Source organism: Diadema setosum, chromosome 10 (genome assembly GCF_964275005.1).
Source record: "Diadema setosum chromosome 10, eeDiaSeto1, whole genome shotgun sequence".
Lineage (NCBI taxonomy): Eukaryota > Metazoa > Echinodermata > Echinoidea > Diadematoida > Diadematidae > Diadema > Diadema setosum.
This window is the reverse complement of record NC_092694.1, coordinates 19,696,927-19,756,919: the sequence shown is the minus strand read 5'-3', so window position 1 is coordinate 19,756,919 and position 59,993 is coordinate 19,696,927. Positions and strand designations below refer to the sequence as shown.

General features: G+C 34.3%; 1 pseudogene; it reads left to right on the top strand.

Annotated features, from left to right (window-relative positions):
- The first annotated feature begins 2,270 nt into the window (after positions 1–2,270).
- LOC140233838 (uncharacterized) lies at positions 2,271–36,963 on the top strand (annotated as a pseudogene).
- The last annotated feature ends 23,030 nt before the right edge of the window (positions 36,964–59,993 follow it).

The window sequence follows — 59,993 nt, the reverse complement described above, 5'->3', positions numbered from 1 at the left end:
GTATAGAGGCAATTAATGTGGGTACTTCCCATATAGTACGCTCCCTTCGAATAATAACCACTTTAACTATGTCAGTGTAAGTCAAAATTGCAGAGCAATATATCGTCTGTTGACTCCATTGAATTTCATTAAATAAAAGTTTCTTTGCTAGAGGACCAGAAGGACTGTTTAAAGGCATGTACCCATAGAACATAATTATGTATTTGCGTTGGTGCATGATTATTGCATGTCTTAGACTGCCTTTGGTGGGGTAATTTTGGGCACCCTCCACGTGGTTGTCTGCGTATGTGAACCATTTTACCCTATAGATATTGTGGAACAAAAATTCTTCTATGACTTCCACTGAATTTTAATGGAAATGGAACGAAAAGGACGTTATGCACAGAGTTTTTTTTCGCTTCAAACAGCTGTATTCACGTGTGTATAATTATGTTTTGTACTGGGCCGTGAGGGTATAGGGATGAATTCGGGTATCTCCCTACGAGTCGCTTTGACTGTGCACTTTTTAAAGATAATTATACACATTGTAGGAAAATGTTTCTGTCAATGCCAATTCCATTTCATGGAAATAAAAGAGTCTTTGCTAGACGGTCAAACGACTTAAAAATAAAATCTCGTACGCTTAAAACAACGGAAATCGCGTTGGTTGATGCATGTTGTGTAAATGGTCGTGGGGATAATATGATCGACTGGGGTGACTTTGGGCACTACCTACAGGGTTTCCTTTGACTGTGCCATCATCAATATCTCAAAAACCTCAAGGATGCAAGAGATGAATCATCAAGATTCGACTAAACCACCCTCCAAATAGAGTTCTTTCATTACAAAATTAGACAAATTATAGATGTTGACACTAGTTGTTTAATTTCGTACTTTGATTCTACGTAATTAATTGATAAGCTATCATTATCTGTCTGATAACAAACTCTAATTTTATGATATTAGTCATGCTAGTTTACTAAGGCTGTAAAGTTTGTTTTTGGTGAAGAGAAACTGAAATATCATATTTGAACACTCTTGATATGCTCATATCGGGCACTTTGATGCATTAGAATATACCGTTGGCTCGGAACCCTTTGCATATTATGCAAGAGACCCAGATTATATACGTGGAAATGTTTGCATCGCACTAACTCACATTGCAAACATAGGTTTCAACATTTTCGGTGTTCCAATCTGAAACCTAGAAGCATTTTTTCATGAAAACATTATATTTTTATCATTATGGGAGCTAATTTGCATATTATGCAAATGAGGCCCAGATTATGTACATGGAAATGTTTACATCGCACTAACTGACATCGTAAACATAGATTTCAACACTTTCGGTGTTCCAGTCTCAATCCTAGAAGAATTGTTTTCATGGAAACACTGTATTTTTATCATTAGGCCTATGGGAGCTAATTTGCATATTATGCAAATGAGGCCCAGACTATGTACATGGTGAATGTTTGCATCGCACTAACTGACATTGTAAACATAGGTTTCAACACTTTCGGTGTTCCCATCTAAAACCTAGAAGTATAGTTTTCATGGAGACACTGTATTTTTATCATAATGGGAGCTAATTTGCATATTATGGAAATTTAGCCACTTTGCCCTACTGGATTTCTTGGGACTTTGAGTAAGGTGTTTAGGAGCCCATAACAGGTAGCACTGCAGTGGAATTTCCTACTGCAATTAGTAGTGGGTGAAACCCTATTTTGACTGGACTAATGTGATCTATGACAAAATGTGTATCCAGTTTCTGTTAACAGTGCTTCATTTCTTTCAGAAGTACAGTATTTTTGTTGTAGTAGTCCATCGAGTATAATGAGCTAACTTTGGTATCGTACAGAAGTCCATGCAAGACCCGTTTCACCAACATTGATTTCAGTGAGATCAGTGTCAATTAGTGTATTCAGTTTCACTCAGCAAGTCCTCGTGACTGAAACATACCAATCAGAAAAGTGAGATAGCGAGACTGAAACCAGTAAAGTGAAACTGAAACCAATGAGAAGTTTGGTGAAACACCCTACAGGACTGCAAGAAAGGAGTAACCATGAACTAACCATTTTTATTGGGAGTGGGGGCTGAGGTGGAGGAGGCTCTCATCTTATGAGAAATTGACTTAATCTATGTTCTTTGCCAAGCTTGAACGAAATGTCAGCTTGTCTTATGATTGTGCCAAATGCAAAACGAAAAACAACAAAAAATCCAGCTACTGAGATGGAATATACATAATACACCACTAATAATGAAAATTGTGATATCTGGCCAGCTGTGTTATAATGGCTACAGGCAAGTTTGAGTGTAACCATGGTAGCTATGGTCTCTCACAGGTTAGGTCTCAACTCCAGTCAATTAAATTTACATACTTATATAAATTTAAAATGGTGTTTATCGTTGAGAGGGTGTTGCATTTTTTGTTTGAGAAAAAAAAATGTTTTCAGCATAAAGTTGCCATAGAAATGACCTAATTTGGGCTCAGATTTTTTGAAAAAGAGGTCACAAATGGGCCCAATTTTGCTTGAAGAAAGGCAGGAAATAAGAAATACATACACTGGCAACTTATCTAATGATTAATGTCAGTTGTACAATGAACACTTGAGATATCCTAAAATTCCCATTCATTTTTCTGGTTTGGGGGTGGCCATATTGATGACGTCATTTGGGCATGTTCCGACGCAGGAATTCTGGGTAAATTTTACTGGTAAGTTTGTTAAGACATATACTTTCAAAAAAATACAAAATTTGTTTGTTATACGATAGTTGCCAGTTGACCCCCAAATTCAGCCTCAATCCGCTGGCCTATAATTGTTACGGCAATTAGTTTGGAGAAAGTAGCCCAATTTCGCATATTAAAAATGTAGAGACTCGTTTTGAAACATTATCGTGGCCCAAACTGTCTACTTTGATCTACATCTGTAAAAGCTTCTTATAAACTTGTGAATTCCGGCATTATAAGAAATGAAATCAAAATTCACAATCGAATGTTTTTGTTTCTTTTGAACAAAATAGCTTTGTAATCACATTAACAAAATTGGCGGGATTGTGACAAATCATGTACAATACATTTCGTCATTTGTAGTAATGACGCAAAGATAAGAAAGGATAGGACACGCAATACAAGATCAGGAAGAAAAAAGCCATTTGATTCGTTCTATTACTTTGAAATAATTTGGTACTTGTGTCAAACTGCAAGTAAAAAGACTATCAAGCATCTTAAATTCTTCATTTGTCATTCAGTTGAATTCATAGCGTTCTGTTTCTTGATAACCAATTATTTCGTATATCTTGAACAAAAGTTTAACGGTTTTACATTGGGAACGGGTTCAAAGACGTTTTCAATGTAATGTACGATTCACCCAGTAACGGATTTCTTTTATTTTGTCGAACCTTGCACGGATTTCTTAGCGAGTAACAAAATCGACGAAATCGACAGAACAAATGCAAGAATTTTCTCTCCTTGTAGAACACATCGAACATACTTGCCCGATGTTTCTTTACTTTTGCGTCGTTACTGCGAAATACCCAATTTAGTGGAAATTCAATGAAACTTTCATAATGGGCTAATTCGATTTCATCACCGTTATAATGTAGAGACTCATTACACAGACTTTATCGTGAACCAAAGTGTATATTTTGATTTTAATTTCTACAATCAGGATATGGAATCACTATTTTCTTGTATTCACGCAGTTTCTTTTAAACTTGTGAATTGCGTCATAATAAGAAATGAAAACAAAATTCACAATTTAATGATTTGTTTCCTTTCAACAAAGAAGAAAGAGCTTTGTACCCGATTTACAAAATTTGCGGAGTGTGAAAACATTGTTACATATAATTTACTATGCATTCCGTCATTGGTAGTAATGACGCAATGATAAGAAACCATGATGACAAGCAATCAGCGACCAAAGAGAGAAAGACATTTGATTCGCTCTATTACTTTCAAATACTCTGGTACTCATGGCAAATTAAAAGTAATAAGACTATCAAGCATCTTCAATTGGTCATTTATCATTTACTTGAATTCATAGCGTTCTCTTTCTTGAAAACCAATTATTTCGTTTACCTTGCACTAAAATTTGACGGTTTTACATTGGAAACGGTTTCAAACCCGTTTTCAATATGATGTACGATTTACCCAATAATGGATTTCTTTTATTTTGTCGAACATTCCCCCTATTTCTAGCGAGTAACAAGGTAGAAATTGACAGAACGAATCAAAGGAAAATTCTCTCCTTAACACATCGAAAATGCTTGCTCGATGGTCCGCGTTATTACTGTCAAATACAAAATTTGCAGGAAATTCAGGGAAACTTTCATAAAACGCTAATTCGATTTCATCACCGTTATAATGCACAGACTAATTTCGTTTGAAAACATGATCGTGAACCAAATTGTCTACTTTGATCTTAAAGGGATGGCACAGTATTGATGGCGATGAGAATTGGGCTTTAAGCTTTTGCGAGATACCAAGAAAACACATGATATAGTACAGAGCATACCATTTTCAGAGGAATTCAAAGTTTATTTGATGAAAATCGGGTCTGAAATGACTGAAACATCCAAAAACAAAGTAAAACAAAGCGATTGTAATAAAGTGTGGGTCCCACACTTTTTTAGAATTGCTCCTTTTCGGATATCTCAGCCATTTCGAAACCAATTTTCATCAAATAAACGTTGAATTCCTCATAGAATTTCATGCTCTTTCATATTTCATAAGAGGTTTCTCAGCTCACCAAAAAAATGTTAGAAACCTGAAATTAGGTCTCAACCAAAACTATACGCCCCCTTTAATTTCAAACTCAAGATATGGAAGCACTATTTTCTTGTATTTACGCAGTTTCTTTTAAACTTGTGAATTGCGTCATAATAAGAAATAAACACAAAATTCACAATTTAATGATTTGTTTCCTTTCAACAAAGAAGAAAGAGCTTTGTACCAGATTCACAAAATTCGCGGTGTGTGAAAAGATTGTCAAAATAGGCCTACATTGCATCATTGGTAGTGATGACGCAAAGATAACAAACCATACGACTCGCAATTAAAGATCAAAAAGACAAAAGGAATTTGATTCTTTCTATTACTTCAAATACTTTGTTACTTGAGGCAAACTGCAAGTAATTAGACTATCAAGCATCTTCACTTGGTCATTTATCATTCATTTGAATTCAAAACGTTCTCTTTCTTGAAAACCACATATTTCCTTTAACTTGCACAGTTTTACATAGGAAACTGTTTCAAACCCGTTTTCAATGTAATGTACGACTTACCCAATAACGGATTTCTTTTATTTTGTCGAACGATCCCCCTATTTCTAGCGAGTAACAAAGTAAACGAAATTGACAGACCGAATCAAAGGAATTTTCTCTCCTTAAGAAACACATCGAAAATGCTTGCTCGATATTTCTGTCCTTCGCGTTATTACTGTCAAATACAAAATATGCAGGAAATTCAGAGAAACTTTTATAAGACGCTAATTCGATTTCATCACCGTTATATCAAAGTTCCTTACGCAAGTATGGAACGTACAAGTGTCTGAGGAAAAAGCGCTTCAACCTGTCAGATTGAGAAGAAATTCACCAAAGACAGATTGTACGAGTTGGTGTTATTATGGTCTGAATAGACTTCGTCACCGTTGCGCGCTTATTGGCATCTTTTTGCGATAAAACGTCAATCTTCACCTTTTTTTTTAAATTTTGAGTCGAGGAGTTTGCTTGAATGACTTCTATGTAAAAATAATTAAAGAAGTAAACACTGACTTAACAATGTAATAAATTATTTAATCTTCAAGTAGGATAGTTCGATTTCTAATTATTACGGCAATTTAAAGTAAAGAAAGTAGCACAATTTCGTATATTAAGAATGTAGAGACTCGTTTTGAAACATTATTGTAGCCCAAACTGTCTACTTTGAGCTACATCTGTAAAAGTTTCTTATAATCTTGTGAATTTCGCCATAATACGAAATAAAATAAAAATTCACAATGTAATGTATTGTTTCGTTTGAACAAAATAGCTTTGTAATCACATTAACAAAATTGGCGGGATTGTTACAAATCATGTACAGGTACAATACATTGCGTCATCAAATCGTAGTAAAGACGCAAAAATAACAAACTATACGACACGCAATTAGAGATCAAAAAGACAAAAGGCATTTGATTCTTTCTATTATTTCAAATACTTTGTTACTTGTTTCAAACTGCAAGTAATTAGAATATCAAGCATCTTCAATTGGTCATTTATCATGCACTTGAATTCAAAACGTTCTCTTTCTTGAAAACCAATTATTTCATTTACCTTACACTAGAATTTAACGGTTTTACATTAGGAACGGCTTCAAACCCGTTTTCAATGTAATGTATGATTTACCCAATAACGGATTTCTTTTATTTTGTCGGACCTTCCACCTATTTCTAGTGAGTAACAAAGTAGAAGAAATTGACAGAACGAATCAAAGGAATTTTCTCTCCTTAAGAAACACATCGAAAATGCTTGTTCGATGTTTCTGTCCGCGTTATTACTGTCAAATATATACAAAATTTGCAGGAAATTCAGGCAAACTTTCATTAAACGCTAATTCGATTTCATCACCGTTATATCAAACTAACATACGAAGGTTTGGAACGTACAAGTGTCTGACGAAAAAGCGTTTAATCCTGTCAGATTGAGAAGAAATTCACCAAAAGCAGATTGTACGAGTTGGTGTTGTTATGGTCTGAGTAGACTTTGTTACTGTTGCGCGCTTATTGGCGTCTTTTTGCGATAAAACGTCAATCTTCACATTTTTTTTTTTCAATTTTGAGTCGAGGAGTTTTCTTGAATGACTTCATATGTAAAAATAACTAAAGAAGTAAACACTGGTTTAACAATTTAATAAATTATTTAATCTTCAAGTAGGATGGTTCGATTTCTAATTGTTACGGCAATTTTAAGTAGTTTGGAGAAAGTAGCACAATTTCGTATATTAAGAATGTAGAGACTCATTTTGAAACATTATCTTAGTCGAAACTGTCTACTTTGAGCTACATCTGTAAAAGTTTCTTATAAACTTGTACATTTCGCCATAATAAGAAATGAAATAAAACCTCACAATCGAATGTTTTGCTACTTTTGAACAAAATAGCAAAAACAAAAATCACATTAACAAAATTGGCGGGATTGTTACAACTCATGTACAATACATTGCGTCAATGGTAGTAAAGACGCAAAGATAACAAATCATAGGACACGCAATTAGAGATCAAGAAGACAAAAGGCATTTGATTCTTTCTATTACTTCAAATACTTTGTTACTTGTGGCAAACTGCAAGTAATTAGACCAAAGAAAAATTGTAACCACAGAAAGATAAGAATCCATTAGACACGCAATTCAAGATCAAGAAGAAAAAAAGCATTTGATTCGTCCTAGTACTTTAAAATACTTTGGTACTTGTGTCAAACTGCAAGTAAATAGACTATCAAGCATCTTAAATTGATCATTTGTCATTCACTTGAATTCTTACCGTTCTGTTTCTTGATAACCAGTTATTTCGTATTCCTTGCACGAAAATTTAACGGTTTCAAAGCCGTTTTCAATTTAGTGTACGATTCACCCAGTAACGGATTTCTTTTACTTTGTCGAACCTTGCACGGATTTTTTAGCGAGTGACAAAATCGACGAAATCGACAGAACAAACGCAAGAATTTTCTCTCCTTGTAGAACACATCGAATATACTTGCCCGATGTTTCTTTACTTTGCACGTTACTGCCAAATACACAATTTAGTGGAAATTCAGTGAAACTTTCATAATGGGCTAATTCACTTGAATTCATACCGTTCTGTTTCTTGACAACCAGTTATTTCGTATACCTTGCACGAAAATTTAACGGTTCCAAAGCCGTTTTCAATGTAATATACGATTCACCCAGTAACGGATTTCTTTTATTTTGTCGAACCTTGCACGGATTTTTTAGCGAGTGACCAAATCGACAGAACAAATGCAAGAATTTTCTCTCCTTGTAGAACACATCGAATATACTTGTCCGATGTTTCTTTACTTTGCATCGTTACTGCCAAATACCCAATTTAGTGGAAATTCAATGACCCTTTCATAATGGGCTAATTCGATTTCATCACCGCAGTTTCTTTTAAACTTGTAAATTGCGTCATAATTAGAAATGAAAACAAAATTCACAACCATTAAATGATTCTTTCCTTTGAACAATGAAAGAAGAGCTTTGTACAAGATTCACAAAATTCGCGGAGCGTGAAAACATTGTTACATTGAATTTACTATGCATTCCGTCATTGGTAGTAATGACGCAATGATAAGAAGCCAATAAGGACAAGCAATCAACGATCAAAGAGAGAAAGACATTTGATTCGTTCTATTACTTTCAAATACTCTGGTACTCGTGGCAAATTGCAAGTAATAAGATTATCAAGCATCTTCAATTGGTCATTTATCATTCACTTGAAATCGTAGCGTTCTCTTTCTTCAAAACCAATTATTTCGTTTACCTTGCACTAAAATTTAACGGTTTTACATTGGGAACGGGTTCAAACCCGTTTTCAATGTGATGTACGATTTACCTAATAACGGATTTCTTTTATTTTGTCGAACCTTCCCGCTATTTCTAGCGAGTAACAAAGTAGAAGAAATTGACAGAACGAATCAAAGGAATTTTCTCTCCTTAAGGAAAACATCGAAAATGCTTGCTCGATGTTTCTTGTCCTTCGCGTTATTACTGTCAAGTACAAAATTTGCAGGAAATTTGGGGAAACTTTCATAAACCGCTAATTCGATTACATCACCGTTATAACGCAGAGACTCATTACATAGACTAATTTCGTTTGAAAACATGATCGTGAACCAAATTGTCTACTTTGATCTTAAAGGGATCTGAGAATTGGGCTTTAATCTTTTTGCGAGATACCAAGAAAACACATGATATAGTACAGAGCATACCATTTTAAGAGGAATTCAAAGTTTATTTGATGAAAATCGGGTCTGGAATGACTGAACCATCCAAAAACAAAGTAAAACGAAGCGATTGTAATAAAGTGTGGGTCCCACACTTTATTAGAATCGCTCTTTTTCGGATATCTCAGCCATTTCAAAACCAGTTTTCATCAAATAAACGTTGAATTCCTCATAAAATTCCATGCTCTTTCATATTTCACAAGAGGTTTCACAGCTCATCAAAAAATGTTAGAAACCTGAAAATAGGTCTCAACCAAAACTATACGCCCCCTTTAATTTGAAAATCAAGATATGGAAGCACTATTTTCTTGTGTTTCCGCAGTTTCTTTTAAACTTGTGAATTGCGTCATAATAAGAAATGAAAACGAAATTCACAATTTAATGATTTGTTTCCTTTCAACAAAAAAGAAGGAGCTTTGTACTAGATTCACAAAATTCGAGGTGTGTGAAAACATTGTTACATATAATTTATTATAGGCTTACAATGCGTTATTGGTAGTAATGACGCAAAGATAACAAACCATAGTACGCGCAATTAGAGATCAAAAGACAAAAGTAATTTGATTCTTTCTATTACTTTCAAATACTTTGGTACTTGTGGCAAACTGCCAGTATCGAGCATCTTCAATTAGTCATTTATCATTCACTTGAATTCATAACGTTTCCTTTCTTGAAAACAAATTATTTCGTTTGAATTGCACGAAAATTTGACGGTTTTTACATTGGAAACGGTTTCAAACCCGTTTTCAATATAATGTACGATTTACCCAATAACGGATTTCTTTTATTTTGTCGAACCTTCCCCCTATTTCTCGCGAGTAACAAAGTAGGAGAAATTGACAGAACAAATCAAAAGAATTTTCTCTCCTTGAGGAACAATTCAAAAATACCATTTTAAGAGGAATTCAAAGTTTATTTGATGAACCATCCAAAAACAAAGTAAAACAAAGCGATTGTAATAAAGTGTGGGTCCCACACTTTATTAGAATTGCTCTTTTTCGGATATCTCAGCAATTTGAAAATCAATTTTCATCCAATAAACGTTGAATGCCTCATAAAATTCCATGCTCTTTCATATTTCATGAGGTTTCTCATCTCACCAAAAATATGTTAGAAACCTGAAATTAGGTCTCAACCAAAACTATACGCCCCCTTCAATTTGAAAATCAAGATATGGAAGCACTATTTTCTTGTATTTACGCAGTTTCTTTTAAACTTGTGAATTGCGTCATAATAAGAAATAAACACAAAATTCACAATTTAATGATTTGTTTCCTTTCAACAAAGAAGAAAGAGCTTTGTACCAGATTCACAAAATTCGCGGTGTGTGAAAAGATTGTCAAAATAGGCCTACATTGCATCATTGGCAGTAATGACGCAAAGATAACAAACCATAGGACATGCAATTAGAGATCAAGAAGACAAAAGGCATTTGATTCTTTCTATTACTTCAGATACTTGGGTACTTGGTGCAAACTGCAAGTAATTAGACTATCAAGCATCTTCAATTGGTCATTTATCATTCACTTGAATTCAAAACGTTCTGTTTCTTGAACACCAATTATTTCGGTCACCTTGAACGAAAATTTGACGGTTTTACATTGGAAACGGTATCGAACCCGTTTTCAATGTAATGTATAATTTACCCAATAACGGATTTCTTTTGTTTTGTCGAACCTTCCCCCTATTTCTAAGCGAGTAACAAAGTAGAAGAAATTGACAGACCAAATCAAAGGAATTTTCTCTTCGTAAGGAGCACATCGAAAATGCTTCCTCGATCTTTCTGTCCTTCGCGTTATTACTGTCAAATACAAAATTTGCAGGAAATTCGGGAAAATTTCATTAAACGCTAATTCGATTTCATCACCGTTATATCAAACTCCTCTACGCAAGCATGGAACGTACAAGTGTCTGACGAAAAAGCGTTTAATTCTGTCAGATTGAGAAGAAATTCACCAAAGGCAGATTGTATGAGTTGGTGTTATGGTCTGAGTAGACTGCGTCACCGTTGCACGCTTATTGGCATCTTTTTGCCATAAAACGTCAATCTTCACATTTTTTCAATTTTGAGTCGAGGAGTTTTCTTGAATGACTTCTTTGTAAAAATAACTAAAGAAGTAAACACTGGTTTAACAATTTAATAAATTATTCAATCTTGAAGTAGGATAGTTCGATTTTTAATTGTTACGGCAATTTAAAGTAGTTTGGAGAAAGTAACACAATTTCGTATATTAAGAATGCAGAGACTCGTTTTGAAACGTTATATTGACCAAAACTGTCTACTTTGATCTACATCTGTAAAAGTTTCTTATGAACTTGTGAATTCCGCCATAAGAAGAAATGAAATAAAGATTCACAATCGAATGATTTGTTTCTTTTGAACAAAATAGCTTTGTAATCCCATTAACAAAATTGGCAGGATTGTTACAAATCATGTACAATACATTGCGTCATTGGTAGTAATGACGCAAGGATAAGAAACCATAGGACACGCAATTCAAGATCAAGAAGAAAAAAGGCATTTGATTCATTCTAGTACTTTAGTATACTTTAGTACTTGTGTCAAACTGCAAGTAAATATACTATCAAGCATCTTAAATGACAAATGACTACAATTTTGTCATTCACTTGAATTCATACCGTTCTGTTTCTTATTTATTTCGTATACCTTGCACGAAAATTTAACGGTTTTACATTGGGAACGGTTTCAAAGCCGTTTTCAATGTAATGTACGATTCACCCCCACTAACGGATTTCTTTTATTTACTCGAACATTGCACGGATTTTTTAGCAAGTGACAAAATCGACGAAATCGACAGAACAAATGTAGAACACATCGAATATATTTGCCCGATGTTTCTTTACTTTGCGTCGTAACTGCCAAGTACCCAATTTAGTGGAAATTCAATGAAACTTTCATAATGGGCTAATTCGATTTCATCACCCTTATAATGTAGAGACTCATTACACAAATTTTATCGTGAATCAAATTGTCTACTTTGATTTCAATTTGTATAATCAGGAGATGGACTCACTATTTTCTTGTATTCACGCAGTTTCTTTTAAACTTGTGAATTGCGTCATAATAAATGAAAACAGAATTCACAAACAAATGATTTTTTCCTTTGAACAATGGGGGAAGAGCTTTGTATAAGATTCAAAAAAATTGCGGAGTGTGAAAACATTGTTACATATAATTTACTACTCATTCCGTCATTGCTAGTAATGACGCAATGATAAGAAACCATGGGGACAAGCAATCAACGATCAAAGAGAGAAAGACATTTGATTCGTTCTATTACTTTCAAATACTCTGGTACTCGTGGCAAATTGCAAGTAATAAGATTATCAAGCATCTTCAATTGGTCATTTATCATTCACGTGAAATCGTAGCGTTCTCTTTCTTCAAAACCAATTATTTCATTTACCTTACACTAGAATTTAACGGTTTTACATTAGGAACGGCTTCAAACCCGTTTTCAATGTAATGTATGATTTACCCAATAACGGATTTCTTTTATTTTGTCGGACCTTCCACCTATTTCTAGTGAGTAACAAAGTAGAAGAAATTGACAGAACGAATCAAAGGAATTTTCTCTCCTTAAGAAACACATCGAAAATGCTTGTTCGATGTTTCTGTCCGCGTTATTACTGTCAAATATATACAAAATTTGCAGGAAATTCAGGCAAACTTTCATTAAACGCTAATTCGATTTCATCACCGTTATATCAAACTAACATACGAAGGTTTGGAACGTACAAGTGTCTGACGAAAAAGCGTTTAATCCTGTCAGATTGAGAAGAAATTCACCAAAAGCAGATTGTACGAGTTGGTGTTGTTATGGTCTGAGTAGACTTTGTTACTGTTGCGCGCTTATTGGCGTCTTTTTGCGATAAAACGTCAATCTTCACATTTTTTTTTTCAATTTTGAGTCGAGGAGTTTTCTTGAATGACTTCATATGTAAAAATAACTAAAGAAGTAAACACTGGTTTAACAATTTAATAAATTATTTAATCTTCAAGAAATTATTTAATCTTCAAGTGTCTGACGAAAAAGCGTTTAATCCTGTCAGATTGAGAAGAAATTCACCAAAAGCAGATTGTACGAGTTGGTGTTGTTATGGTCTGAGTAGACTTTGTTACTGTTGCGCGCTTATTGGCGTCTTTTTGCGATAAAACGTCAATCTTCACATTTTTTTTTTCAATTTTGAGTCGAGGAGTTTTCTTGAATGACTTCATATGTAAAAATAACTAAAGAAGTAAACACTGGTTTAACAATTTAATAAATTATTTAATCTTCAAGTAGGATGGTTCGATTTCTAATTGTTACGGCAATTTTAAGTAGTTTGGAGAAAGTAGCACAATTTCGTATATTAAGAATGTAGAGACTCATTTTGAAACATTATCTTAGTCGAAACTGTCTACTTTGAGCTACATCTGTAAAAGTTTCTTATAAACTTGTACATTTCGCCATAATAAGAAATGAAATAAAACCTCACAATCGAATGTTTTGCTACTTTTGAACAAAATAGCAAAAACAAAAATCACATTAACAAAATTGGCGGGATTGTTACAACTCATGTACAATACATTGCGTCAATGGTAGTAAAGACGCAAAGATAACAAATCATAGGACACGCAATTAGAGATCAAGAAGACAAAAGGCATTTGATTCTTTCTATTACTTCAAATACTTTGTTACTTGTGGCAAACTGCAAGTAATTAGACCAAAGAAAAATTGTAACCACAGAAAGATAAGAATCCATTAGACACGCAATTCAAGATCAAGAAGAAAAAAAGCATTTGATTCGTCCTAGTACTTTAAAATACTTTGGTACTTGTGTCAAACTGCAAGTAAATAGACTATCAAGCATCTTAAATTGATCATTTGTCATTCACTTGAATTCTTACCGTTCTGTTTCTTGATAACCAGTTATTTCGTATTCCTTGCACGAAAATTTAACGGTTTCAAAGCCGTTTTCAATTTAGTGTACGATTCACCCAGTAACGGATTTCTTTTACTTTGTCGAACCTTGCACGGATTTTTTAGCGAGTGACAAAATCGACGAAATCGACAGAACAAACGCAAGAATTTTCTCTCCTTGTAGAACACATCGAATATACTTGCCCGATGTTTCTTTACTTTGCACGTTACTGCCAAATACACAATTTAGTGGAAATTCAGTGAAACTTTCATAATGGGCTAATTCACTTGAATTCATACCGTTCTGTTTCTTGATAACCAGTTATTTCGTATACCTTGCACGAAAATTTAACGGTTCCAAAGCCGTTTTCAATGTAATATACGATTCACCCAGTAACGGATTTCTTTTATTTTGTCGAACCTTGCACGGATTTTTTAGCGAGTGACCAAATCGACAGAACAAATGCAAGAATTTTCTCTCCTTGTAGAACACATCGAATATACTTGTCCGATGTTTCTTTACTTTGCATCGTTACTGCCAAATACCCAATTTAGTGGAAATTCAATGACCCTTTCATAATGGGCTAATTCGATTTCATCACCGCAGTTTCTTTTAAACTTGTAAATTGCGTCATAATTAGAAATGAAAACAAAATTCACAACCATTAAATGATTCTTTCCTTTGAACAATGAAAGAAGAGCTTTGTACAAGATTCACAAAATTCGCGGAGCGTGAAAACATTGTTACATTGAATTTACTATGCATTCCGTCATTGGTAGTAATGACGCAATGATAAGAAGCCAATAAGGACAAGCAATCAACGATCAAAGAGAGAAAGACATTTGATTCGTTCTATTACTTTCAAATACTCTGGTACTCGTGGCAAATTGCAAGTAATAAGATTATCAAGCATCTTCAATTGGTCATTTATCATTCACTTGAAATCGTAGCGTTCTCTTTCTTCAAAACCAATTATTTCGTTTACCTTGCACTAAAATTTAACGGTTTTACATTGGGAACGGGTTCAAACCCGTTTTCAATGTGATGTACGATTTACCTAATAACGGATTTCTTTTATTTTGTCGAACCTTCCCGCTATTTCTAGCGAGTAACAAAGTAGAAGAAATTGACAGAACGAATCAAAGGAATTTTCTCTCCCTAAGGAAAACATCGAAAATGCTTGCTCGATGTTTCTTGTCCTTCGCGTTATTACTGTCAAGTACAAAATTTGCAGGAAATTTGGGGAAACTTTCATAAACCGCTAATTCGATTACATCACCGTTATAACGCAGACTCATTACATAGACTAATTTCGTTTGAAAACATGATCGTGAACCAAATTGTCTACTTTGATCTTAAAGGGATCTGAGAATTGGGCTTTAATCTTTTTGCGAGATACCAAGAAAACACATGATATAGTACAGAGCATACCATTTTAAGAGGAATTCAAAGTTTATTTGATGAAAATCGGGTCTGGAATGACTGAACCATCCAAAAACAAAGTAAAACGAAGCGATTGTAATAAAGTGTGGGTCCCACACTTTATTAGAATCGCTCTTTTTCGGATATCTCAGCCATTTCAAAACCAGTTTTCATCAAATAAACGTTGAATTCCTCATAAAATTCCATGCTCTTTCATATTTCACAAGAGGTTTCACAGCTCATCAAAAAATGTTAGAAACCTGAAAATAGGTCTCAACCAAAACTATACGCCCCCTTTAATTTGAAAATCAAGATATGGAAGCACTATTTTCTTGTGTTTCCGCAGTTTCTTTTAAACTTGTGAATTGCGTCATAATAAGAAATGAAAACGAAATTCACAATTTAATGATTTGTTTCCTTTCAACAAAAAAGAAGGAGCTTTGTACTAGATTCACAAAATTCGAGGTGTGTGAAAACATTGTTACATATAATTTATTATAGGCTTACAATGCGTTATTGGTAGTAATGACGCAAAGATAACAAACCATAGTACGCGCAATTAGAGATCAAAAGACAAAAGTAATTTGATTCTTTCTATTACTTTCAAATACTTTGGTACTTGTGGCAAACTGCCAGTATCGAGCATCTTCAATTAGTCATTTATCATTCACTTGAATTCATAACGTTTCCTTTCTTGAAAACAAATTATTTCGTTTGAATTGCACGAAAATTTGACGGTTTTTACATTGGAAACGGTTTCAAACCCGTTTTCAATATAATGTACGATTTACCCAATAACGGATTTCTTTTATTTTGTCGAACCTTCCCCCTATTTCTCGCGAGTAACAAAGTAGGAGAAATTGACAGAACAAATCAAAAGAATTTTCTCTCCTTGAGGAACAATTCAAAAATACCATTTTAAGAGGAATTCAAAGTTTATTTGATGAACCATCCAAAAACAAAGTAAAAACAAAGCGATTGTAATAAAGTGTGGGTCCCACACTTTATTAGAATTGCTCTTTTTCGGATATCTCAGCAATTTGAAAATCAATTTTCATCCAATAAACGTTGAATGCCTCATAAAATTCCATGCTCTTTCATATTTCATGAGGTTTCTCATCTCACCAAAAATATGTTAGAAACCTGAAATTAGGTCTCAACCAAAACTATACGCCCCCTTCAATTTGAAAATCAAGATATGGAAGCACTATTTTCTTGTATTTACGCAGTTTCTTTTAAACTTGTGAATTGCGTCATAATAAGAAATAAACACAAAATTCACAATTTAATGATTTGTTTCCTTTCAACAAAGAAGAAAGAGCTTTGTACCAGATTCACAAAATTCGCGGTGTGTGAAAAGATTGTCAAAATAGGCCTACATTGCATCATTGGCAGTAATGACGCAAAGATAACAAACCATAGGACATGCAATTAGAGATCAAGAAGACAAAAGGCATTTGATTCTTTCTATTACTTCAGATACTTGGGTACTTGGTGCAAACTGCAAGTAATTAGACTATCAAGCATCTTCAATTGGTCATTTATCATTCACTTGAATTCAAAACGTTCTGTTTCTTGAACACCAATTATTTCGGTCACCTTGAACGAAAATTTGACGGTTTTACATTGGAAACGGTATCGAACCCGTTTTCAATGTAATGTATAATTTACCCAATAACGGATTTCTTTTGTTTTGTCGAACCTTCCCCCTATTTCTAAGCGAGTAACAAAGTAGAAGAAATTGACAGACCAAATCAAAGGAATTTTCTCTTCGTAAGGAGCACATCGAAAATGCTTCCTCGATCTTTCTGTCCTTCGCGTTATTACTGTCAAATACAAAATTTGCAGGAAATTCGGGAAAATTTCATTAAACGCTAATTCGATTTCATCACCGTTATATCAAACTCCTCTACGCAAGCATGGAACGTACAAGTGTCTGACGAAAAAGCGTTTAATTCTGTCAGATTGAGAAGAAATTCACCAAAGGCAGATTGTATGAGTTGGTGTTATGGTCTGAGTAGACTGCGTCACCGTTGCACGCTTATTGGCATCTTTTTGCCATAAAACGTCAATCTTCACATTTTTTCAATTTTGAGTCGAGGAGTTTTCTTGAATGACTTCTTTGTAAAAATAACTAAAGAAGTAAACACTGGTTTAACAATTTAATAAATTATTCAATCTTGAAGTAGGATAGTTCGATTTTTAATTGTTACGGCAATTTAAAGTAGTTTGGAGAAAGTAACACAATTTCGTATATTAAGAATGCAGAGACTCGTTTTGAAACGTTATATTGACCAAAACTGTCTACTTTGATCTACATCTGTAAAAGTTTCTTATGAACTTGTGAATTCCGCCATAAGAAGAAATGAAATAAAGATTCACAATCGAATGATTTGTTTCTTTTGAACAAAATAGCTTTGTAATCCCATTAACAAAATTGGCAGGATTGTTACAAATCATGTACAATACATTGCGTCATTGGTAGTAATGACGCAAGGATAAGAAACCATAGGACACGCAATTCAAGATCAAGAAGAAAAAAGGCATTTGATTCATTCTAGTACTTTAGTATACTTTAGTACTTGTGTCAAACTGCAAGTAAATATACTATCAAGCATCTTAAATGACAAATGACTACAATTTTGTCATTCACTTGAATTCATACCGTTCTGTTTCTTATTTATTTCGTATACCTTGCACGAAAATTTAACGGTTTTACATTGGGAACGGTTTCAAAGCCGTTTTCAATGTAATGTACGATTCACCCCCACTAACGGATTTCTTTTATTTACTCGAACATTGCACGGATTTTTTAGCAAGTGACAAAATCGACGAAATCGACAGAACAAATGTAGAACACATCGAATATATTTGCCCGATGTTTCTTTACTTTGCGTCGTAACTGCCAAGTACCCAATTTAGTGGAAATTCAATGAAACTTTCATAATGGGCTAATTCGATTTCATCACCCTTATAATGTAGAGACTCATTACACAAATTTTATCGTGAATCAAATTGTCTACTTTGATTTCAATTTGTATAATCAGGAGATGGACTCACTATTTTCTTGTATTCACGCAGTTTCTTTTAAACTTGTGAATTGCGTCATAATAAATGAAAACAGAATTCACAAACAAATGATTTTTTCCTTTGAACAATGGGGGAAGAGCTTTGTATAAGATTCAAAAAAATTGCGGAGTGTGAAAACATTGTTACATATAATTTACTACTCATTCCGTCATTGCTAGTAATGACGCAATGATAAGAAACCATGGGGACAAGCAATCAACGATCAAAGAGAGAAAGACATTTGATTCGTTCTACTACTTTCAAATACTCTGGTACTCGTGGCAAATTGCAAGTAATAAGATTATCAAGCATCTTCAATTGGTCATTTATCATTCACGTGAAATCGTAGCGTTCTCTTTCTTCAAAACCAATTATTTCATTTACCTTACACTAGAATTTAACGGTTTTACATTAGGAACGGCTTCAAACCCGTTTTCAATGTAATGTATGATTTACCCAATAACGGATTTCTTTTATTTTGTCGGACCTTCCACCTATTTCTAGTGAGTAACAAAGTAGAAGAAATTGACAGAACGAATCAAAGGAATTTTCTCTCCTTAAGAAACACATCGAAAATGCTTGTTCGATGTTTCTGTCCGCGTTATTACTGTCAAATATATACAAAATTTGCAGGAAATTCAGGCAAACTTTCATTAAACGCTAATTCGATTTCATCACCGTTATATCAAACTAACATACGAAGGTTTGGAACGTACAAGTGTCTGACGAAAAAGCGTTTAATCCTGTCAGATTGAGAAGAAATTCACCAAAAGCAGATTGTACGAGTTGGTGTTGTTATGGTCTGAGTAGACTTTGTTACTGTTGCGCGCTTATTGGCGTCTTTTTGCGATAAAACGTCAATCTTCACATTTTTTTTTTCAATTTTGAGTCGAGGAGTTTTCTTGAATGACTTCATATGTAAAAATAACTAAAGAAGTAAACACTGGTTTAACAATTTAATAAATTATTTAATCTTCAAGTAGGATGGTTCGATTTCTAATTGTTACGGCAATTTTAAGTAGTTTGGAGAAAGTAGCACAATTTCGTATATTAAGAATGTAGAGACTCATTTTGAAACATTATCTTAGTCGAAACTGTCTACTTTGAGCTACATCTGTAAAAGTTTCTTATAAACTTGTACATTTCGCCATAATAAGAAATGAAATAAAACCTCACAATCGAATGTTTTGCTACTTTTGAACAAAATAGCAAAAACAAAAATCACATTAACAAAATTGGCGGGATTGTTACAACTCATGTACAATACATTGCGTCAATGGTAGTAAAGACGCAAAGATAACAAATCATAGGACACGCAATTAGAGATCAAGAAGACAAAAGGCATTTGATTCTTTCTATTACTTCAAATACTTTGTTACTTGTGGCAAACTGCAAGTAATTAGACCAAAGAAAAATTGTAACCACAGAAAGATAAGAATCCATTAGACACGCAATTCAAGATCAAGAAGAAAAAAAGCATTTGATTCGTCCTAGTACTTTAAAATACTTTGGTACTTGTGTCAAACTGCAAGTAAATAGACTATCAAGCATCTTAAATTGATCATTTGTCATTCACTTGAATTCTTACCGTTCTGTTTCTTGATAACCAGTTATTTCGTATTCCTTGCACGAAAATTTAACGGTTTCAAAGCCGTTTTCAATTTAGTGTACGATTCACCCAGTAACGGATTTCTTTTACTTTGTCGAACCTTGCACGGATTTTTTAGCGAGTGACAAAATCGACGAAATCGACAGAACAAACGCAAGAATTTTCTCTCCTTGTAGAACACATCGAATATACTTGCCCGATGTTTCTTTACTTTGCACGTTACTGCCAAATACACAATTTAGTGGAAATTCAGTGAAACTTTCATAATGGGCTAATTCACTTGAATTCATACCGTTCTGTTTCTTGATAACCAGTTATTTCGTATACCTTGCACGAAAATTTAACGGTTCCAAAGCCGTTTTCAATGTAATATACGATTCACCCAGTAACGGATTTCTTTTATTTTGTCGAACCTTGCACGGATTTTTTAGCGAGTGACCAAATCGACAGAACAAATGCAAGAATTTTCTCTCCTTGTAGAACACATCGAATATACTTGTCCGATGTTTCTTTACTTTGCATCGTTACTGCCAAATACCCAATTTAGTGGAAATTCAATGACCCTTTCATAATGGGCTAATTCGATTTCATCACCGCAGTTTCTTTTAAACTTGTAAATTGCGTCATAATTAGAAATGAAAACAAAATTCACAACCATTAAATGATTCTTTCCTTTGAACAATGAAAGAAGAGCTTTGTACAAGATTCACAAAATTCGCGGAGCGTGAAAACATTGTTACATTGAATTTACTATGCATTCCGTCATTGGTAGTAATGACGCAATGATAAGAAGCCAATAAGGACAAGCAATCAACGATCAAAGAGAGAAAGACATTTGATTCGTTCTATTACTTTCAAATACTCTGGTACTCGTGGCAAATTGCAAGTAATAAGATTATCAAGCATCTTCAATTGGTCATTTATCATTCACTTGAAATCGTAGCGTTCTCTTTCTTCAAAACCAATTATTTCGTTTACCTTGCACTAAAATTTAACGGTTTTACATTGGGAACGGGTTCAAACCCGTTTTCAATGTGATGTACGATTTACCTAATAACGGATTTCTTTTATTTTGTCGAACCTTCCCGCTATTTCTAGCGAGTAACAAAGTAGAAGAAATTGACAGAACGAATCAAAGGAATTTTCTCTCCCTAAGGAAAACATCGAAAATGCTTGCTCGATGTTTCTTGTCCTTCGCGTTATTACTGTCAAGTACAAAATTTGCAGGAAATTTGGGGAAACTTTCATAAACCGCTAATTCGATTACATCACCGTTATAACGCAGAGACTCATTACATAGACTAATTTCGTTTGAAAACATGATCGTGAACCAAATTGTCTACTTTGATCTTAAAGGGATCTGAGAATTGGGCTTTAATCTTTTTGCGAGATACCAAGAAAACACATGATATAGTACAGAGCATACCATTTTAAGAGGAATTCAAAGTTTATTTGATGAAAATCGGGTCTGGAATGACTGAACCATCCAAAAACAAAGTAAAACGAAGCGATTGTAATAAAGTGTGGGTCCCACACTTTATTAGAATCGCTCTTTTTCGGATATCTCAGCCATTTCAAAACCAGTTTTCATCAAATAAACGTTGAATTCCTCATAAAATTCCATGCTCTTTCATATTTCACAAGAGGTTTCACAGCTCATCAAAAAATGTTAGAAACCTGAAAATAGGTCTCAACCAAAACTATACGCCCCCTTTAATTTGAAAATCAAGATATGGAAGCACTATTTTCTTGTATTTCCGCAGTTTCTTTTAAACTTGTGAATTGCGTCATAATAAGAAATGAAAACGAAATTCACAATTTAATGATTTGTTTCCTTTCAACAAAAAAGAAGGAGCTTTGTACTAGATTCACAAAATTCGAGGTGTGTGAAAACATTGTTACCTATAATTTATTATAGGCTTACAATGCGTTATTGGTAGTAATGACGCAAAGATAACAAACCATAGTACGCGCAATTAGAGATCAAAAGACAAAAGTAATTTGATTCTTTCTATTACTTTCAAATACTTTGGTACTTGTGGCAAACTGCCAGTATCGAGCATCTTCAATTAGTCATTTATCATTCACTTGAATTCATAACGTTTCCTTTCTTGAAAACAAATTATTTCGTTTGAATTGCACGAAAATTTGACGGTTTTTACATTGGAAACGGTTTCAAACCCGTTTTCAATATAATGTACGATTTACCCAATAACGGATTTCTTTTATTTTGTCGAACCTTCCCCCTATTTCTCGCGAGTAACAAAGTAGGAGAAATTGACAGAACAAATCAAAAGAATTTTCTCTCCTTGAGGAACAATTCAAAAATACCATTTTAAGAGGAATTCAAAGTTTATTTGATGAACCATCCAAAAACAAAGTAAAACAAAGCGATTGTAATAAAGTGTGGGTCCCACACTTTATTAGAATTGCTCTTTTTCGGATATCTCAGCAATTTGAAAATCAATTTTCATCCAATAAACGTTGAATGCCTCATAAAATTCCATGCTCTTTCATATTTCATGAGGTTTCTCATCTCACCAAAAATATGTTAGAAACCTGAAATTAGGTCTCAACCAAAACTATACGCCCCCTTCAATTTGAAAATCAAGATATGGAAGCACTATTTTCTTGTATTTACGCAGTTTCTTTTAAACTTGTGAATTGCGTCATAATAAGAAATAAACACAAAATTCACAATTTAATGATTTGTTTCCTTTCAACAAAGAAGAAAGAGCTTTGTACCAGATTCACAAAATTCGCGGTGTGTGAAAAGATTGTCAAAATAGGCCTACATTGCATCATTGGCAGTAATGACGCAAAGATAACAAACCATAGGACATGCAATTAGAGATCAAGAAGACAAAAGGCATTTGATTCTTTCTATTACTTCAGATACTTGGGTACTTGGTGCAAACTGCAAGTAATTAGACTATCAAGCATCTTCAATTGGTCATTTATCATTCACTTGAATTCAAAACGTTCTGTTTCTTGAACACCAATTATTTCGGTCACCTTGAACGAAAATTTGACGGTTTTACATTGGAAACGGTATCGAACCCGTTTTCAATGTAATGTATAATTTACCCAATAACGGATTTCTTTTGTTTTGTCGAACCTTCCCCCTATTTCTAAGCGAGTAACAAAGTAGAAGAAATTGACAGACCAAATCAAAGGAATTTTCTCTTCGTAAGGAGCACATCGAAAATGCTTCCTCGATCTTTCTGTCCTTCGCGTTATTACTGTCAAATACAAAATTTGCAGGAAATTCGGGAAAATTTCATTAAACGCTAATTCGATTTCATCACCGTTATATCAAACTCCTCTACGCAAGCATGGAACGTACAAGTGTCTGACGAAAAAGCGTTTAATTCTGTCAGATTGAGAAGAAATTCACCAAAGGCAGATTGTATGAGTTGGTGTTATGGTCTGAGTAGACTGCGTCACCGTTGCACGCTTATTGGCATCTTTTTGCCATAAAACGTCAATCTTCACATTTTTTCAATTTTGAGTCGAGGAGTTTTCTTGAATGACTTCTTTGTAAAAATAACTAAAGAAGTAAACACTGGTTTAACAATTTAATAAATTATTCAATCTTGAAGTAGGATAGTTCGATTTTTAATTGTTACGGCAATTTAAAGTAGTTTGGAGAAAGTAACACAATTTCGTATATTAAGAATGCAGAGACTCGTTTTGAAACGTTATATTGACCAAAACTGTCTACTTTGATCTACATCTGTAAAAGTTTCTTATGAACTTGTGAATTCCGCCATAATAAGAAATGAAATAAAGATTCACAATCGAATGATTTGTTTCTTTTGAACAAAATAGCTTTGTAATCCCATTAACAAAATTGGCAGGATTGTTACAAATCATGTACAATACATTGCGTCATTGGTAGTAATGACGCAAGGATAAGAAACCATAGGACACGCAATTCAAGATCAAGAAGAAAAAAGGCATTTGATTCATTCTAGTACTTTAGTATACTTTAGTACTTGTGTCAAACTGCAAGTAAATATACTATCAAGCATCTTAAATGACAAATGACTACAATTTTGTCATTCACTTGAATTCATACCGTTCTGTTTCTTATTTATTTCGTATACCTTGCACGAAAATTTAACGGTTTTACATTGGGAACGGTTTCAAAGCCGTTTTCAATGTAATGTACGATTCACCCCCACTAACGGATTTCTTTTATTTACTCGAACATTGCACGGATTTTTTAGCAAGTGACAAAATCGACGAAATCGACAGAACAAATGTAGAACACATCGAATATATTTGCCCGATGTTTCTTTACTTTGCGTCGTAACTGCCAAGTACCCAATTTAGTGGAAATTCAATGAAACTTTCATAATGGGCTAATTCGATTTCATCACCCTTATAATGTAGAGACTCATTACACAAATTTTATCGTGAATCAAATTGTCTACTTTGATTTCAATTTGTATAATCAGGAGATGGACTCACTATTTTCTTGTATTCACGCAGTTTCTTTTAAACTTGTGAATTGCGTCATAATAAATGAAAACAGAATTCACAAACAAATGATTTTTTCCTTTGAACAATGGGGGAAGAGCTTTGTATAAGATTCAAAAAAATTGCGGAGTGTGAAAACATTGTTACATATAATTTACTACTCATTCCGTCATTGCTAGTAATGACGCAATGATAAGAAACCATGGGGACAAGCAATCAACGATCAAAGAGAGAAAGACATTTGTTTCATTCTATTACTTTCAAATACTCTGGGACTCGTGGCAAATTGCAAGTAATAAGACTGTCGAGCACCTTCAATTGGTCATTTATCATTCACTTGAATTCAAAACGTTCTCTTTCTTGAAAACTGATTTCGTTTACCTTGCACTAAAATTTGACGATTTTACATTGGAAACTGTTTCAAACCCGTTTTGAATGTGATGTACGATTTACCCAATAACGGATTTCTTTTATTTTGTCGAACCTTTCCGCTATTTCTAGCGAGTCAGATATACATGACATTGGAATCAATGGTGAACTAATTGAAAATAAAAATGTCATTGTTGATAAATTCAATGATTTTTTTTTGTAGTATTGGTCCCAATCTGTCAAGGGCAGTGCGTCACTGCGAGAAGATGTTTTCTGATTATTTACGGGAACCAAACCTAAGCAGTTTATTTTTAATCCCAACAAATGAAGAAGAACTTTTTAATGTTGTGAATTCCCTTAAAAAGAGGAAGAGCCCAGGTTATGACGGTATTTCAAATGATTTGATAAAGAATGTTATATTAGGGGTTGTTTAACCTCTTGTATATATTTTTAATCTATCAATGAATGATGGTATTGTCCCTGTGAATATGAAAATAGCGAAGGTGATACCTATTTTTAAGAAAGGTGATCCCCAGTTATTGAGTAATTATCGTCCAATTTCTCTTTTATCCACATTTTCCAAAATCCTTGAAAAACTTATGTATGTCAGGACAGTGAAATTTTTTAATGTGAACCAAACCTTCTCCAATTTTCAATTTGGTTTTCGTGAAAAGCACACAACAAGTCATGCTTTTTTACATTTTATTGATAAAATTTTTACGGCATGCACACAGTGGGTATTTTTCTGGATTACTCCAAGGCTTTCGACACTGTTGATCATACTATTTTATTACAGAAGTTATCTCATTACGGACTAAGAGGGAAAGCTACTTATCTAACAGGAGGCAGTTTGTCTCACTGAATGATGAAAAATCGGGGTTACAAAATGTCACATGTGGAGTTCCACAAGGATCACTACTTGGACCACTATTATTTCTTATATATATTAATGATTTTCAATATTGCTCTGATGTATTCTCATTTATTTTATTTGCAGACGACTCAAACATATTTTTATCACACAAAAATCCTCAGGTCCTTTTACAAACAGTTAATATTGGGCTAAGTAATATTATAACTTGGATTCATGCAAACAAACTGCCATTGAATTTTCAGAAGACCAATTATATGCTTTTTAGTAATTCTGTTAAAATACTACCAGGAAATGTTTTGTTTGGTGGAGTTGCGTTAGATAGAGTAAACTCAACAAAATTTCTTGGTCTGTATATTGATGACAAACTGAATTGGAAAATACATGTGAATAACATTTGTAAGCTCTTATCACGAAATACTGGTGTTATATGCAAACTAAAAAGAGTTATTCCCAAAGAAATACTGTTTTTCCTATATTCTACTTTAATTCTTCCATATCTTAATTATGGTATAGTAGCGTGGGGTAATTCTTCAAAATCGCAAAATGAAAAGCTATTTTTGACCCAGAAGAGAGTTATAAGAATAATTTGTAATGTACATTTTCGTAGTCACACTAATGCTCTCTTTCATCAATATAAAATTCTGAAAGTGGAAGATATCTATTTAATACAGTTAGGGTCTCTAATGTATGATCTTAATGCAGGTGAACTCCCACTGGCACTAGCACAGCGTTTTAAGAAAAATAGTGATGTTCATAGATATAACACAAGGCAGGCTTCAGGTTTGCACTTAACCCGTGCAAGGACATAATTTACTCTTAAAACGCTAGTACATACTGGGCCCAGGTTTTGGAATTCGCTTGATGCAAGCATTAAACATACTTCAAGTAAATCAGCCTTCAAGCGTAGGCTTGTCTCATCTTTTAAATACTTATTGTGTTGATTCGTGATGTCGTTAAAACAATGTTTAACAATGTTAATGTCAATAACTGAAAGTAAGTCCTGTATGTTATATTACAGATGCATATACTTTTATGTCAGACTTCCCTTTAAAGAAAAGAAAGAAAGTATCAATGTATAATATAGGTTTTCCCGGCCAATTTCGCACTTTTGTCAGTCCATTTGATAAAAGGTTCATTCAATTTAGCGAAAATCCTCGTCACTGCACATTCTGTCATTCAAAATTGCAACTTGTTCGTTCAATGAAATTCGCATATGTGCCTTTCGAATTCGTAAAACGGGCATTCAAATTGGCACGTGCTCTTCAGTCATTCAAATTCGCCAGCACTGGCGGAAAATGGTATTTCAGTCATTCAATTTCGCGTATGGGCAGTCAAATTCCAAATATGTTCATTCAAATTGGCGTAATGTTATTTCTATTTTGAAAAGGTGAGAACCGTGAATTATGCGTATTTAAATGTGAATTTTTGTTTCATCCACACACTATTAACTATATAGTAAAGGTATCTTTGACCCTAAATAACTCAAATTTGTTGTTCTGTAACGCCCCTCTTCTTCCATACATGTTATCAGAACTATACATGCCATGCTTGCAGCAGTACCATAGATTCACTTCACTTTCTTATGTCCAGTCATGGCAGTACGAGTTAGATACAGGCGTATCTCTCAAGAAAACAGGGAAAGAATCATAGAAGCATTTGAGGGTAATAACCTTGATAAATTGATGGCTAGAGCTGATCCAAGAACTTTTATTTATTCCTAATGATAATTAACGCAATCTAGCACCCACCAAATGAAAATAATGAAACACCCAGATGAAAGAAATGATCATGTAAATTGAAACCTCCTTCCCCCAATTATTGACAAAACAAACTTAAGATCAATGTATCTGTGAATGAAATAATGCTATCGAACACTTTAAACACATGTACTTATTTTGAAAGTACTGTTGCAAAGGTGATATCAGAATAAAAGCATAAACGTGTCTGCTAAATTGACTGCAGTAAATGCGAAATTGGATGCCCAAGAATGAATTCGAATGAACGAGCGCAGCGTTTACGTGATCACGTGACTATATCGTGCTAAATTGAATGAACGATTTGCGAAATGGTGCTTGTCTTACGAATTTGAACCGAAAAAGTGCTGATTCGAATGATGTAAAAGATAATTTGAATGCTCCAAAATGAATTTGAATGAAAAGATTATAAAATTTAAATACCGAACATGCCGTCTAGGCTATGTTGTGCTAAATTGAATGCAGCAGTTAGGAATTGGACTGGAAAAAGTGCGAAATTGGCCGGGAAAACCTATATTATTGAAACCCAGTTGTCTTCTTGTCATGTTTTGTTTTGTTTTGTTATGTTTTGTTTTGTTTTGTGTTTTTGTTTTTGTTTTTGTTATAAGTCTGTGTGTTTTTGTATGTATTTTATCGTCTCACATAACCCTTTTTTATCCTTCCTTTCCACCCCCTCCCTTCATTCCTACCCTTGTTTTATGTAAATAATCTCCCTTCACCCCATTACACATAGCCTCCCTTGTCTATTCCCTGTTTCCGTTTGGAATTGTGTACCTTTTGTTATTTTTTTCCCACTACGTATACATATATATATATATATACACAATGTATTTTTTTCCAATCTTTTATTCCTGAGGGACCTTGTCTCACAAGCTATGCTTCACTAAGGTCTCCTCGTTTGCCTTTCTCAAAATATTTGTTACCCTTTCTTTATCATTTCTGGTATGTAATCATATACTTATGTATTTGCAAAAATTTTAGTATTAGTTGTTGTTGTTCCTACATATTCTTGAAAGAAAGTGTCAATGTTATTGTTATGTTATTGTTATATTGCCTATTGTTGGAAGAAAGACAAATGAATAAACTTGAAACTAAACTTGAAACTCGAGTAACAAAGTAGAAGAAATTGACAGAACGAATCAAAGGAATTTTCTCTCCCTAAGGAAAACATCGAAAATGCTTGCTCGATGTTTCTTGTCCTTCGCGTTATTACTGTCAAGTACAAAATTTGCAGGAAATTCAGGGAAACTTTCATAAAACGCTAATTCGATTACATCACCGTTATAACGCAGAGACTCATTACATAGACTAATTTCGTTTGAAAACATGATCGTGAACCAAATTGTCTACTTTGATCTTAAAGGGATCTGAGAATTGGGCTTTAATCTTTTTGCGAGATACCAAGAAAACACATGATATAGTACAGAGCATACCATTTTAAGAGGAATTCAAAGTTTATTTGATGAAAATCGGGTCTGGAATGACTGAACCATCCAAAAACAAAGTAAAACGAAGCGATTGTAATAAAGTGTGGGTCCCACACTTTATTAGAATCGCTCTTTTTCGGATATCTCAGCCATTTCAAAACCAGTTTTCATCAAATAAACGTTGAATTCCTCATAAAATTCCATGCTCTTTCATATTTCACAAGAGGTTTCACAGCTCATCAAAAAATGTTAGAAACCTGAAAATAGGTCTCAACCAAAACTATACGCCCCCTTTAATTTGAAAATCAAGATATGGAAGCACTATTTTCTTGTATTTCCGCAGTTTCTTTTAAACTTGTGAATTGCGTCATAATAAGAAATGAAAACGAAATTCACAATTTAATGATTTGTTTCCTTTCAACAAAAAAGAAGGAGCTTTGTACTAGATTCACAAAATTCGAGGTGTGTGAAAACATTGTTACATATAATTTATTATAGGCTTACAATGCGTTATTGGTAGTAATGACGCAAAGATAACAAACCATAGTACGCGGAATTAGAGATCAAAAGACAAAAGTAATTTGATTCTTTCTATTACTTTCAAATACTTTGGTACTTGTGGCAAACTGCCAGTATCGAGCATCTTCAATTAGTCATTTATCATTCACTTGAATTCATAACGTTTCCTTTCTTGAAAACAAATTATTTCGTTTGAATTGCACGAAAATTTGACGGTTTTTACATTGGAAAAGGTTTCAACCCCGTTTTCAATATAATGTACGATTTACCCAATAACGGATTTCTTTTATTTTGTCGAACCTTCCCCCTATTTCTAGCGAGTAACAAAGTAGAAGAAATTGACAGAACGAATCAAAAGAATTTTCTCTCCTTGAGGAACAATTCAAAAATACCATTTTAAGAGGAATTCAAAGTTTATTTGATGAAAATCGAGTCTGGAATGACTGAAACATCCAATAACAAAGTAAAACACAGCGATTGTAATTAAGTGTTTGTCCCACACTTTATTAGAATTGCTCTTTTTCGGATATCTCAGCAATTTGAAAATCAATTTTCATCCAATAAACGTTGAATTCCTCATAAAATTCCGTGCTCTTTCATATTTCATGAGGTTTCTCATCTCACCAAAAATATGTTAGAAACCTGAACTTAGGTCTCAACCAAAACTATACAACCCTTTAATTTGAAAATCAGGATATGGAAGCACTATTTTCTTGTATTCACGCAGTCTCTTTTAAACTTGTGAATTGCGTCATAATAACAAATGAAAACAAAATTCACAATTTAATAATTTGTTTCCTTTCACCAAAGAAGAAAGAACTTTGTACCATATTCACAACATTCGCTGTGTGTGAAAACGTTAAAATAGGCCTACATTGCATTATTGGTAGCAATGACGCAAAGATAACAAACCATAGGACACGCAATTAGAGATCAAGAAGACAAAAGGCATTTGATTCTTTCTATTCAGATACTTAGGTACTTGTTGCAAACTACAAGTAATTAGACTATCACGCATCTTCAATTGGTCATTTATCATTGACTTGAATTTAAAACGTTCTGTTTTTTGAAAACCAATTATTTCGGTTACCTTGAACGAAAATTTGACGGTTTTACATTGGAAACGGTATCAAACCCGTTTTCAATGTAATGTACAATTTACCCAATAACGGATTTCTTTTGTTTTGTCGAACCTTCCCCCTATTTCTAAGCGAGTAACAAAGTAGAAGAAATTGACAGACTGAATCAAAGGAATTTTTCTCTTCGTAAGGAGCACATTGAAAATGCTTCCTCGATCTTTCTGTCCTTCGCGTTATTACTGTCAAATACAAAATTTGCAGGAAATTCAGGGAAATTTTCATTAAACGCTAATTCGATTTCATCACCGTTATATCAAACTCCTCTACGCAAGTATGGAACGTAGAAGTGTCTGACGAAAAAGCGTTTCAATCTGTCAGAATGAGAAGAAATTCACCAAAGGCAGATTGTATGAGTTGGTGTTATGGTCTGAGTAGACTGCGTCACCGTTGCGCGCTTATTTTCATCTTTTTGTGATAAAACGTCAATCTTCACATTTTTTTTCAATTTTGAGTCGAGGAGTTTTCTTGAATGACTTCTATGTAAAAATAACTAAAGAAGTAAACACTGGTTTAACAATTTAATAAATTATTCAATCTTGAAGTAGGATTGTTCGATTTTTAATTGTTACGGCAATTTAAAGTAGTTTGAAGAAAGTAGCACAATTTCGTATATTAAGAATGCAGAGACTCGTTTTGAAACATTATCTTGGCCAAAACTGTCTTCTTTGATCTACATCTGTTAAAGTTTCTTTTAAACTTGTGAATAATAAGAAATGAAAAAAAAAATCACAATCGAATGTTTTGTTTCTTTTGAACGAAATAGCTTTGTAATAACGTTAACAAAATTTGCGGGATTGTTACAAATCATGTACAATACATTGCGTCATTTTTAGTAATGACGCAAAGATAAGAAACACGCAATTCAAGATCAAGAAGAAAAAAGGCATTTGATTCGTTCTGGTACTTTGAAATGCTTGTGTCGAACTGCAAGTAAATAGACTATCAAGCATCTTAAATTCTTCATTTGTCATTCACTTGAATTCATACCGTTCTGTTTCTTGATAACCAATTATTTCGTATACCTTGCACGAAAATTTAACTGTGTTACATTGGGAACGGTTTCAAAGCCGTTTTCAGTGTAATGTACGATTCACCCTGGTTGGTTTTTTCCGACATGTTTGCTAATTTACAGATCAGGATATGGAATCACTATTTTCTTGTATTCATGCAGTTTCTTTTAAACTTGTGAATAAGAAATGAAAACAAAATTCACAACCATTAAACTGTGATTTCATCACCGTTATATCAAAGTCCCTTACGCAAGTATGGAACGTACAAGTGTCTGAGGAAAAAGCGTCAGATTGAGAAGAAATTTACCAAAGGCAGATTGTACGAGTTGGTGTTATTATGGTCTGAGCAGATTTCGTCACCGTTGCGCGCTTATTGGCGTCTTTTTGCGATAATACGTCAATCTTCACATTTTTTTCTTGAATGACTTCTATCTAAAAATAACTAAAGAAGTAAACACTGGCTTAACAATTTAAATAAATTATTTAATCTTCAAGTAGGATAGTTCGATTTTTAATTGTTACGGCAATTAGTTTGGAGAAAGTAGCCCAATTTCGCATATTAAGAATGTAGAGACTCGTTTTGAAACATCGTATCCCAAATTGTGTACTTTGATATACATCTGTAAAAGCTTCTTATTAACTTGTGAATTCCGCCATAAATAAGAAATGAAATCAAAATTCACAGTCGAATGTTTTTGCTTCTTTTGAACAAAATAGCTTTGTAATCACATTAACAAAATTGGCGGGATTGTTACAAATCATGTACAATACATTTCGTCATTTGTAGTAATGACGCAAAGATAAGAAAGGATAGGACACGCAATACAAGATCAGGAAGAAAAAAGCCATTTGATTCGTTCTATTACTTTGAAATACTTTGGTATTTGTGTCAAACTGCAAGTAGATAGACTATCAAGCATCTTAAATTCTTCATTTGTCATTTACCTGAATTCATAGCGTTCTGTTTCTCGATAACCAATTATTTCGTATACCTTGAACAAAAGTTTAACGGTTTTACTTTGGGAACGGGTTCAAAGACGTTTTCAATGTAATGTACGATTCACCCAGTAACGGATTTCTTTTATTTTGTAGAACCTTGCACGGATTTTTTAGCGAGTGACAAAATCGACAAAATCGACAGAAAGAATGCAAGAATTTTCTCTCCTTGTAGAAGACATCGAATACAATTGCCCGATGTTTCTTTACTTTGCATCGTTACTGCCAAATACCCAATTTAGTGGAAATTCAGTGAAACTTTCATAATGGGCTAATTCGATTTCATCACCGTTATAATGTAGAGACTCATTACACAAACTTTATCGTGAACCAAATTGTCTACTTTGATTTCAATTTGTATAATCAGGATATGGAATCACTCTTTTCTTGTATTCACGCAGTTTGTTTTAAACTTGTGAATTGCATCATAATTAGAAATGAAAAGAAAATTCACAACCATTTATGATTCTTTCCTTTGAACAATGAAGGAAGAGCTTTGTACAAGATTCACAGAATTCGCGGAGTGTGAAAACATTGTTACATTGAATTTACTATGCACTCCGTCATTGGTAGTAATGACGCAATGATAAGAAACCATGAGGACAAGCAATCAACGATCAAAGAGAGAAAGACATTTGAATCGTTCTATTACTTTCAAATACTCTGGTACTCGTGGCAAATTGCAAGTAGTAAGACTATCAAGCATCTTCAATTGGTCATTTATCATCTTTCTTCAAAACCAATTATTTTGCTTACCTTGCACTAAAATTTAACGGTTTTACATTGGGAACGGGTTCAAACCCGTTTTCAATTTGATGTATTACGGATTTCTTTTATTTTGTCGAACCTTCCACTTATTTCTCATAGCAAATAACAAAGTAGAAGAAATTGACAGAACGAATCAAAGGAATTTTCTCTCCTTAAGGAACACATCGAAAATGCTTGAACGATGTTTCTGTCCATCACTATTTTGTTGTATTCACGCAGTTTCTTTAAACTTCTGAATTGCATCATAATAAGAAATGAAAACAAAATTCACAATTTAATGATTTGTTTCCTTTCAACAAACAAGAAGGAGCTTTGTACTAGATTCACAAAATTCGAGGTGTGTAAAAACATTGTTACATATAGTTTATTATAGGCTTACATTGCGTCATTGGTAGTAATGACGCAAACATAACAAACCATAGGATGCGCAATAAGAGATTTGATTCTTTCTATTACTTTCAAATACTTTCAAATACTTTGGTACTTGTGGCAAACTACAAATAATTAGACTATCAAGCATCTTCAATTGGTCATTTATCATTCACGAATTCATAACGTTCACTATCTTGAAAGCCAATTATTTCGTTTGAACTGCACGAAAATTTGACGGTTTTACATTGGAACAGGTTTCAAACTCGTTTTCAATATAATGTACGATTTACCCAGTAAGGGATTTCGTTTATTTTGTCGAACCTTCCCCGTATTTCTAGCGAGTGACAAAATAGAAGAAATTGACAGACCGAATCAAAGGAATTTCCTCTCCGTAAGGAGCTCATCGAAAGTGCTTGCTCGATGTTTATGCCCTTCGCGTTATTACTGTCAAATACAAAATTTGCATGAAATTCAGGTAAAATTTCATAAAACGCTAATTCGATTTCATCACCGTTATATCAAACTCCTTTACGCAAGTATGGAACGTACAAGTGTCTGACGAAAAAGCGTTTAAACCTGTCAGATTGAGAAAAAATTAACCAAAGACAGATTGTATTAGTTGGTGTTATTATGGTCTAAGTAGATTTCGTCACCGTTGCGCGCTTATTGACGTCTTTTTGCGATAATACGTCAATCTTCACATTTTTTTCTTGAATAACTTCTATCTAAAAATAACTAAAGAAGTAAACACTGGCTTAACAATTTAATAAATTATTTAATCTTCAAATAGGATAGTTCGATTTTTTATTGTTACGGCAATTAGTTTGGAGAAAGTAGCCCAATTCTGAATGTAGAAACTCGTTTTGAAACATCGTATCCCAAATTGTCTACTTTGATCTACATCTGTAAAAGCTTCTTATTAACTTGTGAATTCCGCCATAAATAAGAAACGAAATAAAAATTCACAGTCGAATGTTTTTGTTTCTTTTGAACAAAATAGCTTTGTAATCACATTAACAAAATTGGCGGGATTGTTACAAATCATGTACAACACATTTCGTCATTTGTAGTAATGACGCAAAGATAACAAACCATAGGACACGCAATTCACGATCGGGAAGAAAAAAGTCATGTGATTCGTTCTATTACTTTGAAATACTTTGGTACTTGTGTCAAACTGCAAGTAAATAGACTATCAAGCATCTTAAATTCTTCATTTGTCATCTATTTTAATTCATAGCGTTCTGTTTCTTGATAACCAATGTATTTCGTATACCTTGAACAAAAGTTTAACGGTTTTACATTGGGAACGGGTTCAAAGACGTTTTCAATGTAATGTACGATTCACACAGTAACGGATTTCTTTTATTTTGTCGAACCTTGCACGGATTTCTTAGCGAGTAACAAAATCGACGAAATCGACAGAACAAATGCAAGAATTTTCTCTCCTTCAAGAACACATCGAACATACTTGCCCGATGTTTTTTTACTTTTGCGTCGCTACTGTCAAATACCAAATTTTGTGGAAATTCAATGAAACTTTCATAATGGCCTAATTCGATTTCATCACCTTTATTATAATGGAGTCAAAAGGGGCCTGAGCTTTCGATCCTAGCAGAATCTTCGTCAGAGGCAAAATGACAAACATGCAGGGAAAGCAATCACATATAAGGACTTTACACAACAAGAACAGACAGGGACAAGCTGGGTACACAGAACAAAGAAACAAAGGAGAGGGAGGTCATGGGCAAGGAGCCCAACAGGTAAAAGGAGGGGGATTAAAGCAGGAGGGTGGACAGACAATAGGCAGAGGAGAGGGGACAGACAAAAGGCAGAGGGGGTCAGTGATGATCATGAGGATCAAGGAGGCAACCAATGAAGGAAAAGGATGAATAGGGAGGCAACATCAAAGAAGATAGGGAACACCAGAGGGATAAAGAAAGGGAAAGAGTGAAAAAAGCAACAGCAAGAGGAAGGGGGGGGGGGCTGAGCAAACAGTGAGCCCTGAAAGGTGTACCAGGAGGAGGCAACAAGGGGAAGAAATCAAACATATCAAAGTGTATACATATACACACACAGTAATAATAATGACAATGAAATAACAGTAATGAAAAGAATATTGATAAAAGAAATAAAATAAAGCACATATGAAAAACTGGGGGAGAGAAAACTGTATACATTGTAAGTACACAAAAAGCAGGCAAGGCAAGATAAGCACAAGTATGTGTAAACAAACAAAACCGGGTGTGTGTGTGTGTGTATAGGTAGAAAAGGCTGTATAAAAGAGACTCGGACTAGAGGAACACTCGATGACATGAAGGAACATGAACACCTCACCAAGAAGGCTCACAAATTTCTCTCCCCCGTTAATGCCAAACCTGCCCGATTTTATCTCCTCCCCAAGATCCACAAACCTGGCAATCCTGGTCGTCCCATCCTCTCTGGAAATGGTTCCCCAACAGAGAACATTTCCCTCTTTGTTGATCACCACATTAAACCTCTTGTCTCACTCGCACCCTCCTACATTCATGACACACCAGACTTTCTCAGGAAGCTCGATGACATCAAGGACCAGATACCCGAGACAGCAATCATCGGTACTTTCGACGTCTCCTCTCTCTACACCAATATTCCCCATGATGAAGGTATTCTAGCCTCCTGTGAGGCTTTGACATGCAGCGGCCATTCCAACCCCCCCATATCTGACATCAAATCCCTCATGTCACATGTACTGACGAAAAACAACTTCACATTCATGGACAAGCACTACCTACAGGTATCTGGCACAGCAATGGGTACCCGGATGGCTCCTTCCTTCGCCTGTCTCTTCATGACCAAGCTAGAGCAGCAGATGTTAGATTCAGCGCCCTGTCGTCCATGGATTTGGTGGCGCTACATCGATGACGTTTTCTTCATCTGGACCAGGGAGGAAGAAAGCCTCCATACTTTCATTGACCACATCAATTCTTTCCACAGAACCATCAAATTCACTTCCGACTTCTCCCAAGAAGAGACCAACTTCCTCGATGTCACCGTTAGAAAGGAGTCTAACCATGTCACCACCACTCTCTACACTAAACCCACAGACACCCATCAGTACCTTCACTCAGCCAGCTGCCATCCCCGCCACTGCAAAACCAGTATCCCTTACAGTCAAGCCCTCAGACTTCGCCGTATCTGCTCTGAGGATTCTGAGTTTTCTTTCCATGCCAGGAACCTGAAGAGACATCTCGCAGCCAGGGGCTACGGTACCAGGAGAGTTCAACAAGCCATCAACAAAGTTCGTTCTCTCCCCAGATCTGAAGTTCTCAAACCGAAAACCAACAAGCAGGACACCACTGACAGAATACCACTCGTGACCACTTTCCATCCCAATCTACCCTCTCTCCACAATATCCTTCGTGATAATCACCATATCCTTCACACCTCTGATCGTCTCTCCCAGGCCGTCCCAGATACTCCCATCCTGGCGTACCGGCGCCCCCACAACCTCAAGGATCTCATCGTCCGTGCTGAAGTACCCTCCCTCACTGACAATTCTTCTCCTTTACAGCATGGCACATTCAAATGTTCAGCCAGCAGGTGCATCATTTGTAGCATACACATCCATGAGAGTGACTCTTTCACCAGCAACTCTACCGTCCTCTCTCACCACACAAAGGGAAACATCACTTGTACCACCACTAATGTCGTGTATCTCATCACTTGCAGAATTTGTAGAATCCAGTATGTTGGGGAAACCAAGACAACACTCAAAAGACGCTTCTACGGACATAGATCTACTGTCAACACAGCCAAGCTCGACACTCCAGTGGGCCACCATTTCAATCTACCCGATCATTCCATCACTGATATGACTCTACAGGGCATTGAATCTTTAGGCACTCGTCCAGACACAGTCAGAACCAGCAGAGAGAAGCTCTGGATGAGACGACTTCACACCATCCAACCCCATGGCCTCAACATCCAGGAGGGAAATGACTAACCACCTCTTATATCTCTAATATATATATATATATATATATATATATTTTTTTTTTATTATTATCACCATTATTATTCGCTTTTTCATTTTTCATTTTTCAATTTCATTTTGTTCTTTCTTTGTGCCTTTTTCCATTTGCAGACCCTTTTTTCCCCAATTGATTCCTTCCTCTAGTCCGAGTCTCTTTTATACAGCCTTTTCTACCTATACACACACACACACACCCGGTTTTGTTTGTTTACACATACTTGTGCTTATCTTGCCTTGCCTGCTTTTTGTGTACTTACAATGTATACAGTTTTCTCTCCCCCAGTTTTTCATATGTGCTTTATTTTATTTCTTTTATCAATATTCTTTTCATTACTGTTATTTCATTGTCATTATTATTACTGTGTGTGTATATGTATACACTTTGATATGTTTGATTTCTTCCCCTTGTTGCCTCCTCCTGGTACACCTTTCAGGGCTCACTGTTTGCTCAGCCCCCCCCCCTTCCTCTTGCTGTTGCTTTTTTCACTCTTTCCCTTTCTTTATCCCTCTGGTGTTCCCTATCTTCTTTGATGTTGCCTCCCTATTCATCCTTTTCCTTCATTGGTTGCCTCCTTGATCCTCATGATCATCACTGACCCCCTCTGCCTTTTGTCTGTCCCCTCTCCTCTGCCTATTGTCTGTCCACCCTCCTGCTTTAATCCCCCTCCTTTTACCTGTTGGGCTCCTTGCCCATGACCTCCCTCTCCTTTGTTTCTTTGTTCTGTGTACCCAGCTTGTCCCTGTCTGTTCTTGTTGTGTAAAGTCCTTATATGTGATTGCTTTCCCTGCATGTTTGTCATTTTGCCTCTGACGAAGATTCTGCTAGGATCGAAAGCTCAGGCCCCTTTTGACTCCATTTTACTCCATTGGCTCGCCCTTATTGGATAAGCAGTTTTCAGCAGCTTTTTTTGCTACCTTTATTATAATGTAGAAACTCATTACACAGACGTTATCGTAAACCAAATTGTATACTTTGATTTTAATTTGTACAATCAGGATATGGAATCACAATTTTCTTGTATTCACGCAGTTTCTTTTAAACTTGTGAATTGCGTCATAATAAGAAATGAAAAAAAAATTCACAATTTAATGATTTGTTTCCTTTCAACAAAGAAGAAAGAGCTTTGTACCCGATTTACAAAATTTGCGGAGTGTGAAAATATTGTTACATATAATTTACTATGCATTCCGTCATTGGTAGTAATGACGCAATGATAAGAAACCCTCAGGACAAACAATCAATGACAAAAGAGAGAAAGACATTTGATTCGTTCTATTACTTTCAAATACTCTGGTACTCATTGCAAATTGCAAGTAATAAGACTATCAAGCATCTTCAATTAGTCATTTATCATTCACTTGAATTCATAGCGTTCTCTTTCTTGAAAACCAATTATTTCGTTTACCTTGCACTAAAATTTGACGGTTTTACATTGGAAACGGTTTCAAACCCGTTTTCAAAATGATGTACGATTTACCCAATAACGGATTTCTTTTATTTTGTCGAACATTCCCCCTATTTCTAGCGAGTAACAAATTAGACATTGACAGAACGAATCAAAGGAAAATTCTCTCCTTACGGAACACATCGAAAACATCGTGTTATTACTGTCAAATAAAAAAATTGCAGGAAATTTAGGGAAACTTTCATAAAACGCAAATTCGATTTCATCACCGTTATAATGCACAGATTAATTTCGTTTCAATACATTATCGTGAACCAAATTGTCTACTTTGATCTTAAAGAGATGGCACAGTATTGGTGGCGATGAGAATTGTGCTTTAAATTTTTGCGAGATACCAAGAAAACACATGATATAGTACAGAGGAATTCAAAGTTTATTTGATGAAAATTCGGTCTGGAATGACTGAAACATCCAAAAAGAAAGGAAAACAAAGCGATTGTGATAAAGTGTGGGTCCCACACTTTATTAAAATCGCTCTTTTTCGGATATCTCAGCCATTTCAAAACCAATTTTTCATCAAATAAACATTGAATTCCTCATAACATTCCATACTCTTTCATATTTCATGAGGTTTCTCATCTCACCAAAAAATGTTAGACAGCTGAAATTAGGTCTCAACCAAAACTATACGACCCCTTTAATTTGAAAATCAGGATATGGAAGCACTATTTTCTTGTATCAACGCAGTTTCTTTTAAACTTGTGAATTGCGTCATAATAAGAAATTAAAACAAAATTCACAATTTAATGATTTGTTTCCTTTCAACAAAGAAGAAAGAGCTTTGTACCAGAAGCACAAAATTCGCGGTGTGTGAAAAGATTGTCAAAATAGGCCTACATTCCATCATTGGTAGTGATGACGCAAAGATAACAAACCATACGACACGCAATTAGAGATCAAAAAGACAAAAGGCATTTTATTCTTTCTATTACTTCAAATACTTTACTTGTGGCAAACTGCAAGTAATTAGAATATCAAGCATCTTCACTTGGTCATTTATCATTCATTTAAATTCAAAACGTTCTCTTTCTTGAAAACCAATTATTTCCTTTAACTTGCACAGTTTTACATAGGAAACTGTTTCAAACCCGTTTTCAATGTAATGTACGATTTACCCAATAACGGATTTCTTTTATTTTGTCGAACGATCCCCCTATTTCTAGCGAGTAACAAAGTAAAGAAATTGACAGACCGAATCAAAGGAATTTTCTCTCCTTAAGAAACACCTGGAAAATGCTTGCTCGATATTTCTGTCCTTCGCGTTATTACTGTCAAATACAAAATTTGCAGGAAATTCAGAGAAACTTTTATAAAACGCTAATTCGATTTCATCACCGTTGTATCAAAGTCCCTTACGCAAGTATGGAACGTACAAGTGTCTGAGGAAAAAGCGTTTCAACCTGTCAGATTGAGAAGAAATTCACCAAAGACAGATTGTACGAGTCGGTGTTATTATGGTCTGAATAGACTTCGTCACCGTTGCGCGCTTATTGGCATCTTTTTGCGATAAAACGTCAATCTTCACATTTTTTTAAATTTTGAGTCGAGGAGTTTGCTTGAATGTCTTCTATGTAAAAATAACTAAAGAAGTAAACACTGGCTTAACAATTTAATAAATTATTTAATCTTCAAGTAGGATAGTCCCATTTTTAATTGTTACGGCAATTTAAAGTAGTTTGGAGAAAGTAGCACAATTTCGAATATTAAGAACGTAGAGACTCATTTTGAAACATTATCGTAGCCGAAACTGTGTACTTTGAGCTACATCTGTAAAAGTTTCTTTTAATCTTGTGAATTTCGCCATAATACGCAATGAAATGAAAATTCACAATGGAATGTTTTGTTACGTTTGAACAAAATCAAATCACATCAATAAAATTGGCGGGATTGTTACAACTCATGTACAATACATTGCGTCAATGATAGTAAAGACGCAAAGATAAATCATAGGACACGCAATTAGAGATCAAGAAGACAAAAGGCATTTGATTTTTTCTATTGCTTCAAATACTTTGTTACTTGTGGCAATCTGCAAGTAATTAGACCAAAGAAAAATTGTAACCATAGAAAGATAACAATCCATAGGACACGCAATTCAAGATAAAGAAGAAAAAAAGCATTTGATTCGTCCTAGTACTTTAAAATACTTTGGTATTGTGTCAAACTGCAAGTAAATAGACTATCAAGCATCTTAAATTGATCATTTGTCATTCACTTGAATTCTTACCGTTCTGTTTCTTGATAACCAGTTATTTCGTATTCCTTGCACGAAAATTTAACGGTTTCAAAGCCGTTTTCAATGTAATGTACGATTCACTTAGTAACGGATTTCTTTTACTTTGTCGAACCTTGCACGGATTTTTTAGCGAGTGTCAAAATCGACGAAATCGACAGAACAAACGCAAGAATTTTCTCTCCTTGTAGAACACATCGAATATACTTGCCTGATGTTTCTTTACTTTGCACGTTACTGCCAAATACACAATTTAGTGGAAATTCAGTGAAACTTTCATAATGGGCTAATTCGCTTGAATTCATACCGTTCTGTTTCTTGATAACCAGTTATTTCGTATACCTTGCACGAAAATTTAACGGTTTCAAAGCCGTTTTCAATGTAATGTACGATTCACCCAGTCACGGATTTCTTTTATTTTGTCGAACCTTGCACGGATTTTTTAGCGAGTGACCAAATCGACGAAATCGACAGAACAAATGCAAGAATTTTCTCTCCTTGTAGAACACATCAAATATACTTGTCCGATGTTTCTTTACTTTGCATCGTTACTGCCAAATACCCAATTTAGTGGAAATTCAATGAACCTTTCATAATGGGTTAATTCGATTTCATCACCGTTATAATGTAGAGACTCATTACACAAACTTTATCGTGAACCAAATTGTCTACTTTGATTTCAATTTGTACAATCAGGATATGAATCACTCTTTTCTAGTATTCACGCAGTTTCTTTTAAACTTTTGAATTTTTCATCTTTTTGCGATAAAACGTCAATCTTCACATTTTTTTTTCAATTTTGAGTTGAGGAGTTTTCTTGAATGACTTCTATGTAAAAATAACTCAAGAAGTAAACACTGGATTAACAATTTAATAAATTATTCAATCTTGAAGTAGGATAGTTCGATTTTTAATTGTTACGGCAATTTAAAGTAGTTTGGAGAAAGTAGCAGAATTTCGTATATTAAGAATGCAGAGACTCGTTTTGAAAGGTTATATTGACAAAAACTGTCTACTTTGATCTACATCTGTAAAAGTCGTGCTATTACTTTCAAATACTCTGGAACTCGTGGCAAATTGCAAGTAATAAGACTATCGAGCACCTTCAATTGGTCATTTATCATTCACTTGAATTCAAAACGTTCTCTTTCTTGAAAACTGATTATTTCGTTTACTTTGCACTAAAATTGGAAACAGTTTCAAACCCATTTTGAATGTACGATTTGCCCAATAACGGATTTCTTTTATTTTGTCGAACCTTCCCCCTATTTCTAGCGAGTAACAAAGTAGAAGAAATTTGAAAGAAGAAATTAAAGGAATTTTCTCTCCTTAAGGAAAAGATCGAAAATGCTTGCTCGATGCTTCTTGTCCTTCGAATTACTACTGTCAAGGACAAAATTTGCAGGAAATTCAGGGAAACTTTCATTAAACGGTAATTCGATTACATCACCGTTATAATGCAGAGACTCATTACATAGACTAATTTCGTTTGAAAACATGATCGTGAACCAAATTGTCTACTTTGATCTTAAAGGGATCTGAGAATTGGGCTTTAATCTTTTTGCGAGATACCAAGAAGACACATGATATAGTACAGAGCATACCATTTTAAGAGGAATTCAAAATTTATTTGATGAAAATCGGGTCTGGAATGACTGAACCATCCAAAAACAAAGTAAAACAAAGCAATTGTAATTAAGTGTGAGTCCCAAACTTTATTAGAATCGCTCTTTTTCGGATATCGCAGCCATTTCAAAACCACTTTTCATCAAAAGACGTTGAATTCCTAATAGAATTCCATGCTCTTTGATATTTCACAAGAGGTTTCTCATCTCACCAAAAATGTTAGAAACCTGAAATTAGGTCTCAACCAAAACTATACGCCCCCTTTAATTTGAAAATCAAGATATGGAAGCATTATTTCCTTGTATTTACACAGTTTATTTTAAACTTGTGAATTGCGTCATTATAAGAAATGAAAACGAGATTCACAATTTAATGATTTGTTTCCTTTCAACAAAGAAGAAGGAGCTTTGTACTAGATTCACAAAATTCGAGGTGTGTGAAAACATTGTTACATATAATTTATTATAGGCTTATATTGCGACATTGGTAGTAATGACGCAAAATTAACAAACCATAGGACGCGTAATTAGAGATCAAAAAGACAAAAGTCATTTGATTCTTTCTATTACTTTCAAATACTTTGGTACTTGTGGCAAACTGCAAGTATCAAGCATCTTCAATTAGTCATTTATCATTCACTTGAATTCATAACGTTTCCTTTCTTGAAAACCAATTATTTCGTTTGAATTGTACGAAAATTTGACGGTTTTTACATTGGAAAAGGTTTCAAACCCGTTTTCAATATAATGTACGATTTACCCAATAACGGATTTCTTTTATCTTGTCGAACCTTCCCCCCTATTTCTAGCGATTAAAGTAGAAGAAATTGACAGAACGAATCAAAAGAATTTTCTCTCCTTGAGGAACAATTCAAAAATACCATTTTAAGAGGAATTCAAAATTTATTTGATGAAAATCGAGTCTGGAATGACTGAACCATCCATATAAGAATAAGAAATGAAATAAAAATGCACAATCGAATGATTTGTTTCCTTTGAACAAAATAGCTTTGTAATCCCATTAACAAAATTGGCGGTATTGTCGAAAATCATGTATAATACATTGCTTCAATGGTAGTGAAGACGCAAAGATAAGAAACAATAGGACACGCAATTCAAGATAAAAAAAGAAGGCATTTGATTCGGCCTATTACTTTTTACTTTCGTACTTGTGTAAAACTGCAAGTAAATCGACTATCAAGCATCTTAAATTTGTCATTTGTTATTCACTTGATGAGCAATTGTTTCGTATACCTTGCACTAAAATTTAACGGTTTTACATTGGGAACGGGTTCAAACCCCTTTTCAATGTGATGTATGATTTACCCAATAAGGGATTTCTTTTATTTTGTCGAACCTTCCCCCTATTTCTAGCGAGTAACAAAGTAGAAGAAATTGACAGAACGAATGAAAGGAATATTTTCTCCTTAAGGAATGTATCGAAAATGCTTGCTCGATTGTTTCTGTCCTTCGCGTTATTACTGTCAAATACAAAATTTGCAGGAAATTCAGGGAAACTTTCATAAAACGCTCAATCGAGTTCATCACCGTTGTATCAAAGTCCCTTACGCAAGTATGGAACGTACTAGTGTCTGACAAAAAAGCGTTTAAACCTGTCAGATTGAGAAGAAATACACCAAAGGCAACGAGTTGGTGTTCTTATGGTCTGAGCAGACTTCTTCACCGTTGCGCGCTTATTGGCATCTTTTTGTGATAAAACGTCAATCTTCACATTTTTTTTTTCAATTTGAGTCGACGAGTTTTCTTGAATGACTTCTATGTAAAAATAACTAAAGAAGTAAACACTGGTTTAACAATTTAATAAATTATTCAATTTTTAAGTAGGATAATTTAATAAATTATTCAATCTTGAAGTAGGATAGTTCCATTTTTAATTGTTACGGCAATTTAAAGTAGTTTAGAGAAAGTAGCACAATTTTGTATATTAAGAATGCGGGGACTCGTTTTGAAATGTTATATTGACCAAAACTGTCTGCTTTGATCTACAACTGTAAAAGTTTCTTTTAAACTTGTGAATAATAAGAAATGAAATCAAAATTCACAATCGAATGTTTTGTTTCTTTTCAACGAAATGGCTTTGTAATAACATTAACAAAATGGGCGGGATTGTTACAAATCATGTACAATACATTGCGTCATTGGTAGTAATGACGCAAAGATAACAAACCATAGGACACGCAATTCAAGATCAGGAAGAAAAAAGCCATTTGATTCGGTCTATTACTTTGAAATACTTTGGTACTTGTGTAAAACTGCAAGTAAATCGACTATCAATCATCTTAAATTTGTCATTTGTCATTTACTTGAATTCATAGCGTTCTGTTTCTTGATAACCAATTATTTCGTATACCTTCAACAAAAGTTTAACGGTTTTACATTGGGAACGGGTCGAAAGACGTTTTCAATGTAATGTACGATTCACAATTGTAACGGATTTCTTTTATTTTGTCGAACCTTGCACGGATTTCTTAGCGAGTAACAAAATCGACGAAATCGACAGAACAAATGCAAGAATTTTCTCTCCTTGTAGAACACATCGAACATACTTGTACGATGTTTGTTTACTTTTGCCTCGTTACTGCCAAATACCCAATTTATTGGAAATTCAATGAAACTTTCATATGGGCTAATTCGATTTCATCACCGTTATAATGTAGACACTTTATCGAGAACCAAATTGTATACTTTGATTTTAATTTGTATAATCAGGATATGGAATCACTATATTCTTGTGAATTGCGTCATAATAAGAAATGAAAACGAAATTCACAATTTAATGATTTGTTTCCTTTCAACAAAGAAGAAAGAGCTTTTTACCCGATTTACAAAATTTGCGGAGTGTCAAAACATTCAGATGCAAGTTTCTTCACTTTGTCTCCCTCTACAAATTAATTCCATTCTTAACAAATGAGTGTAGACAAATGAGTGTAGACACTCATTACACAGACTTTATCGTGAACCAAATTGTATACTCTGATTTTAATTCGTACAATCAGGATATGGAATCACTATTTTCTTGTATTTACGCAGTTTCTTTTAAACTTGTGAATTGCGTCATAATAAGAAATGAAAACAAAATTCAAAATTTAATGATTTGTTTCCTTTCAACAAAGAAGAAAGAGCTTTGTACCCGATTTACAAAATTTGCGGAGTGTGAAAACATTCAGATGCAAGTTTCTTCACTTTGGGTCCCTCTACAAATTAATTCCATTCCAAACAAATTTGTTCCATGTTCATCGTGTCACCTCCGGCAACCAGTGACAGCCTGGTGGTAGTGTCGCTGCAGTAGATGACAGGTTCCAGTCCCGCTGGTTCCTTTTTTCCGACATGTTTGTTAATTTACAGATCAGCAGTTGCGATCGTAACAAATTTAATTTGTAGAGGGAGAGAAAGTGAAGAAACTTGCATCTGAACCTTCACCCCTCTAAATAATATCTTTATTTCATTTAATATGCCTTGTTCGCCTTGGACTACTTAACAATGAAATTTCGGAGCTTGGGTATTTGTTCCATATTCATCGTGTCACTTCCAGGGACAGCCTGATGGTGGTGTCGCTGCCCGGAAAGCAGTAGATGACAGGTTCGAGTCCCGCTGTTTCCTTTTTTCCGACATGTTTGTTAATTTACAGATCAGCAGTTGCGATCTTAACAAATTTAATTTGTAGAGGGAGACAAAGTGAAGAAACTTGCATCTGAACCTTCACCCCTCTTGAATAATATCTCTCTTTCATGTGAAAACATTGTTACATACTTTACTATGCATTCCGTCATTGGTACTAATGACGCAATGATAAGAAACCATAAGGACAAGCAATGAACGACCAAAGACAGAAAGACATTTGATTCGTTCTATTACTTTCAAATACTCTGGTACTCGTGGCAAATTGCAAGTAATAAGACTATCAGGCATCTTCAATTGGTCATTTATCATCATTCAGTTGAATTCATATCGTTCTCTTTCTTGAAAACCAATTATTTCGTTTACATTACAAAATTGGCTGGATTGTTACAAATCATGTACAATACATTGCGTCATTGGTAGTAATGACGCAAAGATAACAAACCATAGGACACGCAATTCACGATCGGGAAGAAAAAAGTCATGTGATTCGTTCTATTACTTTGAAATACTTTGGTACTTGTGTCAAACTGCAAGTAAATAGACTATCAAGCATCTTAAATTCTTCATTTGTCATTTATTTGAATTCATAGCGTTCTGTTTCTTGATAACCAATGTATTTCGTATACCTTGAACAAAAGTTTAACGGTTTTACATTGGGAACGGGTTCAAAGACGTTTTCAATGTAATGTACGATTCACATTGTAACGGATTTCTTTTATTTTGTTGAACCTTGCACAGATTTCTTTCATTTTGTCGAACCTTGCACGGATTTCTTAGTAACAAAATCGACGAAATCGACAGAACAAATGCAAGAATTTTCTCTCCTTGAAGAACACATCGAACATACTTGCCCGATGTTTCTTTACTTTTGCGTCGTTACTGCCAAATATCCAATTTAGTGGAAATTCAATGAAACTTTAGTAATGGGCTAATTCGATTTCATCACCGTTATAATGTAGAGACTCATTACGCAGACTTTATCGTGAACCAAAGTGTATATTTTGATTTTAATTTCTACAATCAGGATATGGAATCACTATTTTCTTGTATTCACGCAATTTCTTTTAAACTTGGGAATTGCGTCATAATAAGAAATGAAAACAAAATTCACAATTTAATGATTTGTTTCCTTTCAACAAAGAAGAAAGAGCTTTGTACACGATTTACAAAGTTTGCGGAGTGTGAAAACATTGTTACATATAATTTACTATGCATTCCGTCATTGGTAGTAATGACGCAATGATAAGAAACCATGAGGACAAGCAATCAGCGACCAAAGAGAGAAAGACATTTGATTCGTTCTATTATTTTCAAATACTCTGGTACTCATGGCAAATTGCAAGTAATAAGACTATCAAGCATCTTCAATTGGTCATTTATCATTGACTTGAATTCATAGCGTTCTCTTTCTTGAAAACCAATTATTTCGTTTACCTTGCACTAAAATTTGACGGTATTACATTGGAAACGGTTTCAAACCCGTTTTCAATATGATGTACGATTTACCCAATAATGGATTTCTTTTATTTTGTCGAACATTCCCCCTATTTCTAGCGAGTAACAAGGTAGAAATTGACAGAACGAATCAAAGGAAAATTCTCTCCTTAACACATCGAAAATGCTTGCTCGATGGTCCGCGTTATTACTGTCAAATACAAAATTTGCAGGAAATTCAGGGAAACTTTCATAAAACGCTAATTCGATTTCATCACCGTTATAATGCACAGACTAATTTCGTTTGAAAACATGATCGTGAACCAAATTGTCTACTTTGATCTTAAAGGGATGGCACAGTATTGATGGCGATGAGAATTGGGCTTTAAGCTTTTGCGAGATACCAAGAAAACACATGATATAGTACAGAGCATACCATTTTCAGAGGAATTCAAAGTTTATTTGATGAAAATCGGGTCTGAAATGACTGAAACATCCAAAAACAAAGTAAAACAAAGCGATTGTAATAAAGTGTGGGTCCCACACTTTATTAGAATTGCTCCTTTTCGGATATCTCAGCCATTTCGACCAAAGACAGAAAGACATTTGATTCGTTCTATTACTTTCAAATACTCTGGTACTCGTGGCAAATTGCAAGTAATAAGACTATAAAGCATCTTCAATTGGTCATTTATCATTCAGTTGAATTCATATCATTCTCTTTCTTGAAAACCAATTATTTCGTTTACATTACAAAATTGGCTGGATTGTTACAAATCATGTACAATACATTGCGTCATTGGTAGTAATGACGCAAAGATAACCATGGAACACGCAATTCACGATCGGGAAGAAAAAAGTCATGTGATTCGTTCTATTACTTTGAAATACTTTGGTACTTGTGTCAAACTGTAAGTAAATAGACTATCAAGCATCTTAAATTCTTCATTTGTCATTTATTTTAATTCATAGCGTTCTGTTTCTTGATAACCAATGTATTTCGTATACCTTGAACAAAAGTTTAACGGTTTTACATTGGGAACGGGTTCAAAGACGTTTTCAATGTAATGTACGATTCACATTGTAACGGATTTCTTTTATTTTGTCGAACCTTGCACGGATTTCTTTCATTTTGTCGAACCTTGCACGGATTTCTTAGTGAGTAAATCGACAAAAATCGACAAAATCGACAAAAATCGACAAAATCGACGAAATCGACAGAACAAATGCAAGAATTTTCTCTCCTTGTAGAACACATCGAACATACTTGCCCCGATGTTTCTTTACTTTTGCCTCGTTACTGCCAAATACCCAATTTAGTGGAAATTCAATGAAACTTTCATAATGGGCTAATTCGATTTCATCACCGTTATAATGTAGACACTTTTACCGAGAACCAAATTGTATACTTTGATTTTAATGTGTATAATCAGGATATGGAATCACTATTTTCTTGTGAATTGCGTCATAATAAGAAATGAAAACGAAATTCACATTTAATGATTTGTTTCCTTTCAACAAAGAAGAAAGAGGTTTTAACCCGATTTACAAAATTTGCGGAGTGTCAAAACATTCAGATGCAAGTTTCTTCACTTTGTCTCCCTCTACAAATTAATTCCATTCTTAACAAATGAGTGTAAACACTCATTTATCGTGAACAAATTGTATACTTTGATTTTAATTCGTACAATCAGGATATGGAATCACTATTTTCTTGTATTCACGCAGTTTCTTTTAAACTTATGAATTGCGTCATAATAAGAAATGAAAACAATATTCACAATTTAATGATTTGTTTCCTTTCAGCAAAGAAGAAAGAGCTTTGTACCCGATTTACAAAATTTGCGGAGTGTGAAAACATTCAGATGCAAGTTTCTTCACTTTGTGTCCCTCTACAAATTAATTCCATTCCAAACAAATTTGTTCCATGTTCATCGTGTCACCTAAGGCAACCAGGGACAGCCTGGTGGTAGTGTCGCTGCAGTAGATGACAGGTTCCAGTCCCGCTGGTTCCTTTTTTCCGACATGTTTGTTCATTTACAGATCAGCAGTTGCGATCTTAACAAATTTAATTTGTAGAGGGAGACAAAGTGAAGAAACTTGCATCTGAACCTTCACCCCTCTGAATAATATCTTTCTTTCATGTGAAAACATTGTTACATACTTTACTATGCATTCCGTCAATGGTACTAATGACGCAATGATAAGAAACCAAAAGGACAAGCAATGAACGACCAAAGACAGAAAGACATTTGATTCGTTCTATTACTTTCAAGTACTTGTGGCAAATTGCAAGTAATAAGAATATCAAGCATCTTCAATTGGTCATTTATCATTCAGTTGAATTCATATCGTTCTCTTTCTTGAAAACCAATTATTTCGTTTACCTTGCACTAAAATTTGACGGTTTTAGATTGGAAACTGTCTAGTTTGATCTACTCTGGTACTCATGGCAAATTGCGAGTAATAAGACTATCAAGCATCTTCAATTGGTCATTTATCATTTACTTGAATTCATAGCGTTCTCTTTCTTGAAAACCAATTATTTCGTTTACCTTGCACTAAAATTTGACGGTTTTACATTGGAAACGGTTTCAAACCCGTTTTCAATATGATGTACGATTTACCCAATAATGGATTTCTTTTATTTTGTCGAACATTCCCCCTATTTCTAGCGAGTAACAAGGTAGAAATTGACAGAACGAATCAAAGGAAAATTCTCTCCTTAACACATAGAAAATGCTTGCTCGATGGTCCGCGTTATTACTGTCAAATACAAAATTTGCAGGAAATTTAGGGAAACTTTCATAAAACGCTAATTCGATTTCATCACCGTTATAATGCACAGACTAATTTCGTTTGAAAACATGATCGTGAACCAAATTGTCTACTTTGATCTTAAAGGGATGGCACAGTATTGATGGCGATGAGAATTGGGCTTTAAGCTTTTTCGAGATACCAAGAAAACACATGATATAATACATAGCATACCATTTTCAGAGGAATTCAAAGTTTATTTGATGAAAATCGGGTCTGAAATGACTGAAACATCCAAAAACAAAGTAAAACAAAGCGATTGTAATAAAGTGTTGGTCCCAGACTTTATTAGAATTGCTCCTTTTCGGATATATCAGCCATTTCGACCAAAGACAGAAAGACATTTGATTCGTTCTATTACTTTCAAATACTCTGGTACTCGTGGCAAATTGCAAGTAATAAGACTATAAAGCATCTTCAATTGGTCATTTATCATTCAGTTGAATTCATATCATTCTCTTTCTTGAAAACCAATTATTTCGTTTACATTACAAAATTGGCTGGATTGTTACAAATCATGTACAATACATTGCGTCATTGGTAGTAATGACGCAAAGATAACAAACCATAGAACACGCAATTCACGATCGGGAAGAAAAAAGTCATGTGATTCGTTCTATTACTTTGAAATACTTTGGTACTTGTGTCAAACTGCAAGTAAATAGACTATCAAGCATCTTAAATTCTTCATTTGTCATCTATTTTAATTCATAGCGTTCTGTTTCTTGATAACCAATGTATTTCGTATACCTTGAACAAAAGTTTAACGGTTTTACATTGGGAACGGGTTCAAAGACGTTTTCAATGTAATGTACGATTCACATTGTAACGGATTTCTTTTATTTTGTTGAACCTTGCACGGATTTCTTTCATTTTGTCGAACCTTGCACGGATTTCTTAGTGAGTAACAAAATCGACGAAATCGACAGAACAAATGCAAGAATTTTCTCTCCTTGAAGAACACATCGAACATACTTGCCCGATGTTTCTTTACTTTTGCGTCGTTACTGCCAAATATCCAATTTAGTGGAAATTCAATGAAACTTTAGTAATGGGCTAATTCGATTTCATCACCGTTATAATGTAGAGACTCATTACGCAGACTTTATCGTGAACCAAAGTGTATATTTTGATTTTAATTTCTACAATCATTATATGGAATCACTATTTTCTTGTATTCACGCAATTTCTTTTAAACTTGGGAATTGCGTCATAATAAGAAATGAAAACAAAATTCACAATTTAATGATTTGTTTCCTTTCAACAAAGAAGAAAGAGCTTTGTACCCGATTTACAAAATTTGCGGAGTGTGAAAACATTGTTACATATAATTTACTATGCATTCCGTCATTGGTAGTAATGACGCAATGATAAGAAACCATGAGGACAAGCAATCAGCGACCAAAGAGAGAAAGACATTTGATTCGTTCTATTATTTTCAAATACTCTGGTACTCATGGCAAATTGCAAGTAATAAGACGATCAAGCATCTTCAATTGGTCATTTATCATTGACTTGAATTCATAGCGTTCTCTTTCTTGAAAACCAATTATTTCGTTTACCTTGCACTAAAATTTGACGGTATTACATTGGAAACGGTTTCAAACCCGTTTTCAATATGATGTACGATTTACCCAATAATGGATTTCTTTTATTTTGTCGAACATTCCCCCTATTTCTAGCGAGTAACAAGGTAGAAATTGACAGAACGAATCAAAGGAAAATTCTCTCCTTAACACATCGAAAATGCTTGCTCGATGGTCCGCGTTATTACTGTCAAATACAAAATTTGCAGGAAATTCAGGGAAACTTTCATAAAACGCTAATTCGATTTCATCACCGTTATAATGCACAGACTAATTTCGTTTGAAAACATGATCGTGAACCAAATTGTCTTCTTTGATCTTAAAGGGATGGCACAGTATTGATGGCGATGAGAATTGGGCTTTAAGCTTTTGCGAGATACCAAGAAAACACATGATATAGTACAGAGCATACCATTTTCAGAGGAATTCAAAGTTTATTTGATGAAAATCGGGTCTGAAATGACTGAAACATCCAAAAACAAAGTAAAACAAAGCGATTGTAATAAAGTGTGGGTCCCACACTTTATTAGAATTGCTCCTTTTCGGATATCTCAGCCATTTCGACCAAAGACAGAAAGACATTTGATTCGTTCTATTACTTTCAAATACTCTGGTACTCGTGGCAAATTGCAAGTAATAAGACTATAAAGCATCTTCAATTGGTCATTTATCATTCAGTTGAATTCATATCATTCTCTTTCTTGAAAACCAATTATTTCGTTTACATTACAAAATTGGCTGGATTGTTACAAATCATGTACAATACATTGCGTCATTGGTAGTAATGACGCAAAGATAACCATAGAACACGCAATTCACGATCGGGAAGAAAAAAGTCATGTGATTCGTTCTATTACTTTGAAATACTTTGGTACTTGTGTCAAACTGTAAGTAAATAGACTATCAAGCATCTTAAATTCTTCATTTGTCATTTATTTTAATTCATAGCGTTCTGTTTCTTGATAACCAATGTATTTCGTATACCTTGAACAAAAGTTTAACGGTTTTACATTGGGAACGGGTTCAAAGACGTTTTCAATGTAATGTACGATTCACATTGTAACGGATTTCTTTTATTTTGTCGAACCTTGCACGGATTTCTTAGTGAGTAAATCGACAAAAATCGACAAAATCGACAAAAATCGACAAAATCGACGAAATCGACAGAACAAATGCAAGAATTTTCTCTCCTTGTAGAACACATCGAACATACTTGCCCCGATGTTTCTTTACTTTTGCCTCGTTACTGCCAAATACCCAATTTAGTGGAAATTCAATGAAACTTTCATAATGGGCTAATTCGATTTCATCACCGTTATAATGTAGACACTTTTACCGAGAACCAAATTGTATACTTTGATTTTAATGTGTATAATCAGGATATGGAATCACTATTTTCTTGTGAATTGCGTCATAATAAGAAATGAAAACGAAATTCACATTTAATGATTTGTTTCCTTTCAACAAAGAAGAAAGAGGTTTTAACCCGATTTACAAAATTTGCGGAGTGTCAAAACATTCAGATGCAAGTTTCTTCACTTTGTCTCCCTCTACAAATTAATTCCATTCTTAACAAATGAGTGTAAACACTCATTTATCGTGAACAAATTGTATACTTTGATTTTAATTCGTACAATCAGGATATGGAATCACTATTTTCTTGTATTCACGCAGTTTCTTTTAAACTTATGAATTGCGTCATAATAAGAAATGAAAACAATATTCACAATTTAATGATTTGTTTCCTTTCAGCAAAGAAGAAAGAGCTTTGTACCCGATTTACAAAATTTGCGGAGTGTGAAAACATTCAGATGCAAGTTTCTTCACTTTGTGTCCCTCTACAAATTAATTCCATTCCAAACAAATTTGTTCCATGTTCATCGTGTCACCTAAGGCAACCAGGGACAGCCTGGTGGTAGTGTCGCTGCAGTAGATGACAGGTTCCAGTCCCGCTGGTTCCTTTTTTCCGACATGTTTGTTCATTTACAGATCAGCAGTTGCGATCTTAACAAATTTAATTTGTAGAGGGAGACAAAGTGAAGAAACTTGCATCTGAACCTTCACCCCTCTGAATAATATCTTTCTTTCATGTGAAAACATTGTTACATACTTTACTATGCATTCCGTCAATGGTACTAATGACGCAATGATAAGAAACCAAAAGGACAAGCAATGAACGACCAAAGACAGAAAGACATTTGATTCGTTCTATTACTTTCAAGTACTTGTGGCAAATTGCAAGTAATAAGAATATCAAGCATCTTCAATTGGTCATTTATCATTCAGTTGAATTCATATCGTTCTCTTTCTTGAAAACCAATTATTTCGTTTACCTTGCACTAAAATTTGACGGTTTTAGATTGGAAACTGTCTAGTTTGATCTACTCTGGTACTCATGGCAAATTGCGAGTAATAAGACTATCAAGCATCTTCAATTGGTCATTTATCATTTACTTGAATTCATAGCGTTCTCTTTCTTGAAAACCAATTATTTCGTTTACCTTGCACTAAAATTTGACGGTTTTACATTGGAAACGGTTTCAAACCCGTTTTCAATATGATGTACGATTTACCCAATAATGGATTTCTTTTATTTTGTCGAACATTCCCCCTATTTCTAGCGAGTAACAAGGTAGAAATTGACAGAACGAATCAAAGGAAAATTCTCTCCTTAACACATAGAAAATGCTTGCTCGATGGTCCGCGTTATTACTGTCAAATACAAAATTTGCAGGAAATTTAGGGAAACTTTCATAAAACGCTAATTCGATTTCATCACCGTTATAATGCACAGACTAATTTCGTTTGAAAACATGATCGTGAACCAAATTGTCTACTTTGATCTTAAAGGGATGGCACAGTATTGATGGCGATGAGAATTGGGCTTTAAGCTTTTTCGAGATACCAAGAAAACACATGATATAATACATAGCATACCATTTTCAGAGGAATTCAAAGTTTATTTGATGAAAATCGGGTCTGAAATGACTGAAACATCCAAAAACAAAGTAAAACAAAGCGATTGTAATAAAGTGTTGGTCCCAGACTTTATTAGAATTGCTCCTTTTCGGATATATCAGCCATTTCGACCAAAGACAGAAAGACATTTGATTCGTTCTATTACTTTCAAATACTCTGGTACTCGTGGCAAATTGCAAGTAATAAGACTATAAAGCATCTTCAATTGGTCATTTATCATTCAGTTGAATTCATATCATTCTCTTTCTTGAAAACCAATTATTTCGTTTACATTACAAAATTGGCTGGATTGTTACAAATCATGTACAATACATTGCGTCATTGGTAGTAATGACGCAAAGATAACAAACCATAGAACACGCAATTCACGATCGGGAAGAAAAAAGTCATGTGATTCGTTCTATTACTTTGAAATACTTTGGTACTTGTGTCAAACTGCAAGTAAATAGACTATCAAGCATCTTAAATTCTTCATTTGTCATCTATTTTAATTCATAGCGTTCTGTTTCTTGATAACCAATGTATTTCGTATACCTTGAACAAAAGTTTAACGGTTTTACATTGGGAACGGGTTCAAAGACGTTTTCAATGTAATGTACGATTCACATTGTAACGGATTTCTTTTATTTTGTTGAACCTTGCACGGATTTCTTTCATTTTGTCGAACCTTGCACGGATTTCTTAGTGAGTAACAAAATCGACGAAATCGACAGAACAAATGCAAGAATTTTCTCTCCTTGAAGAACACATCGAACATACTTGCCCGATGTTTCTTTACTTTTGCGTCGTTACTGCCAAATATCCAATTTAGTGGAAATTCAATGAAACTTTAGTAATGGGCTAATTCGATTTCATCACCGTTATAATGTAGAGACTCATTACGCAGACTTTATCGTGAACCAAAGTGTATATTTTGATTTTAATTTCTACAATCATTATATGGAATCACTATTTTCTTGTATTCACGCAATTTCTTTTAAACTTGGGAATTGCGTCATAATAAGAAATGAAAACAAAATTCACAATTTAATGATTTGTTTCCTTTCAACAAAGAAGAAAGAGCTTTGTACCCGATTTACAAAATTTGCGGAGTGTGAAAACATTGTTACATATAATTTACTATGCATTCCGTCATTGGTAGTAATGACGCAATGATAAGAAACCATGAGGACAAGCAATCAGCGACCAAAGAGAGAAAGACATTTGATTCGTTCTATTATTTTCAAATACTCTGGTACTCATGGCAAATTGCAAGTAATAAGACTATCAAGCATCTTCAATTGGTCATTTATCATTGACTTGAATTCATAGCGTTCTCTTTCTTGAAAACCAATTATTTCGTTTACCTTGCACTAAAATTTGACGGTTTTACATTGGAAACGGTTTCAAACCCGTTTTCAATATGATGTACGATTTACCCAATAATGGATTTCTTTTATTTTGTCGAACATTCCCCCTATTTCTAGCGAGTAACAAGGTAGAAATTGACAGAACGAATCAAAGGAAAATTCTCTCCTTAACACATAGAAAATGCTTGCTCGATGGTCCGCGTTATTACTGTCAAATACAAAATTTGCAGGAAATTCAGGGAAACTTTCATAAAACGCTAATTCGATTTCATCACCGTTATAATGCACAGACTAATTTCGTTTGAAAACATGATCGTGAACCAAATTGTCTACTTTGATCTTAAAGGGATGGCACAGTATTGATGGCGATGAGAATTGGGCTTTAAGCTTTTTCGAGATACCAAGAAAACACATGATATAATACATAGCATACCATTTTCAGAGGAATTCAAAGTTTATTTGATGAAAATCGGGTCTGAAATGACTGAAACATCCAAAAACAAAGTAAAACAAAGCGATTGTAATAAAGTGTTGGTCCCAGACTTTATTAGAATTGCTCCTTTTCGGATATATCAGCCATTTCGACCAAAGACAGAAAGACATTTGATTCGTTCTATTACTTTCAAATACTCTGGTACTCGTGGCAAATTGCAAGTAATAAGACTATAAAGCATCTTCAATTGGTCATTTATCATTCAGTTGAATTCATATCATTCTCTTTCTTGAAAACCAATTATTTCGTTTACATTACAAAATTGGCTGGATTGTTACAAATCATGTACAATACATTGCGTCATTGGTAGTAATGACGCAAAGATAACAAACCATAGAACACGCAATTCACGATCGGGAAGAAAAAAGTCATGTGATTCGTTCTATTACTTTGAAATACTTTGGTACTTGTGTCAAACTGCAAGTAAATAGACTATCAAGCATCTTAAATTCTTCATTTGTCATCTATTTTAATTCATAGCGTTCTGTTTCTTGATAACCAATGTATTTCGTATACCTTGAACAAAAGTTTAACGGTTTTACATTGGGAACGGGTTCAAAGACGTTTTCAATGTAATGTACGATTCACATTGTAACGGATTTCTTTTATTTTGTTGAACCTTGCACGGATTTCTTTCATTTTGTCGAACCTTGCACGGATTTCTTAGTGAGTAACAAAATCGACGAAATCGACAGAACAAATGCAAGAATTTTCTCTCCTTGAAGAACACATCGAACATACTTGCCCGATGTTTCTTTACTTTTGCGTCGTTACTGCCAAATATCCAATTTAGTGGAAATTCAATGAAACTTTAGTAATGGGCTAATTCGATTTCATCACCGTTATAATGTAGAGACTCATTACGCAGACTTTATCGTGAACCAAAGTGTATATTTTGATTTTAATTTCTACAATCATTATATGGAATCACTATTTTCTTGTATTCACGCAATTTCTTTTAAACTTGGGAATTGCGTCATAATAAGAAATGAAAACAAAATTCACAATTTAATGATTTGTTTCCTTTCAACAAAGAAGAAAGAGCTTTGTACCCGATTTACAAAATTTGCGGAGTGTGAAAACATTGTTACATATAATTTACTATGCATTCCGTCATTGGTAGTAATGACGCAATGATAAGAAACCATGAGGACAAGCAATCAGCGACCAAAGAGAGAAAGACATTTGATTCGTTCTATTATTTTCAAATACTCTGGTACTCATGGCAAATTGCAAGTAATAAGACTATCAAGCATCTTCAATTGGTCATTTATCATTGACTTGAATTCATAGCGTTCTCTTTCTTGAAAACCAATTATTTCGTTTACCTTGCACTAAAATTTGACGGTTTTACATTGGAAACGGTTTCAAACCCGTTTTCAATATGATGTACGATTTACCCAATAATGGATTTCTTTTATTTTGTCCAACATTCCCCCTATTTCTAGCGAGTAACAAGGTAGAAATTGACAGAACGAATCAAAGGAAAATTCTCTCCTTAACACATCGAAAATGCTTGCTCGATGGTCCGCGTTATTACTGTCAAATACAAAATTTGCAGGAAATTCAGGGAAACTTTCATAAAACGCTAATTCGATTTCATCACCGTTATAATGCACAGACTAATTTCGTTTGAAAACATGATCGTGAACCAAATTGTCTACTTTGATCTTAAAGGGATGGCACAGTATTGATGGCGATGAGAATTGGGCTTTAAGCTTTTGCGAGATACCAAGAAAACACATGATATAGTACAGAGCATACCATTTTCAGAGGAATTCAAAGTTTATTTGATGAAAATCGGGTCTGAAATGACTGAAACATCCAAAAACAAAGTAAAACAAAGCGATTGTAATAAAGTGTGGGTCCCACACTTTATTAGAATTGCTCCTTTTCGGATATATCAGCCATTTCGACCAAAGACAGAAAGACATTTGATTCGTTCTATTACTTTCAAATACTCTGGTACTCGTGGCAAATTGCAAGTAATAAGACTATAAAGCATCTTCAATTGGTCATTTATCATTCAGTTGAATTCATATCATTCTCTTTCTTGAAAACCAATTATTTCGTTTACATTACATGGCTGGATTGTTACAAATCATGTACAATACATTGCGTCATTGGTAGTAATGACGCAAAGATAACAAACCATAGGACACGCAATTCACGATCGGGAAGAAAAAAGTCATGTGATTCGTTCTATTACTTTGAAATACTTTGGTACTTGTGTCAAACTGCAAGTAAATAGACTATCAAACATCTTAAATTCTTCATTTGTCATTTATTTGAATTCATAGCGTTCTGTTTCTTGATAACCAATGTATTTCGTATACCTTGAAAAAAAGTTTAACGGTTTTACATTGGGAACGGGTTCAAAGACGTTTTCAATGCAATGTACGATTCACATTGTAACGGATTTCTTTTATTTTGTTGAACCTTGCACAGATTTCTTTCATTTTGTCGAACCTTGCACGGATTTCTTAGTAACAAAATCGACGAAATCGACAGAACAAATGCAAGAATTTTCTCTCCTTGAAGAACACATCGAACATACTTGCCCGATGTTTCTTTACTTTTGCGTCGTTACTGCCAAATATCCAATTTAGTGGAAATTCAATGAAACTTTAGTAATGGGCTAATTCGATTTCATCACC